Source organism: Hordeum vulgare, chromosome 5H, assembly GCF_904849725.1.
Source record: "Hordeum vulgare subsp. vulgare chromosome 5H, MorexV3_pseudomolecules_assembly, whole genome shotgun sequence".
NCBI classification, from domain to species: Eukaryota; Viridiplantae; Streptophyta; class Magnoliopsida; order Poales; family Poaceae; genus Hordeum; species Hordeum vulgare.
In genome coordinates this window covers 583,337,279-583,409,367 of record NC_058522.1, presented here as the reverse complement: position 1 = coordinate 583,409,367, position 72,089 = coordinate 583,337,279, and the positions used below count along the sequence as shown (strand labels likewise).

Here is a 72,089-nt window from a genome sequence, read left to right as displayed (position 1 = left end):
ATTGCCCCAAGTATCTGGCACATAAGAAGGCGGGCAAAGAAAAATCAGGTATATTTGATATACATGTTATTGATGTGTACTTAACCGGCTCTCGTAGTAGTGCCTGGGTATTTGATACCGGTTCTGTTGCTCATATTTGCAACTTGAAACAGGAACTGCGGAATAGGCGAAGGCTGGCAAAAAGATGAAGTGACGATGCGCGTAGGAAATGGTTCCAAGGTTGATGCAATCGCCGTCGGCACAGTGTCACTTCAGTTACCGTCAGGATTAGTGATGAACTTAAATCATTGTTATGTAGTGCCTGCGTTGAGCATGAACATTATATCTGGATCTTGTTTATTGCGAGACGGTTACTCTTTTAAGTCAGAGAATAATGGTTGTTCTATTTCTATGAGTAACATCTTTTATGGTCATGCACCGAATGTGAGAGGATTGTTCATATTGAATCTTGATAGCGATACACATATACATAACATTGAGACCAAAAGAGTTAGAGTAAACAATGATAGCGCCATATTTTTGTGGCACTCCCGCTTGGGTCATATTGGTGTAAAGCGCATGAAGAAACTCCATGCTGATGGACTTTTGGAGTCACTTGACTTTGATTCACTTGACACGTGCGAACCATGCCTCATGGGCAAGATGACTAAGACTCCGTTCTCCGGAACAATGGAGCGTGCAAGTGACTTGTTGGAAATCATACATACCGATGTGTGTGGTCCAATGGGCGTAGAGGCACGCGGCGGATATCGTTATTTTCTCACCTTCACTGACGATTTAAGTAGATATGGTTATGTCTACTTGATGAAGCACAAGTCTGAAACATTTGAAAAGTTCAAGCAATTTCAGAGTGAAGTGGAAAATCATCGTAACAAGAAGATCAAGTTCCTACGGTCTGATCGTGGGGGTGAATATCTGAGTATCGAGTTTGGTGCTCACTTAAGACAATGTGGAATTGTTTCACAGTTAACACCGCCTGGAACACCACAGCGTAATGGTGTGTCCCAACGTCGTAATCGTACTTTGTTAGAGATGGTGCGATCTATGATGTCTCTTACTGATTTGTCATTATCATTTTGGGGTTATGCATTAGAAACAGCTGCATTCACTTTAAATAGGGCACCATCAAAATCCGTCGAGACGACACCATACGAACTGTGGTATGGCAAAAGGCCAAAGTTGTCGTTTCTTAAAGTTTGGGGATGTGATGCTTATGTTAAAAAGCTTCAGCCTGAAAAGCTGGAACCCAAAGCGGAAAAGTGTGTCTTCATAGGTTACCCAAAAGAGACAGTTGGGTACACCTTCTATCTCAAATCCGAGGGCAAAGTGTTTGTTGCTAAAAACGGAGCTTTTCTCGAGAAGGAGTTTCTCTCGAGAGAATTGAGTGGGAGGAAGATAGAACTTGACGAGGTTGTCGAACCTCTCATCCCTCTGGATGGTGGCGCAGGGCAAAGGGAAACCTCTGTCATTGCGACGCCGGTTGAGGAGGGAGTTAATGATGATGATCATGAAACTCCAGTTCAAGTTTCTGTCGAACCACGCAGGTCGACGAGACCACGTGCTGCTCCAGAGTGGTACGGGAATCCCGTCTTGTCAATCATGTTGTTAGACAACAATGACCCGGCAAATTATGAAGAAGCAATGGTGGGCCCAGATTCCAACAAATGGCTAGAAGCCATGAAGTCCGAGATAGGATCCATGTATGAGAACAAAGTGTGGACTTTGGAGGTACTACCTGAGGGCCGCAAGGCTATTCAGAACAAATGGATCTTTAAGAGGAAGACGAACGCTGACGGTAATGTGACCGTTTATATAGCTCGACTTGTGGCAAAGGGTTTTTCACAAGTTCAAGGAATTGACTACGATGAGACATTCTCACCCGTAGCGATGCTTAAGTCCGTCAGAATCATGTTAGCAATAGCTGCATTTTTCGATTATGAAATCTGGCAGATGGATGTCAAAACGGCGTTTCTTAACGGTTTCCTTAAGGAAGAGTTGTATATGATACAACCCGAAGGTTTTGTCGATCCTAAGAATGCTAACAAGGTGTGCAAGCTCCAGCGATCCATTTATGGACTCGTCCAAGCATCTCGGAGTTGGAACAAGCGCTTTGATGAGGTGATCAAAGCATTTGGGTTTATACAAGTGGTTGGAGAATCTTGTATTTACAAGAAAGTGAGTGGGAGCTCTGTGGCGTTTCTAATATTATATGTGGATGACATATTGCTGATTGGAAACAACGTGGAGTTTTTGGAGAGCGTAAAAGATTACTTGAATAAAAGTTTCTCTATGAAGGACCTAGGAGAAGCTGCTTACATTCTAGGCATTAAGATCTAAAGGGATAGATCAAAACGCCTGATAGGACTTTCACAAAGCACATACCTTGATAAAGTTTTGAAGAGGTTCAAAATGGAACAGTCCAAGAAAGGGTTCTTGCCAGTTTTACAAGGTACGAGATTGAGTAAGACTCAGTGCCCAGCAACTGGTGAAGATAGAGAGCATATGCGCTCCATCCCCTATGCTTCAGCCATAGGTTCTATCATGTATGCGATGCTGTGCACTAGACCGGATGTTAGCCTGGCCATAAGTATGGCAGGTAGGTTCCAGAGTAATCCAGGAGTGGATCACTGGACAGCGGTCAAGAATATCCTGAAGTACCTGAAAAGGACTAAGGAGATGTTTCTCGTGTATGGAGGTGACGAAGAGCTCGCCGTAAAAGGTTACGTCGATGCAAGCTTTGACACAGATCCGGACGACTCTAAGTCGCAAACCGGATACGTATTTATTCTTAATGGGGGTGCAGTAAGCTGGTGCAGTTCCAAGCAAAGCGTCGTAGCAGATTCTACATGTGAAGCAGAGTACATGGCTGCCTCGGAGGCAGCTAAGGAGGGTGTCTGGATGAAGCAGTTCATGACGGATCTTGGAGTGGTGCCAAGCGCACTGAATCCAATAACCTTGTTCTGTGATAACACTGGTGCCATTGCCTTAACAAAGGAACCACGGTTTCATAAGAAGACCAGACACATCAAACGACGCTTCAACCTCATCCGCGACTACGTCGAGGGAGAGGACGTGAATATATGCAAAGTGCACACGGATCTGAATGTATCAGACCCGCTGACTAAACCTCTTCCACGGCCAAAGCATGATCAACACCAGAACTGTATGGGTGTTAGATTTATTACAATGTAATTCACATGGTGATGTGAGGGCTAGATTATTGACTCTAGTGCAAGTGGGAGACTGTTTTATGCCCTAGAGGCAATAATAAATATAGTTGTTATTATAATTCCTGTATCAAGATAATCGTTTATTATCCATGCTATAATTGTATTGTATGAAGACTCATTTACATGTGTGGATACATAGACAAAACACCATCCCTAGCAAGCCTCTAGTTGGCTAGCCAGTTGATCAAAGATAGTCAGTGTCTTCTGATTACGAACAAGGTGTTGTTGCTTGATAACTGGATCACGTCATTGGGAGAATCACGTGATGGACTAGACCCAAACTAATAGACGTAGCATGTTGATCGTGTCATTTTGTTGCTACTGTTTTCTGCGTGTCTAGTATTTATTCCTATGACTACGAGATCATATAACTCACTGACACCGGAGGAATACTTTGTGTGTATCAAACATCGCAACGTAACTAGGTGACTATAAAGATGCTCTACAGGTATCTCCGAAGGTGTTAGTTGAGTTAGTATGGATCAAGACTGGGATTTGTCACTCCGTGTGACGGAGAGGTATCTCGGGGCCCACTCGGTAATACAACTTCACACACAAGCCTTGCAAGCAATGTAACTTAATGTAAGTTGAGGGATCTTGTATTACGGAACGAGTAAAGAGACTTGCCGGTAAACGAGATTGAAATAGGTATGCGGATACTGACGATCGAATCTCGGGCAAGTAACATACCGAAGGACAAAGGGAATGACATACGGGATTATACGAATCCTTGGCACTGAGGTTCAAACGATAAGATCTTCGTAGAATATGTAGGATCCAATATGGGCATCCAGGTCCCGCTATTGGATATTGACCGAGGAGTCTCTCGGGTCATGTCTACATAGTTCTCGAACCCGCAGGGTCTGCACACTTAAGGTTCGACGTTGTTTTATGCGTATTTGAGTTATATGGTTGGTTACCGAATGTTGTTCGGAGTCCCGGATGAGATCACGGACGTCACGAGGGTTTCCGGAATGGTCCGGAAACGAAGATTGATATATAGGATGACCTCATTTGATTACCGGAAGGTTTTCGGAGTTACCGGGAATGTACCGGGAATGACGAATGGGTTCCGGGAGTTCACCGGGGGGGCCACCCACCCCGGGGAAGCCCATAGGCCTTGGGGGAGCCACACCAGCCCTTAGTGGGCTGGTGGGACAGCCCACAAGTGCCCTATGCGCCAAGGAAAAGAAAATGAAGAGAGAAAGAAAAAAAAAGGGAGGAGGTGGGAAGGAAGGGGGACTCCCTCCCACCAAACCTAGTCCAACTCGGTTTGGGGGGGGAGAGTCCTCCCCCTTGGCTCGGCTGACCCCCTTGAGGGTCCTTGGACCCCAAGGCAAGGCCCCCCTCCCTCCCACCTATATATACGGAGGTTTTAGGGCTGATTTGAGACAACTTTTGCCACGGCAGCCCGACCACATACCTCCACGGTTTTTCCTCTAGATCGCGTTTCTGCGGAGCTCGGGCGGAGCCCTGCTGAGACAAGGTCATCACCAACCTTCGGAGCACCGTCACGCTGCCGGAGAACTCTTCTACCTCTCCGTCTCTCTTGCTGGATCAAGAAGGCCGAGATCATCGTCGAGCTGTACGTGTGCTGAACGCGGAGGTGCCGTCCGTTCGGTACTAGATCGTGGGACTGATCGCGGGATTGTTCGCGGGGCGGATCGAGGGACGTGAGGACGTTCCACTACATCAACCGCGTTCTCTAAACGCTTCTGCTGTACGGTCTACAAGGGTACGTAGATCACTCATCCCCTCTCGTAGATGGACATCACCATGATAGGTCTTCGTGCGCGTAGGAAAATTTTTGTTTCCCATGCGACGTTCCCCAACAGGTAGATCATCTCGGGGACGGTGGGCGGCACACCGTAGGTCATCCCGGTGTAGTTCATCTTTCGGCGTGAGAGGTGGAGAAGATGGACTAGGAGATGAAGAAGAAGGCCGGGTGGGAGAAGATGAGAAGATAGGGTAGGAGAAGAGTGGGAGGGAGATGATGGGGGTACCCGAGATGATGTTAGGGGGTTCTTAAATAGCTAGCCATGGTGCACCATTTCCTCTCCATCCACCCGGTATAGTAATGGCATCGAGTGTGAAACGGCTACCGCATGGCATCGAGGGGGCATCGAGTGTGTACACACCCCATGTAGCACAGGGTCAATTAAAACAGGGTACACGTCGCACAAGATCAATTAAATCGCGTCGCACATGAGCAATTAAAACGCGCCGAAAGATGATTGTTGCATCGGTCGGGTTCGGCGACGAGCTTCTGCATGGCTGAGCCGCTGCGTGCCTCTGCTGCGTCGGTCGGGTTGCTGTTCTCTATGGCGTCTGGCGTGCTCCCGCTCGATCGATGCGCATGCATGCAGTGTCGGCAGGGAGAGCGAGGGAAGGCAGGGCTACGGGCGAGTGAGCGGAGGCAGGGCTACGCGCATGCATGCAAGGCTGGTACGATGTGAGGTCCAACGGATAAAAGGGTGGGCCGCCTTTAATTAAGCCCAACAACGCATGCACGCGTCTTCTCGTCCAGCAATAAAAAAGAGGGCTAAAAAGGCCAGCCAATCAGAGTGAAGGCCACGGATCGCTGATGACCTAGCCCTAATGCGCGATCTAGACCGTTCATTCACGGCGATCCAATGGTCCGATGGGGTGCTGGGTTTTGAGAGGTTTGGACGGGGTTTTGAGGGGTTTTGATGGGGTTTTGAGAGGTTTTCAAGGGTTAGGGTAGAGCATAACTAATTCAAAAAAAAATCAAAAAAATATAAAACTTGTGCCAATCATCATTATATGTGACTAGGTTGCTAGGAAAAATAATAAACTTGGACTATGAAGTTTTTCATGAAAAAACCTTCACAAAAGTGGCTATCACGTACGAGGTTGTACGATTTTCAAAAGTTAGGGTTGACTATAACTAATTCAAAAAAATCAAAAAAATATAAAACTTGTGCCAATCATCATTATATGTGACTAGGTTGGTAGGAAAAATAATAAACTTGGACTATGAAGTTTTTCATGAAAAACCCTTCACAAAAGTAGCTATCACGTACGAGGTTGCAGTTTTCAAAAGTTAGGGTTGACTATAACTAATTCAAAAAAATCAAAAAAATATAAAACTTGTGCCAATCATCTTTCTATATGACTAAGATGTCAAGTTTCATTTTTTGGCTCATTTGGAGAAGGTCGAAAAAAAACTCGCTTACAAATGGGGCTTTGGAGGGGGGCTTGGAGGGGGTTTTGGAGCTCATTTGGAGCACATTTTTCATGTCCAAAGTTTCACATAATAAAAGTTCTCTCATTAATCACCTAACATGTGTAATAGTACATAAATCATTGTAACACCATACCACATACCAAATAACTTCAAATTTGAATTTTGGTTCAAATTTGAATTTTGGCTCAAATTTGAATTTTGTCTCAAACTTGAAATTTGTCTCAAACTTGAATAGTATTACACAAATACATATCATATGAAAAATACAACACCATACCACATACCAAATAACTTCAAATTTGAATTTGGTCTCAAACTTGAAATTTGTCTCAAACTTGAATAGTATTACACAAATACATTTCATATGGAAAATACAATTTCACGTAAAGTTTTATTCTATAGCATAGTACAACACCTAGTTCACTTCACTTCAGCTTCTTCTTCTTCTTCTTATCAGTGGTTCTCTTTACCACTATACCCAGTTCACTCAAGCTCTTGGTTTTCATCACTACATCAGCTGGAATATCATCAAGCTCAGTTGGCAACAGAACTTCCAATATATGCTTAGTTGGCACCACATCTTCTGGAAAACAGGGTTAGGCAACACAACTTCTAATATAGGCTCAGCTTGCACAACATCAGCTGGAAGATAATCATTTGGCACCAGATCCATATCTTGCTCATTTTGCACCACATCTTGATTTTGCAGCACATTCAAGTCTTGCTCATTTTGGAGCACATCTTCATTTTGGAACACATTCAAGTCTTGTTGCTCATTTTGCAACACATCCAAGTCTTGCTCATTTTGCTCAGTTTGCATTGTTTCACCAAAACTTCTCTTTTTTCTACAACCATTGCCTCTTGTCTTTTTCTTTGGCCAGCAATCTTCAACAACAAGGGGCTGAGCTGCACACTTCCTCCTAAAAAATTTAAGCATCAATTGGTTTGTAATTGAAAAATGCAGCCAAATAGTAAACATAAAAAAACATTAGAACACATACTTTGGCCTTTCAGGAGTGTAACAACACTTGGAAGATCCATCTCGGTGCCCAAGTTCCTGGCACAACTTGCATCTATTTTTGTTACCTTTTTGGGACCTTTTTGGTTTTCCATCCTTCTTTCCCTTCCCTTTTTTACTACTCCCACCTCTCTCAAACCATGCCTTGAATCTGCTCTCTTTAGGCATGTCAGCCTTTCTTTTCGTTAGGGGAGGACACACTGATCTGTAAGTGCTGGAATTGGAGTTGCATATGCAGCCTTGAATTTTTCTACTGAGTAATATTCGTGCAAATAAGGGTGCATGTTTATCTTTGATCGGGAGGCCAAGAAAAGTATGGCATGATCACATGGTTTCCCAGTGTGTTGCCACTCCAAACAAGTGCACTCATGCATTTCGGTGTTAACAACATTCCTTCTACCAGTTTTGGTATCTCTAACTTCAGCACCCCACAAAGAAGATTTTTCAACAGATAAATGTGTAAGATTTCTGCTCCTGTTGACCACGTGTTGTACCACTGCAGGAAGCTTGTCCCCTTGCAGACAATCACCAATCCTTCTTCTCAATTCCCACAAGCGCATGATCATGATCCTGATTTGGTCAACCATGTCATGCACAGGCCGGTTTTTCAACTGCTTCACCTTGTTGTTAAAACTTTCTACCAAGTTGTTGTTGATATGATCACACTTGATGCCAGTGTTAAATCCTGACCTATACCATAATAGAGAATGGTAGGTGTTCACCCATGGACCAAATTCAGGGCATGATGTCATTATCTTACCAAGATGATAAGAATATGTCTGTTTAGTGTAAGATCTTGCTGCTGGCCACATGCGACCAAATTCTTCTCCTCTGAACTTTTTGATCAAATTCATCCACATATGGCCGAAGCACTCTTTCTGCTCACAATGGGGGAACACATTCTTGACTGCATTTTCTAGCCCTTTGCATGCATCTGTGTGGACTGCCAAAGGTGACACTGGACCTATGCATCTCTTCAACTGCATCATGAACCATGTCCATGAGACCTCTGTTTCTGACTGAAACAAGCCAATAGCAACAGGGAACATCCAGTTGTGTCCATCTAAAGCATTGCAAGCTGCCAATTGACCATTCCATTTGCCGGTCAAAAACGATGAGTCTATGCTCAAATATGGACGACAACCTACCTTGAAGCCATCGATGCAAGGCTTTAAAGCCATAAAAAACTTTGAGAAAAGGACTCTTCCTTCCTCTGTTACCTCAGTATCTATCCCCACAACACTGCCAGGCGACCTCTTCTCCACCTCTGCTTTGAAATTATAAAGCATCCTAAATGTATTTGCCCAGTCACCATATAATTCTTTCATTGCCCTTTGTTTTGACTTCCACACTGTGTTATACTTCACCTTAATTGGGTACTGATTTTCCAAGTCTACTTTAAGTTTCTTTGCAGTAGTATTTGGTTTCTTGGCTAAAATCGGAGTGATCTTTTCTGCAATCCAAAGCTGTGATGTCATGGTTGATACTCTCTGTGAACTTGTAATACAAGTATGTTGGTGTGGGATTTGATTGACCCTAATGGTACTTCCATCAGGTTGGCGTCTAGCAGATATGTACCACTTGCAAGGCTTGACACTTCCATCAAAACCTCTGCATCTTGCATAAAACTTTTTTCTATCAGTCCACTTTGTCTTGGCGTCAAACTCATGTTTGATGGCACAAGTCTTGAAACACATTCTAAATTCATCCATGTTTGGGAACAACTTCCCTACTGCAATAACAGGGTTTTCCTTGTCATAGACATTTACCAACTCATCATCATGTGCATCATCAACAACATCTACAGCATCTTCCATCAGTTGTCCATCCACATCTTCACATATATCTCTGTTAGCATCAGTAAGCATACTAGTTTCATCATTCTCTTCCTTATCTTCATCAGGTACTGGAATGCCAAAAAAATTGGCCATCTCAGTGTCATCCATTGGTGCAATGACTAAATCGGTTGGTTCATTTAATTCAACCGAATTCCAATCAATAGAAAGAACCCTTGCAACACCATCAGAGCCCTCTTGTGCATCTGCATCAGCCCCCTCATGTAATAGTGTCACCTCACTCGTACACATGGGCATTATCTGCCTCTCTGAAGCCCAATCATCATCTACCATTTGTGCAGCCAATTTTGAGGGAACATATCCAACCTTAGAATCTGATTTCAGATCAACCAGCTCTGCATGAAACGTAGTTTGTTTGGTTGTCCATCCATTTTGTCGATCGATTTCATCAACCATCTCTTCGCCATCCTCAATTCTCACATACTCTCCTTTCCAATTATTAAACCATAACAATGCTACCTCTTGCTCTGGACCCCAAAAAATGCTCTCCCCAATTTTTGCCACCACATTCCTCACGGCCTTCTCTTCCATGCTTTGTAGTTCTTGTGGATCAATCTCTGATAATTCAACCTCCCATTTCACAATAGTATCTCTCTCTATGTCCCGCACCCTACCATCACCTAGCTTTGCCTTAGAAGGAAAGAATTCGATAGTGATTTCAAATGTCCGAGCATCATCACCCCTGTTTTTTAATGGCGCGCACTGTGAGCTAGCGAAAGCAGACGTGGCACAAATCACATAGGATGGAAAGGATGCACAGATTACCTAGTCAACGTTGTTGTTGTCTCTGGTGGCTCCATCACCTTTAGCCCCCCTCCGCCCCACCCAAATCTGGATCAAATCGACCAAAAAAACAGAGGAGGGAAACAGGAAATGCAGTGGGATCTAACTCGACACAGAAGGGAACGGGCTGGACAAGGGTTCCGTATTCACTCACCACAGCCGCCGCCGTCGCCGAGATCGAAAGCTCCGCCGCTGCAACAAAAGCGCCGCCGCCGTCTTCGGCTCACCGTCGGGAACGGAAAGGAGGGAGCAACAGAGCTTAAGACAGGCAGTTCAGACAGACAGGCCAGGCACGGGGACACATCTCACCCGATGCACTGCCAAGTGGGGCCCGTAAGTAGATGCACTGTCAAGTGGGGCCGTAAGTAGATGCACTGCCAAGTAGGACCCACATGTCTTAAACATAACCTCACTCCCGTTGACGACCATTTTAATCGCCCGAGTGGGCCTTTGGCTATTTGGGCCAGTGAAACATCGCAGAGGATACAATTCGCATCAAATGTGTCGCACAGAATTCAATTCGCATCAAATGTGTCGCACAGGAGCTATTGACCCCATGCAAATTGGCCGGTCAGGGGAGAAGGAAAACCTCATGCACGTACACATCCAAAAGGCCACAGGTAAACGGCGTAGACCTCTATCAGCAGGCTAAGGCGATGGACGATTGGATCTAGTCCCGCGTGAGTAAACAGAAAACTTCTGGTACGTGCACATCCGAGAGGCTAGACATTGTTATGTACGTATATTTTTTACTGGTCCATTGATTCTGCTGATAGGGTTAGAGCACATCATCTAATATCTAGATAATTATACAAACCAACCTATGGTTAGATGGTTAGAGAGACAGTGGTATCCGTAGCCCATCAGGGTTCAAATTGTAATGCTTGCATTATTCCTGAATTTATTTATTTCAGAATTTTCGACGATATGCTTTCAGTGGGAGGAGAGGTGTGCATTCATAGGGGTGAGTGTACGGGGTCCCAGGCTGCCTTGACTTTGCACGGGGAGCTCTGGGTCTGGAACAACGGCTCCTCTGCGAGGCACCGCCGGCTCTGCGGCAGTGCGAATGGTGGATCCGGCGTCCTAGCCACGCGGCCGGTGGTGGCTTCTGCGGCGGCCGATGCGCAAGATCTGGTGTCTTCCTTCCTTCATGTTTGGCGTGTCGGGCCGTGCTTCCTTGGACCGCCGGCTCTCGAGAAGAAGTGTTGCTGGTGACGGGACCAAGTCCAGGCAAAATCCCTGGTCGACCGCGCGATGGTGACGCCCGAGGGCGTTGTTCCCTTCCTTGGAGGCATCGGTATGGACTGATCCCCTCACTTTCCCTCCCCCTAGGTCTCCTGGGCGAAAGGTCAAATTTTGTTGGGCGGCAACGACGCTTTCAGCGGCATTCCCTTCTTGAAGGCACCACTTTGGGAGCTTGTGGTGGGTGGCAACGGCGGTGGTGCGGCCCTCTTGTCCTAGCTTGGAACTTTCGTCCTCCGATGTTGGATGTGTTGGGGAACGTCGCATGGGAAACAAAAACTTTCCTACGCGCACGAAGAACTATCATGGTGATGTCCATCTACGAGAGGGGATTTCCGATCTACGTACCCTTGTAGATCGCACAGCAGAAGCGTTAGTGAACGCGGCTGATGTAGTGGAACGTCCTCACGTCCCTCGATCCGCCCCGCGAACCGTCCCACGATCTAGTGCCGAACGGACGGCACCTCCGCGTTCAGCACACGTACAGCTCGACGATGATCTCGGCCTTCTTGATCCAGCAAGAGAGACGGAGAGGTAGATGAGTTCTCCAGCAGCGTGACGGCGCTCCGGAGGTTGGTGGTGATCTAATCTCAGCAGGGCTCCACCCGAGCTCCGCAAAAACGCGATCTAGAGGTAAAACCGTGGAGGTATGTGGTCGGGCTGCCGTGGCAAAAGTTGTCTCAAATCAGCCCTAATAGCTCCATATATATAGGAGGAGGGGAGGGGAGTCTTGTCTTGAGGCTCAAGGAGCCCCAAGGGCTGCGCCACCAAGGGAGGAGGAGTCCTCCTCCAATCCTAGTCCAACTAGGATTGGAAGATGGAGTCCTTCTCTCCTTTCCCACCTCCTTTTTTTTCTTTTCTCTTTGATTTTCTATCTATGGCGCATAGGGCCTTCTTGGGCTGTCCCACCAGCCCACCAAGGGCTAGTGCGCCACCCCAAGGCCTATGGGCTTTCCCGGGGTGGGCTGCCCCCCCCCCCCCCCGGTGAACACCTGGAACCCATTCGTCATTCCCGGTACATTCCCGGTAACTCCGAAAACCTTCCGGTAATCAAATGAGGTCATCCTATATATCAATCTTCATTTCCGGACCATTCCGGAAACCCTCGTGACGTCCGTGATCTCATCCGGGACTCTGAACAACATTCGGTAACCAACCATATAACTCAAATACGCATAAAACAACGTCGAACCTTAAGTGTGCAGACCCCGCAGGTTCGAGAACTATGTAGACATGACCCGAGTGACTCCTCGGTCAATATCCAATAGCGGGACCTGGATGCCCATATTGGATCCCACATATTCTACGAAGATCTTATTGTTTGAACCTCAGTGCCAGGGATTCATATAATCCCGTATGTCATTCCCTTCGTCCTTCGGTATGTTACTTGCCCGAGATTCGATCATCAGTATCCGCATACCTATTTCAATCTCGTTTACCGGCAAGTCTCTTTACTCGTTCCGTAATACAAGATCCCGCAACTTACACTAAGTTACATTTCTTGCAAGGCTTGTGTGTGATGTTGTATTACCGAGTGGGCCCCAAGATACCTCTCCGTCACACGGAGTGACAAATCCCAGTCTCGATCCATACTAACTTAACGAACACGTTCGGAGATACCTGTAGAGCTTCTTTATAGTCACCCAGTTACGTTGCGACGTTTGATACACACAAAGCATTCCTCCGGTGTCAGTGAGTTATATGATCTCATGGTCATAGGAACAAATACTTGACACGCAGAAAACAGTAGCAACAAAATGACACGATCAACATGCTACGTCTATTAGTTTGGGTCTAGTCCATCACGTGATTCTCCTAATGACGTGATCTAGTTATCAAGCAACAACACCTTGTACATAGTCAGAAGACCCTGACTATCTTTCATCAACTGGCTAGCCAACTAGAGGCTTGCTAGGGACAGTGTTTTGTCTATGTATCCACACATGTATATAAGTCTTCATTCAATACAATTATAGCATGGATAATAAATGATTATCTTGATACAGGAATTATAATAATAACTATATTTGTTATTGCCTCTAGGGCATAATTCCAACAGTCTCCCACTTGCACTAGAGTCAATAATCTAGCCCTCACATCACCATGCGAATTACATTGTAATAAATCTAACACCCATACAGTTCTGGTGTTGATCATGCTTTGCCCGTGGAAGAGGTTTAGTCAGCGGGTCTGCTACATTCAGATCCGTGTGCACTTTGCATATATTTACGTCCTCCCCTTCGACGTAGTCGCGGATGAGGTTGAAGCGTCGTTTGATGTGTCTGGTCTTCTTGTGAAACCGTGGTTCCTTTGCTAAGGCAATGGCACCCGTGTTGTCACAGAACAAGGTTATTGGATTCAGTGCGCTTGGCACCACTCCAAGATCCGTCATGAACTGCTTCATCCAGACACACTCCTTAGCCGCCTCCGAGGCAGCCATGTACTCCGCTTCACATGTAGAATCAGCTACGACGCCTTGCTTGGAACTGCACCAGCTTACCGCACCCCCATTAAGAATAAATACGTATCCGGTCTGCGACTTAGAGTCGTCCGGATCTGTGTCAAAGCTTGCATCGACGTAACCCTTTACGGCGAGCTCTTCGTCATCTCCATACACGAGAAACATCTCCTTAGTCCATTTCAGGTACTTCAGGATATTCTTGACCGCCGTCTAGTGATCCACTCCTGGATTACTATGGAACCTGCCTGCCATACTTATGGCCAGGCTAACGTCCGGTCTAGTGCACAGCATTGCATACATGATAGATCCTATGGCTGAAGCATAGGGGACGGTGCTCATATGCTCTCTATCTTTATTAGTTGCTGGGCACTGAGTCTTACTGAATCTCGTACCTTGTAAAACTGGCAAGAACCCTTTCTTGGACTGTTCCATTTTGAACCTCTTCAAAACTTTATCAAGGTATGTGTTTTGTGAAAGTCCTATCAAGCGTTTCGATCTATCCCTGTAGATCTTAATACCTAGAATGTAAGCAGCTTCTCATAGGTCCTTCATAGAGAAACTTTTATTCAAGTAATCCTTTATGCTCTCCAAAAACTTTACGTTGTTTCCAATCAGTAATATGTCATCCACATATAATATTAGAAACGCCACAGAGCTCCCACTCACTTTCTTGTAAACACAAGATTCTCCAACCACTTGTATAAACCCAAATGCTTTGATCACCTCATCAAAGCGTTTATTCCAACTCCGAGATGCTTGCACCAGTCCATAAATGGATCGCTGGAGCTTGCATACCTTGTTAGAATTTTTAGGATCGACAAAACCTTCGGGTTGCATCATATACAACTCTTCCTTAAGAAAACCGTTAAGGAACGCCGTTTTGACATCCATCTGCCAGATTTCATAATCAAAAAATGCAGCTATTGCTAACATGATTCTGACGGACTTAAGCATTGCTACGGGTGAGAATGTCTCATCGTAGTCAACTCCTTGAACTTGTAAAAAACCCTTTGCCACAAGTCGAGCTTTATAAACGGCCACATTGCCGTCAGCGTCCGTCTTCTTCTTAAAGATCCATTTGTTCTGAATAGCCTTGCGGCCCTCAGGTAGTACTTCCAAAGTCCACACTTTGTTTGCATACATGGATCCTATCTGGGACTTCATGGCCTCCAACCATTTGTTGGAATCTGGGCCCACAATTGCTTCTTCATAATTTGCAGGTTCATTGTTGTCTAACAACATGATTGACAAAACGGGATTACCGTACCACTCTGGAGCAGCACGTGGTCTCGTCGACCTGCGTGGTTCGATAGGAACTTGAACCGGAGTTTCATGATCATCATCATTAACTTCCTCCTCAACCGGCGTCGCAACGACAGGGGTTTCCCCTTGCCCTGCGCCACCATCCAGAGGGATGAGAGGTTCGACAACCTCATCAAGTTCTATCTTCCTCCCACTCAATTCTCTCGAGAGAAACTCCTTCTCGAGAAAAGCTCCGTTTTTAGCAACAAACACTTTGCCCTCGGATTTGAGATAGAAGGTGTACCCAACTGTCTCTTTTGGGTAACCTATGAAGATGCACTTTTCCGCTTTGGGTTCCAGCTTTGCAGGTTGAAGCTTTTTGACATAAGCATCACATCCCCAAACTTTAAGAAACGACAACTTTGGCCTTTTGCCATACCACAGTTCGTATGGTGTCGTCTCAACGGATTTTGATGGTGCCCTATTTAAAGTGAATGTAGCTGTGTCTAATGCATAACCCCAAAACGATAACGGCAAATCGGTAAGAGACATCATAGATCGCACCATCTCGAATAAAGTACGATTACGACGTTCGGACACACCATTACGCTGTGGTGTTCCAGGCGGTGTCAACTGTGAAACAATTCCACATTGTCTTAAGTGAGCACCAAACTCGAAACTCAGATATTCACCCCCACGATCAGACCGTAGGAACTTGATCTTCTTGTTACGATGATTTTCAACTTCACTCTGAAATTGCTTGAACTTTTCAAATGTTTCAATCTTGTGCTTCATTAAGTAGACATAACCATATCTACTCAAATCGTCAGTGAAGGTGAGAAAATAACGATATCCGCCGCGTGCCTCCACGCTCATCGGACCGCACACATCGGTATGTATGATTTCCAACAAGTCACTGGCACGCTCCATTGTTCCGGAGAACGGAGTTTTAGTCATCTTGCCCATGAGGCATGGTTCGCACGTGTCAAGTGAATCAAAGTCAAGTGACTCCAAAAGTCCATCGGTATGGAGTTTCTTCATGCGCTTTACACCAATATGACCCAAGCGGCAGTGCCACAAAAACATGGCGCTATCATTGTTTACTCTAACTCTTTTGGTCTCAATGTTATGTATATGTGTATTATCACTATCAAGATTCAATATGAACAATCCTCTCACATTGGGTGCATGACCATAAAAGATGTTACTCATAGAAATAGAGCAACCATTATTCTCCGACTTAAAAGAGTAACCGTCTCGCAATAAACAAGATCCAGATATAATGTTCATCCTCAACGCAGGCACTAAATAACAATTATTCAAGTTCATAACTAATCCTGATGGTAACTGAAGTGAAACTGTGCCGACGGCGATTGCATCAACCTTGGAACCATTTCCTACGCGCATCGTCACTTCATCTTTCGCCAGCCTTCGCCTATTCCGCAGTTCCTGTTTCGAGTTGCAAATATGAGCAACAGAACCGGTATCGAATACCCAGGCACTACTACGAGAGCCGGTTAAGTACACATCAATAACATGTATATCAAATATACCTGATTTTTCTTTGGCCGCCTTCTTATCAGCCAGATACTCGGGGCAGTTGCGCTTCCAGTGACCCATACCCTTGCAATAGTAGCACTCTGTTTCAGGCTTAGGTCCAGCTTTGGGTTTCTTCATCGGATTGGCAACAGGCTTGCCGCTCTTCTTTGAATTACCCTTCTTCCCTTTGCCGTTTCTCTTGAAACTAGTGGTCTTATTCACCATCAACACTTGATGCTCTTTACGGAGTTCAGACTCTGCGACTTTCAGCATCGCAAACAACTCGTCGGGTGACTTGTTCATCCCTTGCATGTTGTAGTTCAACACAAAGCCCTTATAGCTTGGCGGCAGTGATTGAAGAATTCTGTCAGTGATAGCCTCTTGCGGGAGTTCAATCCCCAGCTCAGCTAGACGGTTTGAGTACCCAGACATTTTGAGCACATGTTCACTGACAGACGAATTCTCCTCCATCTTGCAAGCATAGAATTTATCGGAGGTCTCATAACTCTCGATCCGGGCGTTCTTCTGAAAGATAAACTTCAACTCCTGGAACGTCTCATATGCTCCATGACGCTCAAAGCGACGTTGAAGTCCTGGCTCTAAGCCATACAAGACTGCACATTGAACTACTGAGTAGTCCTCCTTACGTGTTAACCAAGCGTTTTTAACATCTTGGTCAGCCGTAGCGGGTGGTTCATCTCCTAGCGCAGCATTAAGGACATAATCCTTCTCCCAGCTTGTAGGATCAACTTAAGATTATGAGCCCAGTCTACAAAGTTGCTTCCATCATCTTTCAACTTAGCTTTCTCTAGGAACGTATTAAAATTCAGGGTGACTGACGCGTGAGCCATGATCTACAACACAAATATATTCAAACTGGACTTAGACTATGTTCAAGATAATTAGAGTTTAACTTAATCAAATTACTTGCTAAACTCCCACTCAAAAAATACATCTCTCTAGTCATTTGAGTGGTTCATGACCCACTTACACTAGCTCAAGTCCGATCATCGCGTGAGTTGAGTATACTTTCAGTGGTAAGCATCCCTATGCTAATCATATCAACTATATGATTCATGATCGACCTTTCGGTCTCATGTGTTCCGAGGCCATGTCTACACATGCTAGGCTCGTCAAGCTTAACCCGAGTGTTCTGCGTGTGCAACTGTTTTGCACCCGTTGTATTTGAACGTTGAGTCTATCACACCCGATCCAGTTATCAAGCAACAACACCTTGTACATAGTCAGAAGACCCTGACTATCTTTGATCAACTGGCTAGCCAACTAGAGGCTTGCTAGGGGCAGTGTTTTGTCTATGTATCCACACATGTATATAAGTCTTCATTCAATACAATTATAGCATGGATAATAAACGATTATCTAGATACAGGAATTATAATAATAACTATATTTATTATTGCCTCTAGGGCATAATTCCAACAGGATGCGCGCAACGGTGATGTTCTGCTCAAGGAGAGCATCCGGTGTCTCAATGGGGATGCGCTGACCCTATCTATAAGGTCATCTTCCGATGTCGTTCACTTCATCTTGCAACAGTGTGGAGCCTTCGATCCAGACAAGGAGGTAGTGGCCTTCTTCGAAGATGGTGCTCTGGATGTGCCGTGCTAGAGCCCGTAGGTGCATGACTAATGCATGCCCTGCCGGTGTCAGTGTTGGAAATATGAACGATTTACAATGTGATTTTTCTAGCAAAAATAGTAGATAAATCATGACTATCATATCAATTATAAGACAAGTCATGTGATCATACAGAGAATATGCAAGTAGCATCTGAAGTGGTGAGTAGGAATGAACTATATCTAGACCAGAAACTAGAACTAGAATTTGCGGCAGTAAGTCACACAAGAAAAATACGAACACGTACTGAGTTGCAGCAGCAGAAGTAGTGGGATTGGCGTTGACGTCGTCACCGGCCATGTTCCCAAAGAGGTTGTTGACGTCGGGGAAAAAGTCGTCGTCCGTGGTGTCCGTGATTAAAAAGCCAGTAGTCGCGCATGGCGCTTCCCAAAAACCTTATCACCCTTTTCCTATACACGACTCAAAGAAGCGGGGTTTCAAAGGCCTACTGTCCCGATCTGTGGTGCATGCCGCAAACCAGGATGGGAAAGAACCTAGCAGCAACTCTGAGATTGGAACTTGATGGCATGACAAAGACGATGTTCTCATGTGTTTCTCTGGAGAGGAGCTACCTCTCTTTTATAGGCACACGAAAGGGAGGCACGCGAACACGTAGTGACGGGAGGCAAAGAAAAAGAGGGAGATGAAACAAACAGGCAGCAGCCGAAGGGTGCAGTGTTCGTATTTAATCTCCACTATCGCAAAACTTTTTAGCTCTAGAGCGACCTTTCGTATACAAGTCATGCGTGGCAAAAAAAATAGTCATCGGCGTGGCAAAAATTTAGTCATCGGCCCGGCTCATTCACGCGGCGCGGCATGGCGCGTCGTGACGAGGGATGGCATGGCATGACATGGCGAGGCGGGTGACAAAGGAGGAGGAGCTCGCGTGTATGTCTCTTTTGTTCTCATGCTCATACATGTGGAGAAGCATCCTCCATTATAAGGAGGTCCAACTCCTACTAAACTATCAATGTGGGACTAAACGTTAGTTCCGCCTCTTGGCTTGCACGAATGGGCTAAGTGGGTGTAACGTTCAAGATGCGGCACTTTCCATATGTGGGGACGAGACCTTAATATGGAAAGAGGTGCATCTTAGCGTTTCGCGAGTACAAAAATCATTGCATTACATACAAGAGGGGATAAGTATATGGAATTGCTTACACTCGCCACAAGTTAAGTTACAATTCACTCAACAAATTTATTTCAAATGATCCATAAGACAAGGTCCGACTACTGACAAGATAAACGACAAAATAGCTATGATCTGTCTCGCTAGGTCCGACTTCTCAAATACTAATATTAATGATTTTATTAGTATTCCTATACCACCCTCCACTAGTGCGGAGGCTTTTGATATTAATGCTGCATTGCTGAATCTTGTGATGAAAGATCAATTTTCGGGGAAGTCCTAATGAGGACCCCGCTGCTCATCTTAATACCTTTGTTGAATTATGTGATATGCAAAAGAAAAAGGATATGGATAATGATATTGTGAAATTAAAATTATTTCCTTTTTCGCTAAGAGATAAAGCTAAAGTTTTGGTTTTCATCTTTACCTTGTAATAGTATTGGAACGTGGGGTAAGTGTAAGGATGCTTTCATTGCCAAGTATTTTTCTTCTGCTAAGATCATCTCCCTTAGAAATCAAATAATGAATTTTAAACAACAAGATCATGAGCATGTTGCACAAGCTTGGGAGAGATTGAAATTAATGATAAGAAATTGCCCAACTCATGGTTTAAATGTGTGGATGATTATACAAAATTTCTATGTTGGATTAAACTTTGTGTCTAGAAATCTTTTAGATTCTGCTGGAGGTGGTACCTTCATGGATATGACCTTAGGAGAGGCCATCAAACTTCTGGACAATATTATAACAAATTATTTTTAATGGCATACCGAAAGAGCCCCAACTGGTAAGAAGGTAAATTATGTTGGATTTCACTGAGAATTGCATTTTCATCGCGAGCTTCGAGTGAATAGAGTCCGGCTCATCATATAAATGGGTGTCCATCAACCGCCTGACAAGATGGAGCCAATCATTCCATCGGTCTCCTACTAGTGACCCATGGAACTGATATTTAGAGGTGTCGACTCTATTACTGTGGCAATATGTGTCGCTATTGTATAGACAATTGTGTCTCTCCCAGCCACGTATCCTCCTAAAATCTAGTAGACTGATCGTCCGCAATGATGATTTTTTTTCTATGGAAGAAAGTTGTTTTCACTTCCATCAGCCTTTTCTAGAAAGGTGAATCATTTGGTCTAACGGTAAATTGGGACAACGTTTTAGAATGTAGGTATTTGTTCCTTATTAGTTGCACCCACATACACCGGTAGAAAAAGGGTCTTTCGGCCGAGGACCGAAAGACCATTAGTTTTATGTGGATACTATGTTTGCGAGTTCATTCGCCAGACGATCCATGAGAAGGGAAAAACCCGGGACATCAAAAAAATCAAAGTACGATAAACAATACTCACAGCTTTATTTTATTACCGTGAATTGTGTTTGGTTTCATTGATATATATATTGACCCATTCTTTAAATTAGACCGAACGATTGCGGGACGGTCTTCTACCACAGGAACGTGTACGAGCAATTCAAGAGGAAATTACCGGATTCTTTGATGCAGAGGTCCTAGATCCCAAGGGAGAATACTATTGCCCTTCGATTAGAATGGTATGAAATGTTATAGTGTAAAAAAGATGCATATATGCGCATGTAACTCGTGTCTACATTTTGCAATTAAGTACGTTCGACAAAGCACGACGGATGAGATGGTGTAATATATTCGTGACAATGTGCAGTATAGTTGTTCCTTTATTGTTGTGTATGTGCAATCCAATTTAGTGCAAAACAAAAATAAAAAAATGCCCAAAAAAATAAATGAGAAAATAGGGGGCAGCAAAATAGCCCCATCCAATTTAGTGCAAAACCCTAAACCCAAAAATTGCTCAGAAAGAAACAGCGAAGAAATAGCCCCGGTTCGTAATACGAACCGGGACTAATACCCCTCCCCCCCTCGCTCCCATCCCCGCCCCGTGGAAGGCCATTAGCCCCGGTTCGGGGCCGAACCGGGACTAATGGCCCAACCGAACCGAGGTTAAAGGCCATTTTTCTACTAGTGATACCTTCAGTCTCAACAAAAAGCGTAAATAACCACTTGCTCAATAGGCATTTGTTTTTTACCTCTAAATTCTCAATACCTAGCCCCCTTGATCCCTAGGACGACAAATTATATCCCACTCGTAGCCAATGTCAATTGATCTTTCTTCTCCTCCATGGGCACCTTAGGATCTTTTAGCTCAACAACATCTCAAACCCCTTGGGCACGGTTTGACACTTTCATCTTGATAGACCATGCCAAGTAGTTGCTCTTTGTGAGCATATCATATCTAAGAGAAATAGTTACTCTTTTTCCATATCTGATCCATGCTAATAGCCTAATACACATGTATCCGATGCGAATCGTTAGAACCACTAGGTTCTCAACCCAGGGCTCTCGATGTTTTCTCACACACACATGCACACAAGGAAATGTTGTGAAGCTCTTTAGGTTTATTTCAATAGCACAAGCTTACATGTTACATATGAGGTGCATCTCCTTATATGGAGCCTATAGGGCTGGTGCAATGACCCACCTGAGACAATACCGACATTGCGACAATAGCGGAACTCAGAGCTAGCTCATCTAATGCACAACTCATACCCAAGTAGAGACACATCATATATAGCTAGGGATAACTACTGAGTGATGAAATATTCCATGACATCATATTATTCTTGGCTAAGGTTTCATGACGTCCCTCATCATCCAACTCACTATGACTTATTCTTTCTCATGCATGCATATTTTATTATATGGCAAGATTAGTTCTAACATATATTATTAGACCAAACTTTTGGCCTGGAAGAAAGCATGAGATTCACCATTGTCAAATGTGATGTACCTTTAAGTACATGATAATCAAGCCTTTGCAAGGGATACAACCAACATAACATAAGGGCATCTGGCAAGCTCGTCTTGGAAGCTTCCCTCATGGATATACCGCCGCTCCGCGGTCCTCACGAATTCATCCATAACATATCCAAAATGTTGGACTAATACTGGCTCAAACAAAGATCTCAAAAACATTGCGAACTTGTGTGGTGTGTTGAGTGTAGCTTTCATATTGGTTCTAGGATCATTTTCCCGCATCTCTCTGATTGAAAAGGAGCCCTCTTCTTGGATGATCTCTCTTAGTTCTTCGTCGGAAGGTTCATACATTAGCCCATAGAAAGAATCAAACTTCTCTTTATCAATCACACCCTGTTAATATTACCATAAGATCATGAGGTCAAATGCAATACTAGCACCGTCGATTGCAAAAGATAAATGTTAGAAAAGAAAATAAAGAAATGTACCTCCGAGACCATGACACATAGAATCTGGGAAACAATTTCTAAAAGGTAAGGGAATTTTTTGTCGAGTACATTAGAACACCTCCCTAGTAGTGAAATAATAATACGACCTCCTGAGACCAACTCTTTGGCTCTCAGCTCCAGAAAAAGTGTGAAATCCTTCCTGAACTGTTCTGTATAGGCCCCGAGCACTATAGGAAGCCTTTCATGCCTGGAATGCTCATCAATGTCATATGCTGGGATGAGATTCCTTGTTAGTTCTTCTGGAGCCTGTAAAGATAATGTTGTGCTTAAAGAGTTGACGAGTAATGCAATAGGAACGATCCATCAAAGTAGAATCAGACTCACACCTTCGAGAGCCAATGCAAGCTATTGGACGAGCAAACAAGATGCACAGATTCACTAGTGAAGAGCCGCTCATAAAACGATCCTGGTGTGATACCGGTCACGACAACAGGATCGTTGCTTTGACGGAGAGTGACGAGGCTCTTCACCACCGTGTTGAAGTCATTCTCAGGAAGATCGTTAAGGAACACAGAGACTTCTGGTGGTGGTTGCTGGAACTGAAGACAGTGAGAGTGGATTGCCTCAATAGCAACCGACACCAGTGCAAGCGCGTTTGGACCAGTGGAGCAGCCCAAGTCCGCGATCACCATCTTTCCGGACAGCAAGGTGCCGGTGTTGCTGCATAGTTCTACGATGACCGCTTCAATCAGGGCTTTCATCTTCTTCTGCTCAGCGTTCTGCAGTTGACATGTACTTAATCAGAAAAACGAAATCTATCTCTATTCTGCTCAGTTTAAATGTCCGTAATCACTACAAACACGGATGTTGAAAGAAGGCATGCATTTTGACCGGGGCGTTTTTCCAAATGCCTCAAAATGGTGTTTAAGGTGGAGTTTTCTTCTTCTACCTCACAATCTCTTCTTCTACCTCACAATCTCTCGAACCAGTATCTCTCACAGCTCACTCTTCTCTGAATCTCTATCTTCGCTCTCCACTCCTCGTGAAGAACACACACATGCACCAGGGAGAAAGAAACATGACTTTGTCATGAAGCATTTTCTCCATGGTGCATCAGAGTGGCTACATTGTTTCTGTGCCCAACCGGCTGCTTTTTCTCATTAAATTACAAGACTTTAAATAGCGGCACACACGTACTACTACTACTGATCTCCACTCCACTAGCCGGCAGCTTAGGCCACGAGTAACAACCCATTGGCAACGCCCCACGATTCGACCGTCACCCTCCTTCTGAGCTGAATACTCGGTCCACATCTGAGCCTATCTAACAGCTATGGAGCTTGGTCAAGCAACTATGCATGCAACATCTGATAGATGCCCGCACATGCACCCTCTCTATCTTAACCAGGAATATCTCAACTAACTAAACACACTTAGCTTGCATATGCACACGTGATCACAACTCCACGTGCTCACATTGCCGCAGCCTCACGTCTCAAACTCGACTACATGTATGACTCACAAATTCTAATAATCAAAACTTAGCACTAATAACAAGATTAGTTTCGACATTCACCTCCCTAATCTTGTTAATTTATTTCTCTCTTGAAGCCCATGATCGTCAATGTTGTCGGTGTAACACAGAGACGGTCGCCAATGCCATCTTGTCACGCCGATTGTCGTCATTGCCGCTTGCTTCAATGAGAGCCACACCTCCTACACCTTCACCGCGAGCGTGCCACCGCGATACACTCGTTGTCTCATATTCGCCATCGATGCCGCAATTCGCCGATGACTCACCTCCATTTTCGTCACCGGTGCCGCAACTCGCCGATGACTCGCCTCCATGGTCGCCACCGGTGCCACAACTCGCCGGTGACTAAGCTCCATGTTCGCCACCGGTGCCACAACTCGCCAGTGACTCACCTTCATGTTGCCGACGATGACGCACCTTGTCGACGACTCGCACATGAAACTCCTTATGGCAATGTCCTCCGCTCCATGGCCATCACCTCCTTGCCGCCAGTGACACAACTTACGGGGCAACATACCTTTCTCCATCACCATGACGCAGCTCGACGAAGATGGATACACGCATCGGCCGCTAGCAGCATCACGCCGCCAACGGCGTCCACCTTGCGCCGACGACCTCCACCTCACATGGAGTCCGCCGCGCCGCCACCACCGCGTCCGCCAGAACAGCCACACCACCGCGCACCTCAATAGGCCGACACAAGGTCCGGAGCTTTGTTCGGCCGCCGACGAACGCTGCCCTCGCCGGCACGCCTCCGGCATGGCAAAACCACGTCCAAGATAACCATACTCTGATACCAAATGTTGGCGTCGCTTCCTCTTGCAACGCCGCTTTTCTTCTTCTACCTCACAATCTCTCGAACCAGTATCTCTCACAGCTCACTCTTCTCTGAATCTCTATCTTCGCTCTCCACTCCTCATGAAGAACACACACACACATGCACCAGGGAGAAAGAAACATGACTTTGTCATGAAGCATTTTCTCCATGGTGCATCAGAGTGGCTACATTGTTTCTGTGCCCAACCGGCTGCTTTTTCTCATTAACTTACAAGACTTTAAATAGAGGCACACACGTACTACTACTGTTGATCTCCTCTCCACTAGCCGGCAACTTAGGCCACGAGTAACAACCCATTGGCAACGCCCCACGATTCGGCCGTCACCCTCCTTCTGAGCTGAATACTCGGTCCACATCTGAGCCTATCTAACAGCTATGAAGCTTGGTCAAGCAACGATGCATGCAACATCTGATAGATGCCCGCACATGCACCCTCTCTATCTTAACCAGGAATATCTCAACTAACTAAACACACTTAGCTTGCATGTGCACACGTGATCACAACTCCACGTGCTCACATTGCCGCAGTCTCACGTCTCAAACTCGACTACATGTATGACTCACAAATTCTAATAATCAAAACTTAGCACTAATAACAAGATTAGTTCCAACACATGGAGGCCAGCCTATGACGCAACTTTCAGTCAGCCTGAGCCTCTTTCTTCCGTTCTCTAGTTCTTCTTAGCTACAAGTATTTAAGTAGATAGAGAGTACATTAAAGGGCCGAAGCCCACCGTGCCGACCAGGTTATTCTTGCCTTCGTGTTGTGCGGATAGGCTGGAACACAAATAATGGTACTTTCCCATGTATATCTCTATAGCTACTAACATACTCATGCTTTGTTAAGGCCCTGTTTGGAACCATCCAGATTATATAATCCAGTTTTTATAATCTATTATGTCTTCAAACAGGACAGCTTATGATGTAGATTATAAAAACTAGATGGATAGATTATTAAAAACTCACAATCTACTCTATACCAGCTAAAATCAGATTATGGATTGCTAATGACTCATTACCCTTGTAAAGTTGGAGATAATTACATTCCTACCACCACGGCCCTCCTTTTTTTTTAATAAAACAGAGGGCAAACAGATCATTATGCAATGTAAACCTGAATTACAGTTTATATAATCTGACCTCCAAACATGTCCACCTGGATTATTTTTATAAACCAGATTATATAGTCTATCTTCATAATCCAGATTATCATAATCTATTATGGTTCCAAACAGGGCCTTAGTAGCATCAATTTAATTATTGGTCTAGGGCATTTCTGCTCTCGGGTGCATCTGCTCCTGGAGGTAAACAGTAAATTCAGAAAGAATTATTTTTTATGTATAAATGCTTTTGCATGAAAGATGTTTCAATGCATGATGTTGGTGCCGAATTTCATCGTGGTTGGACATCTAAGTATCACTCAGCGAACAAGACAAATTCTGGGTATGTGAGAAAGTTTATTACCGGCACCATTTGGACCGATTTTGTCTTGGATGCCACTAGCTCCTTAGATAACCGGATACGGTCAAATACACTCGAACATCTTTGTAGTATTGGATTTTGAATTTATCACTGGGAGCAGATGATCCTCGGCTCAAAAATTAATACTCGTTGGCCTAGTGGCAATACACTACCATGGTTATTCACAACCGTTCTTGTATTCGATGTTAGGATTCGTCCATGGATCGATCATATGAAACTAGATCAATATATGTACACACAAAGAAACTTTTGACAAGTCCCTGTGTCACACCCCTTCTTTTACTTATTATCTTTTTTCTCGAGTTACAGTCTTATGCAGCCTTACTCTCTATATAAACTAGATGGTTCCCTCCACATTGTTGCGGGAATATTTTGCAACATATTTTGATGTGATTCGTGATACAAAACATGAATATTTGAAGTAATAATATAAAAGGTTGAAACTAAAAATACATAATATTATGTTTGATTACTATACAGTTATGAAAATTCTCATCTATGTTTGCATGTTAAACTGGTTCAGTTTTTCATGCATGCCGTGATGAAGTGAGATGCTTGCATGTTGAAAGACATACGATAGTGATGATGGACATTTTCTCATGCATATCTTATGATCATATGTGGATATGAGAAAACGCTTCATTTTTTCAAAAAGCCCCTACATTTGTAAGAATTTCAATCGCTCCATCTTATCCAGATGCTCAGACGCTCCCTCTCCAACTGTGGCGAGGTGAGGGGCGATGCAGGAGGGAGCGCCGGCGAGCGATCTCAACTGTGCCCGTCGATGTCGATGGCCGGTGGTCGCCTGCCCGCCGTCTTCAAGCGCCTCCTCCAGTTCACTAGCATCTCTGTTGCCATAGCTGTTGCCGTGAAGCCCCTGACGTCTTCGCTGCCGCCTCCGGTCGGCCCGCACGCTAAGGCTAAGCTCGCCCGTGGCGGCGGGTGGGATGCGGCACTCCTCGAGCCGCTCAACGCCGGCCTCCGCGGGGAGATACTCAGGTACGGTGACCTCGCGCAGGCCACCTACGACGCCTTCGACAATCGTTATTGGTCCCGGAACTACGGCACCTGCCTCCACGGCCTTCGTCGCATGCTCCCGGCGCTCGGGCTCGCCGGCCACGGGTACGTCGCCACTCGCCGTGCTCGTGCGAGGGGAGGGAGGTTGCCTACATCTCCATCTGGCCGCCACCGGCCATGCTCGCGCGAGAGGAGCGAGGCCACCTCCATCTGGCTGTCGCCGACCATGCTCGCACGGGAGGAAGGTGGCCGTCTCCATCTGGCCGCCGTCGGATGCATCCACACGGAGGAGTTGTTGCCATCATTATCGTTTCGCCGCGCCGCACAACATCGGCGCCCCGACAAAATGGCTCGCCTTCCCACCGTCGCTTGGGATCCACAGGCCACCCATGGTGAGTCTTCTCCCCCTGAAACCTAACCGTGGATGCCCACCTAAGTAATAGTGAGGGTCATATAATCTGCCATCGATTTGGATAATATAAGAAATCACAAGTCAATTTTTTTTTAAATTGAATTTCATCTTGTGGCCTGAGTGGATGGGGAAACCAATAAGCAACAGCCTCTGAGTGCAGGTGAACCGTGCAACTATCGCTGGGAAGGCCTCAAGGGTGCCGTTGCCAGCTAACACACGTACTGTGATAAACCGGATTAACACATGGAGTTTTGGATTGAGAAGGACCCTATGTAGAAGGAGGTGATGAACCAGTCTACTGGTTGCAGTGAGATGATATCTTCCATGTTAGATCTTTCTTCTCAGTTGTTGTTTCGAGTAAAACTACTTTGTGATCTACTGGTTGCAGTGAGATGATATCTTCCATGTTAGATCTTTCTTCTCAGTTGTTGTTTCGAGTAAAACTACTTTGTGAGCAGTGGCTATCCCTACATGACTTGAAGCTGATGGATTTGTTCCTTTGTGCGAAACTGTTTGGTGATGCTCTATAATTCCTCATATGAGAAGGAAAATGATGATGCTGATTACACTAGATTTATCCTTGATTTGCTCTAACAATTAGGAATTATTAAAAAGGCACTGGTGCAGCCTTTGACTACCAAAATTAACCTTTTCCCCTGTTCAAATTGTCAGATGATGGCCACACATATGGAAACCCGCATACATATGGGATGTTTCCTCAGTTGATGTCATCCTTTAATCAAGTAAATCATGCTGAAGTTTCCAATGGCTTTGGCATGCAAAGCCATCCAAACGTGGAAAATAGATCTCTTGGTTGTGATGAGAGAGTTGTATATGAAGAAGTTCTACAGGTATATAATGTTACAAGTCATTGTAGAGATCGTATATGCTTAATTGCATGGTGACTTTGACCGAAATCTAATTACTATGGATGGTAAACAACACTTTTATGCAGCATATCAGTCAAGATACAAAGGAAAATCTGCCTCAAGGTGCATCGGGTCGGCGATGGGTCTCTGTTAAGCATGAACTGGGCTATCTATCAGTGATAGAAAATGCATGGTTGCTTGTGCTCTCTCTTTACACTAAGCAATGGACAAATATGCCTGCTTACTTTTCCATTTGTAATTGCCTTTTTTCCTAGTGGCTAATCTATAACTGCCCTGTAGTAATCACTTTCTCTTTTTACACCAGCATGATTTAATCAATGGAGTCCCGCTGCTAAAGGATGTGAGAGGTAGTGCTGTCATTGGAAGTTTACTCTTTGAATCACAAGGAGTACATGAGTACATACTTCACTGAATTCTATAGCTCCATTTGTTGACACGCCGGTTGATCAATTTTGAGTTAAATCAAAGTTGTTACTTTTGTATCAGTGTTGAACTATCTTTCTGATGTCCTCTTAGTGTGCATATGAATTCTTGCTAACTATGGGTGCAAACATCGCTTTTGTATTACCAATTCTCACTTTTGTAGCCTGATAAATATTTAGAACAAATCTGAATTCTCGTGGTTTTAGGCTGAACTTCAATACTTGCATCCCCATCTTGGCATCAACGGCAGTGTTGGCCTAAATCCAAACCCTCTTGTTAACATTTCTGGTGTAATTGGGACTAAGGCTCTTGCTTTTGGTCTTGATGTTGCATTTGATACTGCCTCTGGGGACTTCACCAAGTACAATGCTAGAGTGAGCCACACTAACCAAGATCTTACTGCTTCGTTGATGTTGTAAGTTGTTTCTTCCAGTGTTTTGGTGTACTGTTAGCTTTGGTAGATCTGTAGTTGTTTGATTTCTGATCTTAACATGTCGTTTACATTCTACAATTCCCAATTGCCCTTACCAGTCTTTATTGTTAGCTTCTGAATCCGATTATTTTATTGCCGAAGGAGGGTCAAAGAGCACCTGTTTCTGTCTTTGCATGATCTTCTGCATGACGCAGACCTAATTTGGCCTATATAGTATTCATAAATGTAGTACTTATGGTGTTCAATCATCAAATCCAGGAACAAGAAGGGAAACACCCTGGCTGCTTCCCACTACCACCATGTGCAGCTCACCACTGCTGTGGGAGCAGAGATTGCTCACAGCTTCTCGAGCAACGAGAACACCATCACTGTCGGGACGCAGCACGAGCTGGACCCCCTGACCACCCTGAAGGGGCGCTACAACAACTTTGGCATCGTAAGTGCTCTCATCCAACACGCGTGGAGGCCCATGTCTCTCATCACCTTCTCCACCGAGGTTGACACCAAGGCCATTGAGAAGAGCCCCAAGTTCGAGCTGGCCCTGTCACCCAAGCCCTAATGTGGGATTTGCGAGTGCATTAGGATGCTAGCATTTTGGTACCATCGGCTCTTGGTCCAGTGAACAAAGCTTGGACAGACTGAACTTGTAATGCCCAACTTCAGTGATGCGACAAACTTATCTGTCGTTCTTTAGCCTGCTACATGAGGGGTTTCTACCCAGTTGATATGTGCTACTGGTTGTTATGCACGAGCGTATGTGTTTGCTTTGGTATTTATTGCGATGTCGTGAAATCTGAATGCCACTTGGATGTAATATGTGTTTGTGTTTGCTTTTGGTCTTTTAATCTGCAAAATGCTTCTCAGAGAAATCACAAGACAAACCACTTTTGCCTATGGTTGATTTGATCTAGCCATTTGCTTTCACCCATATATTTGCTAGATGCAACCAACCATCTTGTTCTGGTGCCCTTTGAATTTAGTGCTAATTAGATACTCCTGGTCCATATTAATTGGATTACTAATTTAATTGTAATAGGACTCCTAGCTGACTTTTGCCCTGTAGCCATAAACTGAGATTAGTTGCATGTGTTGTCGGATATGCACGTAAAGATCGTTTAGACATCAGATTGGAAAGTTAGTGTAGACAGTTAGTCATGTTGGGGATTGTTCTCCGACGTTAGAATTTTCTGTTAGGACTTTTGCAGCAATGACGTTTGCTGTACAGCACACTGCTCTTGAGGACCCGTCAACCAAAAAATGTACTTCCTTCGTTTCTAAATACTCCATCTGTCCCAAAATTCTTGACTTAAATTTGTTTAAGGAGGTGAGGCGGCGAAGGAGGAAGGGGCAAGTAGCAGCGGCGTTGCAGGTGGGCAGGGAAGATCTCTGGGAGGGAAGGAGGCGACGGTGTGCGAGCTAGAGGTTTACGGCGGGGGCGTGCGATAGGGAGGGAGAAGCCTCGCCCCTCGACCTGGAGTAAAGGGGAAGAAGAAGGACCCAGATTCTTCTTGGATGGCTCGGCCATCTGATCCTGGATGAAGGGCCCAGATTCTTCATGTCAAGACGGCCTGTCTTTTACATTTTGTTTTTTATTTTTTTACTTTTTGTTTTCCTTTTTTGTTTTTTTTCTACTTTAAATAATTTGAGGCTTCACAAAAATTTCAAATTTTTTAAAAAGTGGGAATTTTGAAATAAAATATTTAATAAATTATAAAATGTTTGTGGATTCAAAAATACTCGCGATTTTACAGAGAATGTTTGAAATTTTGAAAACAAATATTCGAGAAATCAAACAATGTTCATGATTTTTTTAAGTTCATGAAGTACTTTTTATAATGAAATTGTGTAAATTTTTGTCAATTCTAAAAATGATCATGAATGGAAAAATATTCTAAAAGTTCAAAAAAACAATGGTTTGTGATTTATAAAATAGTTTTTCATTCATAAATATTTATTGATTTAAAAAATTATCACGTATTTTTTTGTCCCATTGCAACGCACGGGTCCTTTTGCTAATAATTATTTAAGTACAGAGGAAGCGAGCAAGTATATACCTAGTTAGTGGCCGACCTGGGAATACGGCAAGCCCCAGGCCGTCCCAAGCCATCTTCGAGCACTATAGCTACAGTACATCACTATAGCTACAATACATCACTGTAGCAACGACCAATGAAGAAAACTGCATCCACACACCACACACCAGGCAGCTGCCCGGGCTGCCTGGGCCTGAATCCGCATCTGTACGTAGTAATATGACTAGCAAAAAAACTCGTGCGTTCCAACGGAAGAAAAAATAACACACGTTTTGAACACAATATATTTTCACATGTCATCACATTTGTGTTGTCGACGATGGCCTCAGTGCTCACACAACGAAAACGTGTTTAAATGTACAATCACTCGGAATAAGATGAGAAATATGTTGTTTCTTCCCACGAGATTTTCCAAAGGTGTGCATGTGTGGTTAACGATGTTTTCTTTCCTGTCAATTTGGTTTTAATTTAATGGATATTTATTGCAATTCGTATGGTCGCCGGAAAGAGAGGAAAAAAAAGGACCGTGCACTACAAATTAAGTTTGCACCAAAAATAATATTTAAGAATTATTCAACAGCTAAAAATAACATCCTATTTAGATTTTACACATTTTTTCAATCAAATTTCATATATAACATGTTAAAATCGGAGTTACGGTTTAAAAGATATGGATAATTTTGTTTTACATAAAATATGGATTGATTAACTAAAAAGTCAGGGTTTTTTTTGTTAAAATAAAAAAACGTTTTGGCTGACTTAAATAGGGACGGCGGGTTGATTACCTGAAACATCAGGGATTTTTCTGAAAAATGCAAAAAAAAAAAGCTTCGGCTGTGACTAAAAGATGGACCGCGGGTTGATTATCTAAAATTGTGAGGACTTTTCTGCAAAATGATAGAAAACGGTTCGTTTTGATTTAAAATTGGACTGCGGGTTAATTACCTGAAACTGCGAGGGCTTTTCTGCAAAATGACCGACGACGGACGCCAGAAGCGCTGCGCGCTTTATTATTAGGGGAGAATAAGTATTTTTGGCACGTCATGATATTATGCAAAAACCTCTATGATTTTTTAAGTCAACCCGCAATCGATTTTTAAGTTAGACTTTCGTTGTTTAGGAAACCTCTGATATTTCTGGTAATCAACCGGCATAGCAGTTTTGAGGTTGCATTTCGCTTTTGCAGTAAAGCCCCAGATAATTGGGTTAATAAAATTGGAGTGCACATCAAGTGCCTTTTGAAATATCCATATCTTAACAATCCGAAGTCCAAATTTACCATGTTACTAGTATAGTGACCGTGCTTTGCTACGGAGCCATAAAGCACACAGATCTTAGTTGTAAGAGCAATATAACTACAAGTTTGCGAGTGCAATATGTAACACTAAATAATTGTTCAAATTATGATTACATTATCAATCGTCGTTGATTTTATTTATATAACACAAATATAGATAAAATATGTCTAATCGTCAAACGATATTATACTTCACACAATAGTTGGGCTCTAGCTGTTGCATTAGAACATCTACAGCCGGACCCATCAAATGACCCCTCATACGTTCGCGGACGCGCCCGGTAAATGACCGGACAGGAGAGAGAAGAAAAAAAAAATGACCTAACTGGATCCCTCATATTATCCCTATACGTCCAGGACTGTCCGCAAGCCCTCATATTCATCTTAAATATGAGGGGATATTTACAATGTCCAGTCATAGATGCTCTTAGAGCTGACGTTATCACCAGAATGGGCAGGTGCAAAGGAGCTAGGACCGTTGGTTCTCGTCACACATACACGACAGATTAATTAACAGAAGCAACCCTTGAGACTTGGGAGACGACGAGGTTTTGGTCGGGTGGGTGCATAGAGAGCTCGTTTTGGTGCACCGCTACAGGAGGTAGCCATGTCAAAAACAATATAGAAGGTGGCGGTGGGATTAGTAGGCATATCCTTAAGCCAATGGGAGAAGCATACAGCTCAGTACAGTGTCTCGTAATTTAATAGACCTACAGTGACATGCATATAGGTTGTGGTGGTGCGATGGTTCCGAGTTCCAACGTTGTTCTGGGTGAACTCACCACAACTGGGAACTTTATAATAGTAGAGATATATGGAATATTATTAGAAAAACGTGTAGAATATAAATATCATGTTATTTTATCGGTCAACCGTTTTAAAAATGCTATGTGGAGTGCAACCTTAATCAATAGTGCATGGTTTGTCTTTCTTTCATACCGGTGCCGTTTTGGATTGGAAATGAACACCCCAGCAAAACTAGGATTAAACACGGAAAAATAATCTATAACCATGCATGCACACCTTGCCGAAGCTCACGGAAAAAACATATTTATCATTTTATGCCGAGATATACGCCTTAGGATTGACAACATTGAAATAAGTTGTGATTGTGTTAGCACTGAGGCCACCGTAATCGAGGGTGGTAAGAAGGATAAGTGCAACACTAATGGGATGTTATGTATTGAAAGAATCAATGTGGACCTATTTGGGTCTTGACTGATGGTTATTGGGCTAGCATAGCATTGTATTTTTGATAGACTATTTTGCTAGTCAAACTTAGAGCATGGTTAATAGTATAGCCAACTGCTGGCTATAATCATTCTTATAACTCACCTTATAGCTAGTTTGTACAATAGTTAGCTGTAAAAGAGTACTACTTTTATCGTATATGGCCCACCTTTCATTCTCACAAAGCACTTAGGAGCACGTGCTAGAGCTGGCTCTTCACGAAGAGCCCGCTTCCCTTCTTTCTCCTCTTCTCTCTCATCTAACTCAGCAAAAATATAGTATTTTAATCCTTACAGCCTGCTGACTGTACCTTATTGTACTTGCTCTTACATGCCTATTAGCAACATGGCACGCAAGTCAACTCCAATATGACTACTACACCACGTAGAAACCAAGTTTGGTACACATGGAAACTAAGTAATTTAGTAGACAAGATTATCTATAACCATTGTTTAAGAATTTGTATAGTTAATTGGTTAACTTAGTGACTAATACCTATTTGTAGGGTCACCGAGTAGCCGATAAACTAACAAATTATTCGATTAATTAGTTAACTTGGATATTATCCTATTATTCCCCTATTCGCCACACAACCAAGTAGCTACCAGTTAACAATTTTCTTAACAATGTCTATAACAACCTCTTTCTATTTTTGACTTATCATTTACTTGTGCGCTTTCTCAATGTAGATTAATATCTTGTCAACTCATCTATCTTGCACTGCAAGTTGTCAAATTATTGACTAGCTTTTTTGCAACTAATTTAAATATACCTCGGACAACCCAACCATGGTTTCAACTTTGTGGAATACACGACCCTGTGGACGTCACCATCCAATCTAGCGAGATACATGTTGGTTACCTTCTAGATCACACCACCCTATGGACTACACCACCCACTCTAGTCTCATGTAGAGACATGGACTCACTGAAAAGACTCACCTTCACTCGTTTACCACATCCACATCCTTGAACTTGTCCCTATGCTCGAGACAATTAGATGACTTGGACGTGCGTGATTGTATTTGTCCAAAGTGTAGAAAATGGACGATGCTTTTTAAGAAAACACTTCAAAAATGATTAGAAGGTGTTTTTTCTCCTTTGTAGGCACTTTAGATTGCCTTGTAATATCAACCACGTTGTGTTGAATATAACATATATTATGAACAATTCTAGGTGAGAAAGTATTCGAAAGCGATGTTTCAGGAGACCGTAGTAACAACACTACCACATTAATCAATAAAGGAGAAAATACCTGAATACTAGAGTTGTGGGCATAACTAGTTTCCCCATGTCCTTGATTCATAATCGGCCCCGTTTGATTGCAGGCCATTGATTTGCATGTAGCAGGCCCAACCTCCGAAGACCTTGAACCGAAGAGAACAAGATTAGAAATGAGATGCTGATGATGCCCTTTAGTTCGACCTTTTATAAGTTGTTGCGGCTGCTTTCTTGGTGGACCCATAGGCGCTGCTAGGAGGAACATTGAATGAAAGATTTGGTCAAATTAACATCAAAAAGTAAATGAGGAAGTTAAATTGCTAATAACCTGATTTTAGGGACGGTACCAAACGACGTCATAGCCATCCGATCCTAATCTTGTGGCTGATTTCAATTGCCTTTAATCCCATGATGATTTCGATCCGTTTATTGCTTATAATCCCTCACTGATTTGGCTCCTTTTATTGCTATTAATCCCATCACTTTGCTCACTTTATTGTGGTTAATCCCAAAATCAACTCCGCATGGATTTCACTCTCTTTATTGTGGTCAACCCCATGATTAATTCCACGGTGATTCTGTTCTCATTGTAAAGTTTAGTCCTCGACGAAGAGCATCAATATACATGGGGTACCTCATTTTACCTAGGCATCAATAGGGCTGGGAATTCGGTTTATATGTTTATACGATTCAGTTTTATATAATTTCGGTTTTAGAGAAATAGAAACCGAAATAGATATAGATAGATATACATATATATAGATATAGATATAGATATAAATATAAATATAGATATAGATATAGATATAGATATAGATATAGATATAGATATAGATATGGATGTGGATATATATAGATATAGATATGGATATGGACTATAGTTAAAATACAACCTTTTACTTATATATAACCATTTTTTAAAATTCCTAGAAACATATGAATATATATATATATATATAAAAGAAGGTGTGTTTCTCTGTTTTTTGGTCCATTCACCGGTGAACAAAAATCTATCCGGGGTGGTACTAAATTTTTAAGTGTCCATCTCCTAGAAAACAAAAAACGATTTCTGTAGAATTTGGAACGTGGGTCGCTTACGCCAAACCCCGCCCACTGATTTTTCTGCCCACGCAGCTAGGAAAACACTATTTCCCGCACAACGTGGTAAATAGTTAGTACTTATCATGGGCAGCCACAACTGGGCCTGCCTATTTCAGCTTCTTATTTTGTTTTTATTTTTATTTTTCTGTTGTTTTTCCTTTCCTTTTATGTTTCTTTTTTCCATAAAATTATATATATACTTTTAAATTTTATGTAAATTTAAATTTTAAAAATGATTCAAAATTTAAGAATAAAAACACTAAAATTTTGAAAATGTTACCATTTTTCGAAAAACAATTATTTTAAAAATGCAGGAGTTACTAAATCATTTTTTTATTTTACTGAATATTAAAAAATTCAAAATATTTTTCGCACTTAATGTTTTCTTTTTTTTTAATGTTCAAAACCCATTCGCGATTTTGAGAATTGTTCACATACGAAAAAATGTTCATATTTTTAATGTTTTCATAAAATGATTTTTAATTACGATAATTTTTATTATTTCGAATTGTGTTCGTGTTTCTCCAAAAATGTACGGAGTTTTCAAAAAATATTTGCATTTTCTAGAAATGGTCAAGATTTGAAAAAATCATGCTTCCAGAAATATTGGCAGGTCTTAGTAATAATTATTATTTTGAAAAGTTCAAAAGAATTATTAAACAAGAAAAAATGTTTCAAATCTCACACTACAATATGTACTTAAATATTTGTGTTGTCCATGAATTAGCAGGACGCGTTTGTTCGACTGGTTAGCAACACGTGGTCGGATCTTTGAAGTCATGAGTTCGATTGTTCAAGGCCTTTAAAAGAATTACTTGTGCCTTACAAACAGAGGTTGTTTTGGTGCCCGTAGTGGGCTGGCCATGATAAACTCTGATAAAGTAGAGACATTCATGCCTAATTATAAGCTGATTAAGCTAATGAAACGAGATTTATGCATAGAGTTAGCAATCCATCCGATTACACTGTCGTATGAGAAAGTGGTCGAAACAACCATGCCCGAAGGTCACCAGGCAACCACCAAGCAACTACAACACCGATATGGAGGTGGATCTAGCCTAGAAGCAAAAAAGGCACGAGTTGGGTGTCGCTGTCACACCGACCAACCCCATCATTATCAAGATCTCAAAGGACAAACATGACCCGGGATAAGAGTGCAGGTCCTCGTCGTGGAGACTGTTTGTGGTGTAAACCTTAATTATTTCTCATGTTTCTTCTCATCGAAACAATTCTCTTCCATTGCAACGCACGAGCGTATTTGTTAGTCCAATATTAAGTAGACAAAATGTGTTTTTTTGTTTTGCAAAAAAAAACAATTTGCTTGAATCAAGATTTGAACACAAGACTTAACAAAACAATACTACAAACATTAACCAAATGACGTATATAACACTTATGTACTGCATCATCGCACGACGCAATTAATTTATATCTCATTTATATCTTAGATTCCCTACCGTCAAAAGCTGTGGCGGTAGGCGTTGCTATGTCATTTCGGCCACGCAACAGTGGACAAGAGCCTACCGCCATTGAGAATGGCAATAGCCCAATCTACTGCCTTCGTTCATGAAAAAAGTTAGATGTGAGCATATTTTCAAACATGAATCCAATCATGCTAATCTTTTATAATAAAGTCAAATATATTTTCAAACATGGGTCAAATCGTGCTAAATTTTCATAAAAGGGTGGAATTTTTAGCCAACGTGCACCCGCAGGAGTCTGCATGGGTGCAGAAGCAGCATGCCACCCGGTAGAATGAGCTAGAATGCATGTGGCGCACATCAGCCACATCATGCAAAGGGACCGAGTCAGATATTGCTGGTTGGATGTGTTTGAAGTAAAAAGTAAAGAACGGGAGAGATGAATGAAAGATGAATCATTAGTCTTTATTGATGATACTAATGGGGTATTTATACCCGGGTAAAAGTACATATGTTGCTTGGGAGTCAAGTAAACTTAAAGTTACTTAAGAGCCAAGTTATTACATAGTTGCCTTGAGAGTCAAGGAAGTGCATGATTGCTTGAGGACTAAGTAACCTATCTAAGAATTAACTTAATCCTAATTATCTTAATTAATAAGCCACTAATCTATTCTCTTGTACAACGCCTTTTCTTGGGTATATGCATCATCTTGACAAATTCTTTGAATAATCTTGAAAGTCTCCTCCAAAAATCTGTGGGAAAAATATGAGGAGAATTGTGCAGATATGTTGCTAAAACTCCTTTAAACCCAGTGAAAAAAATAATAAGGAGAAAATGATGCAACATATAATGATTATTGTCTCTTGATAACTCATAGGAGAAAAACCTTTGAAGAAGGAGAAAACTCATTGGTGAGTTTAGAGAACAATTAATATGTCTTGGGTACTTTCTTTAAAACCATGACTAGGGAAAATAGAAAGTATGACAGATGATCTTTGATAAGATATTGCCTCATTAAAAACCATTATGAGAAACTACGGGAGAAAACTCATAAGGGAAAAGAGTGCATCTGACATGCCATTGAAAACTCCTTTAAAACCGAGTGGGAAAAATATAAGGAGAAAATGATATGGCATATACAAACACGTATGTTTATATTGTCTTGTTAAAAACCTTTTATGAGAAACCATTAGGGAAAACTCATCAAGGAAAAAAGAGTACAGTATATGCAATCTGATGATTGTTAATAGGTTATAGTTTGGGAGATTACTCCCCCTAAACTTTGCAAATATGGAGGATGTCTCATACCAGTTTCATTGACATGAACATAAGATTGTGTATAATCTGTTGGATTTTCACATGATTTTGGTTGCAAATTATTTCCTCACTTTTCTATAATCCGTGAGGATAAGTAGTTTCCGAGAAATGTGATTTATGATATTGCTCTTCATATAACCTGTAGGTATTGAGTAACACAAGTGGAAGTAGCTTTATAAATCAAGTTATGTGATTCTGATAAATCTCAACCACGTGATTTTGAGTGTGGTTAATCATTCTACCAAGCCATGCATATTTTGTAACGCTTTTAGATAAAAAGTTTTATGTCAGAATGATAAGTTGGAATAACCATTAAAGTCCATTTAGATGACTTCCATATGAAGGCTATTCCAGCAAATTCAATCATTGATATGGCGTCATTGGGATCAAATAAAGAGCCAATATCATTATATCATATCATGGTCATATCTTGTATTTCCTAATGGAATTGTCCAATATTTATTGTGAGCTTAAGATATAAGATAATATTCCATATATCAAGCATGTACCTTTTATTGGGGGTTGCACTCTAAACAAACATAGCAAATATGGTGTCAGGCCTTCCATAGTTTGCAATCATATGAGTACTTTGACATTAGTGAGATACAGAACTTCAGGTCTTTATGTCACTTCATTATCAGCCCTAGGTAACAATATATTTGTACCCGGTCAGGGCAGTCTGACCATACATGTCATTTATTGATATGATATATCCAAATTGCGCTTCTCGTATATGTTTTGGATATATGTAGACTGATATGTATTCTTGAGAGAATGCTCAAGTTGTAAACTTAAGCTAAATTTGGTTGAATCCAAATTTTCCGCCTTGAGATGATTTTGTGTATGTTTATGTCTTATAGAGACATTGATGATGAAATCATCGATATACACTGAGGTGATGTAAGGAAATCAAATTTTCGGATTCCTTTATTAACACATAAAAAATGATCATCCTTTGAGTAATCCTTTGAAGAAGGAACTCATTTAGTCGGTAGTACCATATGATTTCCGACTATTTCAAGCCATAGAGTGACTTCTGAAATTTTACACAAATATGTTGTGATTTATTTTGGATTCGGAATTGTAAGCCCTTCAGGGACTTCGTTATAAATTTCTGAAATGAGTGACCCATATGAGTATGTAGTGACTGCATCCATTAACTGCATGAATAATATTATTTGTACTGCCAATGATATTTATTATCGAAACTTAATTCCATTCATACCAAGAGGGCATGTTACATCATAATTTGATGTCGGGTCTCTCCGTGAACCCTTTTTCTACAAGCCTTGCTTTCTCATCACCTCATTGACTTTGTTTAAATGAGAAGCTTTTAGTATTCCTTATGGGAGATACTTATGAGTAGTAGGTATTACTGTGATAAATACCACTCTTTGTTGAGCGGGTGCTATTCATCATTACTTGCTTCCTTTCATGTGAACCAACATGAGTGCAAGAGGCACTCTACCATGGATTTTGGTTTAGGGCCCAAAAGGTTTTAGCAATTTTTAGAAGAAATGTATGTCGACAAATATAGTATTTATTTTATATGATTCAAGTGGAATCGATGAAATTTGTGGAAATATATTTATTCCTTTTAACTCCTTGTGATTTCCTACAACAATGGAGTCAAGGTGTTTCGATGTCCCGACACCAAAACATTTGTGCACATTTATGTAGGCCTTTGGATGATGAGAATCCAGCGAAGTGTCTTTCAACTTGATGTTGAATTACATTTACTGGTTGAGGATTTGATTTCCTCTATTTCCGTGGAAGCATATGCGAGATTATATCTCGTGTAGTCAGATTTCTCCCCCTATTGCTCTCGTTTGGGGATAGGAGTGGTTTATTAGGTACCTCCACTCTTTCTGACACTTTACTACAGGAATATAAAACTGAGTGACCACTACTAGAAAAAAGGCTATTAGTGGCGCACCTATTTTGTCTATTAATGACGCACTATAGACGCGCCACTATTATCACGTCACTACTAATAAATATTAATGGCGCACGCCTGGTGCGCCACTGTTAATCTACATAATAGTGGCGCACCACCTGGTGCGCCATTACTAGGCCCAGAAGTGCGCCACTGCTGTGGGTTACTAATGGCGCACTTTTAGATGGTGCGCCACTACTATGAATATTAGGGAAAAAATTGCTTTTCTGATATTTGCACAGGTTACAAAATACATTACAACACAAAATATAAGTGATATAGAAGTAAGTGATACATATTCTATACAATAGTTTCATAAAATATCATCACATCATCTCGAAAATAGCGATACATAGTGATGTAGAAGTAATCATGATAGTCAATGAGACATTATATAACAAAAGTTGGTCACTAGTCATAATCACAACTCCTCCTCCTCATCATCGTCAATTCTTACACATTGTAGCACATCATCACATCATCTCGGAAATAGCTAATAATCATCATAGTCATTACCACCAATACTATTTAATACATTGTAGCACATCATCACATTAACACATTGTAGCACATCATCACATTGTAGCACATAATAACACATTGTACCTAGGACCTACTCCGCTGCTTAGGTAGAATATCATAAAACTAGATAGGCCCTGACTCTTCATTATGGAGAATGGAGATCATCTTGTCTCCAATTCTTGGCCTACGCACAATGTTGCTTCCAAGTAGCTCTCTAGGATAGACCATACATTTTTCCAATCTTTGATTGTCATGACTTCATCGGTTTTAGAAATCCGGTATGGACAGGGGTAAATCAGATACCTAGGCTGACCTGGCCGTGCTGGTCGTATCATCATAACATCAACGCGACCTCTTGGGAACATCAGATGAGGCACACAATCTTCCTGGATTTTCTGTTGAAAAACATAGTATTAGCTTTGTAGCTACCATGTAGTTTAGTTTTACAAGAATTTATGCAAAAGATGCATGGATGTCATAATAGTAGAAAATCTTACCATGCAATCTCCATGCATATTACTGTAGTTCACCACGTGCACTAGTGGCACATATTGACCATAATGTTGGGGAGTTTGCTGATAGGTATTGTAATTCTCAAGATCATTGATAAATTGGACAAGATGATGTTTCTTCTTACAAGTTAATTCCGCTTCATCATTGTAGTAATAGGTTCTGTCTACCATTTTCCGTACATTTTTCGAAGAATGAAAATAAGTTGTCAATGGAAATAAGTTGTCAACTATTTTTAAATAAACAATATAAATTACTTAATAAATGTGGTTGAGAAACTCACATAATGGTAGAACTGGAGGCGTCTGCACATCGACCCAGATGTCGATATTACCTTCAATTTCATCTTCCGGACGAATATCAAAGGTGATAAGCATATTAGGCTCAAATGCATAAGCCTTGCATAGTGCTACCCAAGTTTTGCATTCAAAAAAGAAGTAGGTGTCTGCATTGTACAATTTTAGGCAAAAGTGTAACCATGCTCGGTCCTCAAGTGAACTATCTTTACCTCCATATTTATTTCAGTACTGAAACCAATCTTATCCAACACATAATGTCTTGCATGGCAGGGGATACGCTAGTAGAATAGTAAAAATTAAAAATTATAAGTTAAAACAAAAGAAGTCATGCTTAATTATGAAAAAAGACTTGTCGTTGTGACTTACTGCATCCACTTCGAAGTCCTCATCCAGCATGATGCTGAAGCGCCTATCATCAACTAGGAAAGGTGTGTCGCAAAGGCCGCGCTTGTCTTGGCAGTATTCACACATAACGAATTCGTTGTCAGACAACATTTCCTAAAACAGAGAAAATTTGGGCATGACATTTACTAAAAAGTGGACATATGGAGCGCCTGAAATTTGCCGGAACGGAAATGAACCAACATTCCGGCAAAACAAGCAAAGCTACCAAACATGAAGAGCACTCTTTCGGTGCAAGGGAAGTATCAAAAAGGAAAAGCATGAATGAACAAGAATAAAGAACATTAGCATTCTACTTTCATCTTTGTATAATAATTGGTTTGGATTTTCTTTCATCTTTGTTAGATAACTATTGCGCAACTATTCTCTCGCTCACTACAAAGATACAAGCATACATAATGTACAACGAATCTCAAAAGCTCAATAAAAAAAAATTACAAGTGAATCAATAAGGCGTGAATTGCTGTGTATCTTGACAACCATGTGTTTGAGTTTATGCCAACAATAACTTTTTGGCTTCCATTTTAATGCAGTTTTGTAAGTGCTACACTGATTTAAAAATATCTGCATTGCTTTTAACATTTCAAATCATATACAGGTAACAGTGTGCTATGTTCCACTGTAACATGACCAAATTAGTACTGGTGGGAGCATCAACATTTTTATAGCCCAAACTATGTCGAATTGGCACAGAAGGAAGTTAATTTTGGACTATTCTTTTGGCAGGAATGAAGGTGTGCCATATTTGCACTATTATGTCTTAGGCTTTGTTAGCAGACTAATGCATGTGTTTAGAATGCATCTATTTCCTGGATTAAATAATATATCCATGGGCATATTCAGTTAATTAGCATGAGCATATCCATCTTCTAAGGTATACATCGGAGAGGGAGGATTCTTACTATAGCGTTGCCACCTATTTACATGTATCTTGCCTTGCTACCCTGTTTTTTACCCTTTGTTAGAAGGACTGGCTTTGAAAGACTTCACACTAGAGGAAAATACCTTCTAATTAGCAGCAGAAATATAACAAGTTGATTTTTTACATAGAAAAGTTATTTGGAGCTAAGTTGTTTCTCTGCTAACCACTGCATTTCGGAACATAACAAGTTGAGTTTGAACAGGCTAGTTATGGCCATCCATCGATTCGCTCCTACCGGGAAGCTCCACCACCGCCTGCACCTCTCGATGTTATTTCTGAGCTTCTCTTTTCAGAAAACAACTCAATGCCCGAGGTACTACAAATTAATATGTCCGATGTTATTTGTTTTCTCTGTCAATGACCTAGACTAAGTGGACCGATTCAAGTATACAGTCTCAGTTTTGCAGTCGTCTCTTATCTTCATAGTGCTACTATCTTAACAAAATAAGATCAGAAATTTATAGCATCATTGCCATAATTGAACAATGATTACGTGTTCAGTTGGCACATGTATTGAAATCAAACTGGCCTTACATTTCCTTTTGTTTTGCAGTCTGGTGGACAATATTCTCATGCTGATTATATGTCAATCCTCAATGACTTGCACAATTTACTTTGATTGGGAATAGTAACATGTAGGCCATATACTCACTGTTAGATTTTTTTTCTTCCGAAGGGAAGTATTTTTAATTGTATTTTGAATTTATGATATTGAGAATAATCCTGTCATGTTCCTAAGACGATGCCATATATACACATGACAATTTTGGTACACAAGTATATGTCCATGTCTATGATTTGTAGCTGTAATAAGATCATAAGTTTATAGGACCATGGGCAATGTAGTTTACGGCCAAACACTATCTAGAGTAACACCAAATAACAACTTTAATAATTATGGAAGCTAAATGATGTGCTGAAGTAGGCATAGAAAATCTGCTACAAAAATGACGTGATTGAAACTTGTGCGAGCTGCTTATAAATACTAATTTGGTTCAATGCTTAGCCGATGACATCCACCAATCCTAAATCTCCGGAGAGAAGTAAAATAAATCAAAAGAGAAGAAGAAGAAGAGAGAGATGAAGAAGGGAGGGGGGGGGGGCGAGAGGAGCGAACCTCGCGGCCGGAGGAGGAGAGCGCGGCGGAGGCGGCGGCCTTGTCGTCGCCCATTATCGGGTGTCGGTCCGCGCGCGGTGGCCGGCGCGGGTCGGAGGGAGGAGGAGCCCCTCGCTCGTCGGAGGGAGGAGGCGGGGACCGAGCGGCGGGGGAGGAACCCTAGCGGCGGCGGCGGGGGGGGGGGGGGGAGGAAGGGTTTAGGGTTTAGGGTAATATAGTTGTATCTATGCTTGTTTTTCATCTTAACATTTTTAGACAATTTCAGATAATAAAGCTAATGATAACACAACAAAATATGCATGCTGAAGTAAATATTTTGAAACATAAGTTTTTCTTAATTTTTCAAATAAATAGGGTTACAGTTCATACCCTATGTGCTTGCTCAAACCTAAACTTACTAATAAATACGAATATTTTCAAAGCCCTCATTGTTTTAAATGGGGCTTTGCGCCACTTGGTGCAACATGCAGTCTACTTCTACTAAAGAAATTGAATAGTTACAAAACTCCAAACATAAAGTTACTAAAAAATGCAAATACTTTCAACGCGCACATTGTTTTAAATGAGACTTTAAATATGTTGTTATATGTGCTTGCCCGCAACTAAACTAACTAAACCATGGATTTTTTTCAATGTGTATATGAATTCAGCAGGTCCCATGCATCAAACTCAGATTTCTCAGCATAACAAACATATTTTCAATACAACACGATTTAACACATGGTTTCTACTACCACCATCGAACATGGCTCTTGCTAAAGGAAATTATTTTCATCACGTACATGCCTTTAACGGGTCTCTGCGCCATTTGGCGCAACGGGTCAACTAGTAAACTAGAAACAACAATGGTTTTCCGCCCTTGAGGAAATTGAGAAAATAATAACATTATTTTTTGTTTTTTGAGAAAATTGAGGAAATAATAACATCGAGTCTTCACAAAAGTTGAGGTTATGGGCTAAAGGCAGGGTGGAAGAGCCCAAAAGTTGGTGGGCGACGGAGTCCACGAGAGAAAGCCTTTCTTTCTTGTTCGTTGAAAAGAAAAAATGGGAGAGGAGGCCGGCCGGTGATAAGGGACGGGGTTGTTGGGTCCAAGCACTAGCAGTCTACTACTCCACCACCAGCTGCGGCGGCGGACACTCCGAGGTAGGAAGGAAGGAAGGAACCGGAGAAGCCAAGGCAGGATGAAGGCGACGGTGAAGGGCCGGTACGAGGGCGACAAGGCCACCGCGGCCGCCACGGTGGCGCTCGCCCCCGCCGGCGACCTCCGCCTCCGCGCCTCCGCCACCGACGCCGCCTTCGCCGCCGGCCCCTCCCTCGACGGCCTCACCCTCACCCTCGAGAAGCCCGGCGCCTTCCTCCTCGACCTCAAGCCCCACAACCAGGTACGTACAACGCAATCCCCTCCCCTCCCCCAAAGTCCATCCCTTTCCCCTCCCACATCCCCATCTAACCCTTCTTGCTCCGGCGATTGCGGCGGCCGCAGGATGTGCGCTTCCAGTTCATGAACTCGGCGACGGTGCTCGACAAGCGGGTCAGCCTCACCTACACGCACTCCACCTCGCTCGCGCCCGCCGCGCCCAAGCCCGCCATCCCGGCCCCGGCCTCCGGCGCCGCGCCCGCGCCGGCCCCCGCGCCCAGGGGCCCGCCTCCCGGCCGCACGGCGCTCGACCTCTCCGTCGCCTTCGACCCCGCCAACAAGGTCAGCGTCTCCCACGCGCTCGGCGGGGGCGGCTGCCGGGTCAAGTACACCTACGCGCATGGCGCCGGCCGCCTCACCACCATCGAGCCTGTTTACGACACCGCCAAGAACGCATGGGAGTTCGCCGTTGCCAGGAAGTTCGAAGGCGGGGACTCCGTCAGGGGCACCTACCAGGCCAACACCAAGCAGCTCGGGCTCGAGTGGACCAGGAGCTCCTGCATCGGCGGCTCCTTCAAGGTACCACCATCTTGGTCATGCGATCCATCATTTTTTGCTTGCCTGTGGTAATGCCAGAACGAAACCAATCCACCATTCTTTGCATCAGAGTACTACAGAATGCCATAATCTTTTGTATAGATCACATATGATTCTATGGATTGGTAGTGTTGATATGGGCAGCTAGAGTAGTGAGGGAAGGTGAGTGGAGTTAAAAAATTGTGTATGGATCACCAATCCACACCATGCCACCATTTTTCACCGGCACCCTTGTATCATTAAATAGTGCAGAATGCCATAATCTTGTGTATGGATCATATGATTCTGTGGATTGGGGAGCTAGAGTAGTGAGGGAAGGTTTGTTAATCCTTAAGGCCGCGTTTGGAACGTTGTTTTTCTGCCACCCTTGTAACATTTTACACTTGTATTATACCAGCCTACAACCAAGTACATGCGCAGGATTGTATTTCCATTCCGCTTCCTAGCCTCCGTTTGGAATGTTGTTTTTCAACCACCCCTGTAACCTGGCTGCCATAGCCCAGACTTTCAAAAACACAAACTTTCAACAACAACAGACTTTCAGCAACACAGAGTGCACTTTTAACAACATAAATTTTCAAATACACACATACAGACTTGAAAACAGCACAAACTGCACTTCCATACATATCGCACAGGTATAAAATGAGCTAATTATTTTATTTATATAACAGTACCACAACATAAACAAAAGATAATATTTTTCCATTCATCCATTTGAACATAATTCCGATAACTCATAGTGCTCAAAATTAACAGTTTAAATTACAAATTTATTGAGGCATACTTGTCTCGTCTCGTCCGCTGCTACATAACCAAAGTTAGGACTCGCAATTGTTCAATCATTGTGCATTTAGACAAAGTATTTCAGGAAGATTAATCCTCGGCAATAGTTCAAGCAGTGGAGCAGCTTCAGAGCAGAAGAGTAATCCTTGGAAACAAGACATATCTGACTAGGCTAGCAAAGAGCATCTGGATAAGTAACAGCAACAACATCTGCATAAGTAACAAGAGCTTATCATGATTCAAGAAACTGCTATGAAATAATCATATCTTCCTGTTCGAAGGACACTGTAACCCCAGCCTCGGTCTCGCCTGAATCGCCTGTGGTCCGCCTTCGCCATCCTCACCAGACTGTCCACTCTGTCTCTAACCTGTGTCTGGATCAACAAACAAACAAACAAGAGAAAAGATGCTTGACCCGTCAACACACAGTATGAGTTACTACGTACTGTACAAGCTAACCAAGTGTAATTGGCACATATGAGTTGTTGTCTTCACTTACACTGGGAATGCAAAGGACCGAGTACTCGTCGTGCTGCTATCCGAACGAAGAGAAATGTTGCTGATGTGAGCAGAGGGCGCTACCGCGTCCAGCGTGATGTTAGCTCCAGAGAAGCTCGACTCAAAGGGGTTGCGAATGCCACCCCGAGTCATCAACTTTGCACCATCAGGTCCCTTCTGCTGAACCGCCGGCTCCGTTTGCGACACAACCGTAGAGCTCTGGTCGCCAGCGTTGTTTTCCTTCCTTGTCTTTGTGCCATCCTCCATGTCTCTTGGGTTGAAGTCATGTTCATCTTGGACAGCATCAGTCTCGCATTTTGGATGGCCCTCACTTTTGACATCACTGGGCTCTGCACCGACAGTACCTCTCTGGTCATTGCTCTCTTCAGATGCTTGGGCATCCAACCTCGGGGCTCCTGAATCTAAACAACATATTTCTGGTTCACTGAACTCGAGCGTTTCCTGAATCTAAACAACATATTTCTGGTTCTTCAACTAGCATATACGTCGCATAAAATTCGCACAGACCAACACATGCCAAGGATATATTTTCTATTTATTGTTATTATCTCATCCATTCATCAATTCATGGATTTGTAACTATCCTAGACAAATGAGCTTTTACTACTACAAGGAGGAGCACCCCGTCGCTGGCTTTTACTACTGCAACTGCAAGGAGGAGCAGAGGAGGAGGACAGAAGAGGAAGGAACATACCTTCGATGGAGCAGAGGAGGCCGTGGAGGAGGAGGAGGGAGTCGCCATCGCGGTTGGAGGAGGGAGTGTCCGTCGAGGTCAGGAGAGAGCCTTCGTCGAGATCAGGAGCGAGCCTCCGTCGAGGTCAGGAGCCTCCGTCGTTGCTTCGTCCGCCTCGATCCGATCCGGTGGAGCCCCCCGGTAGCGCAGCCCTCGATCCGGTGGCGCCCTCGATCCGATCTGGTTTCCAGCGAGAGGAGAGGTGGGGAGAAACGACGGGCTGCGGGGGAAAAACGACGGGATGTGGTGTGTATCAGATACGGGCCTATTACAGATGTAAACTAGAAAACCAGTGTAAATTTTACGGCCCAAAAACGACCAACCAAGCAGCTATGAAAGGCCCATTCGTATTTTTCTTACAGAGGTATATTTTACAACTGTATTGAGGCCCAAAACGACCAACCAAGCAGGCCCTAAATAATTTCATGTCTAGCCCACACATATGGTTCTACAATACACTGTAATTTAATTTCACAGAGAAATTTGGGAAGAATCTCGTGTATGTAGTTTATCCTTTTTTAGTAGCTTATCTTTGTTTACCTGTGAAACCGTAAGGGAAATCCATATGGTATTTTTCTTATTATAAAATCAGGAGTTAAAAGAGTACAAGGGTTGTTAGTGTGTTAGGAGACCCAGATATTTACGTGGAGAGAAACCATAAGGGAGAAGGATCAAAACAATCTTAAAAATACAGAACCGCTTCACACAACCAAGCTTGTCTTTCACCCTGAAGGAAATGAGATGTAGGTTCTTCTTGAAAAGAGCTTTCCACTGAGCTAAAGAAGACTTAACTCTATCATTTCCACGCAATATTAGAGTGTTTCTCTGTCTCAAAATATTCCAGAGAGCGGACCCGTTAATCTCAGCAAACCGGGGCTTTTGAAACTGAGACATAGCAAGTTTGATCATTTCTGAAAACTCCCAAGTGGCAGCCCAAGAGATACTGAGAAATCTCCAACAAGCCCTGGGAAAAGCACGATTGAAAAACAAATCAGCCGTAGTTGCCGAAGAGCACAAAACACAGTTAACCCCAGTCTCCATGTGCCAGTAGCTCCTTTCCATCATGTCTCTGGTGTTTAACCGATCGACAAGTATCGGCCATAAAAACCTTTTTGCTGCGGTGGACATTTACTTTTCCAAACCAGAGAAAAGGCCTTGGGCACCTGAAGCCCATGGAACATAAAACTGTAGTAACTGACAGAAGAATATCTCCCAGAGTTACGCAAAGAAGTCCAAACATCTGTCATCGGACGGACCTCATTAAGGACTTGTTCCTTGAGCAAATAGGCTAGCTGCTGAAGCTCAAGAAACACAGTTTCAGAGAGCGGGAGGGCAAAATGAGTGGATAGGTGTTCAACCCCGGTGTCCACGTGCCAGTGCCTCCTTTCCATCATGTCTCTGGTGTTTAACCAGTCAACAAGTATCAGACATAGAAAAACTTTTTGCTCCGGTACACATTTGCTTTTCCGAACGAGAGGAAAGGGCTTGGGTACCTGAAGCCTGTTGAACATAAAACTGTAATAACAGACGAATAATATCTCCCAGAGTCATCAGTCATAAGACGATCCTCATTAAGAACTTGCTCGTTGAGCAAATAGGCTAGCTGCTGAAACTCAAGAAACGCAGTTTTAGAGAGGGGCAAAATGAGTGGATAGGTGTTCAATCAATGGATGCTGCATGAGCACATTCAATCCAGCATCTTCATCCAGAGCAAAGGTAAATAGGCAAGGAAATCTCATAGCCATGGGCTCCTCAAGCCAATTGTCTTTCCAAAGCAGAGTAGAAACACCATTGCCAGGCGCACACGAGGGTTTACATTATACAGGGTTTGGTATCAGTTAATATTTCCTATGCTAGTTTGTGGATATGGCAAAACAAAAACTGTAGGATATGGATGTATCATGGGGGACAATGGTTTCCTTTAGTACCAATTGAGATATATGTAGATTTGTAGCAGCACCACTCTCTTATGACCCACTAGCAAGTCAACATTCAAAACAAAGCCTTTTATAGTGAATTCCCGTGTTTCTATATTTTGCATCACTGTATGTATATAACTGGGGATACTTCCTAGTATTTTATAGTGTCTGCAAATGACTGGTTCAGAGGCTGTCTGGAGATCATCATCTAAATATTGTGTTTCTCCTTTGTTTTTGTTTACCTAAACTCAGGACTGAAGGTGTAACCCTTCCTTTCTCTAAAACTAAGCAGACAATAGAATGAAGGAATTGGGTTTGTTTAGCAAACAAACACTAGGTTGTCTAGTTAAGCAACCATTGACTCTTCTTTATGAGTTTCCTGGCAACAATATTTATCAAATTTTGTGCCGTTGGCTTAAGCACTGGTAAATCTAACTACGATCTAGACTTGAGAAGAGAGAGGGACACTATGTACTCCCTCTGTTCCATAATTCTTGTCGTTGTTTTAGTTCAGTTTGCACATCACAAATATGGGTATAGAGAGCTGATGCTTCCCAAACATCGCCTACAATTATACTTATCAATTGGCAAAGAAACTTTATGCATAATGATAACTGAAAAGTTATTTAGTAATGGTGGTTATCTGGACCATTTGTGCGACTATTTGCCTATATGTTATGGTAACACAACTCGTATTTCCGATGATAGATGAGATAGCCAGAAGATCATGTCTTAAAAGGAATCAAAAAAATTCTCATAACAAATCCACTAAAAAAGGTGTTTTCTTTCTAATATTGGATGAGATGCATGATACATATAGTAAATTGCATGGGACGTTATCTAGGCTTATAGCAGAAGCAGCAGCAGTAGCAGCATATTGTCGTCTAATCCACTAGCAAGCAAACACAAAGGCCTGGTTAATGGTTTCCTGTCTCTTAGTTTTCTACATCGTCTTGTGTTGGAGATAATTGTTGTTGTGTTCTGTAATATATGTGTGACAAAAGTGCTACTGCCTGGGTGGTTCTCATGGTGCGTCTCACGGACATACCTTAAAGATTTTGTTTTTTCCTGTCTGGAGCTGCCCTAGGGGTAGTCCAACTGATAGTGCCCATGTTAGATGATATAGTAGCAATGAATTATATACTGTCGAACAGGCAAAGGAAAAAAAAATCTCTTAATGAATGCTTCGAAATGTCCAAGTTCGTATCTCTTACAGAACATATAGAGTATGTACTGTGGCAAGAGAATGGTAAGCTTGGTGTATGAGGTTTAGCTTTGTGAAGTTCAATTGCTAATGCTATCAAAAGTTTGTTGGTCTTCCCTGAATAAATAAGAAAAGTATGTAAGGTCTGAAATACGGTGAAATAGGAGGGATGCAGAGCACTGTCTTCCTGTGGTGTTTTTGCCAGATTTATCTAGCAGGTCCGCAAATAGTAATTCTCCCAGGAGGGTGTCCATTGTCCCTTGTAGACATGTTCTTGTCATTACAACGATTTTTGTAAAAACTAGTCTTCAGAACATCATTATCCAACCCGATTCAGTTCCAAGATCCAAAGCTTGAACACAGGAAATACTGAAGCGGCTGACTGTTGAACAGAGTGCTGATTTGTGCAGTGTACCCTAAATCAGAGTATCCCTCTCGATCACAACACATGATTGATCATTTGGCTGGACCATGTCTGTTTTGTCGTTTCATGTTTTAGATCATCTGATGTAACAAGTACTGCCTTGTAACCCTGATTCTGTCGTGCTTTGTCTGTGCAGGTTGCGACAACGTTTGATCTGTCCGATCAAAGCAAAGCACCGAAGCTCGTAGCGGAGAGCACGTGGAACTACGAGATCTGATCGCCTCCGCCTGCCATCAGGCAAAGCAGGCAGCTCCTGCTCATAGAGCAGCACCCTGTGCCATCATACTGTCTACTAGTACATCTCAACAACCAGACTGCCCCTTTCTGGGTGCACCATTGTTTGGATTTCTGCTACCATTATCCATTTTTTGCTTGTCGTGTGACCGAGTCGTCGCTGGCGATGCTATGACATGAAATGAGGTTTCAGTAACTGTCTTGTGACGAGAATTCCTCGACTGGCTCTTGTTGTTTGTTTGGTGTGATGTTTTTGCTTTTCTTTTGGACACCTATTTACCCTGTTTTCACAGAGTTCCTGTGGACATGAAGAAGGATGCCTAGCTAATCGATCTCATCAGTACTAACATGTAGGCAGATTATAAAGACTGATTCTACAACATAGCTGAAATCTCAGGGGTTATCTTTCTTTTTTTTGCCAGCGAGGTGGGAATTATCTTCCTTCTCTGGAGCAATGCTAGTACGATGCATCATACATACTCCCTCTATATTTAAAATAAGACGTTTTTGGACAATTTTAATTACTCTAAAAACGTCTTATAAAAAGCTAGAGGGAGTATTTATTTAGCAAGCATCAGGTTCGCTGGATTGTGCATTCGTCACCCTGCATTAATAAACTATATATGTAACCATGTTCATGGATGCGCTTAGGTAGGACATGAATATATGGTCGACAAGATTCTCAAGCCTGTTAATGTCGACATAATATTTCGTTTAAAGATAACTAGGAATAAGATAAACCAGCTATCTCTATCATGGTTTTGAATTTCAGAAATATTTCAGCCATTGTCGGTGATTTCTGTTTTCATTTCGGCCGAAGGGTTGCAATTTGCACTTGAATTTGATTGAAATACAATCAAATATTTATTTTTAAAATTCAAAACTTAATTTGTAAGTTTATCACCAAAAATGCTGAAATATTTTGAACGAAAGAGAATTATTTCAGTAGGTACCAAAGTTAATGAAATACCAACCATTCATATAAATTTAATAAGTTAAGAAACAACTTTTGTAGTTAAGGAAAACTAGATTAGTTTTTCCAAATTATAATTATTTAATTACAGAGGAAGTATGTTCTCTACAAGGTGCAGGTTGCATGCGTGAGCGCATTCACTTGATATAATCGCCTTGTTTAGCTGATGCATATTTGGAGGAATCTATGTGCACATACATGGTCCTCGTACGCACATTCTTCCTTACAAAAAAGTTATTATGATGCTTGTAGGGCAAAGTAAGTCGTCGTTTCACGTCTATTTGCCCCCTGTCCTTTAGATGCATTTTGGGCACAAAGGCAGATTTGACAATGCACCTACTTATATAATATCGTGGGTATTATTATATTATTGCCCCTGATTGATGGATGGATGAGAATGGGAATTGAACCTATATATATGGAGTATCCTCATCTATGTATTACTAGCAATGGGCCATGCATGGCACCAAATTTGGACATGGTTGGCTAAGCTTATCTTAATAATTTCCATAAAGACAGAGGATCTAGATTCTTATTTATTAGATCCCCTATTAATTATTGGCAAAACTATTGGTTCTCTCAGAATTTACTGTGCCTTCAACTTTTGTTGGTCAATTGTAGCCTTTTGATTTTGTGTGATAAACATATATATATATATATATATATATACTACATGGGATGGGAATATAACGCCGTCCAATAGTTTTGCTCAACAATAATTTTGTATTATTAATAATATGTCACTGTATGCATCGTTCTGGTGTAGAGACAGTGGGTCATCTCCTTTTAAAAAAAGAAATTAAAATGGCTTTCTTAGAAATTATTGTGCCTTTAACCTTTGTTAGTCAACTGAAGCCTTTTGGTTTTGTGTAAAGATAGATATATACTACTCCTACATGGGACGGGAATAAAACGCCGTCCAGTAGTTTTGCTCCATAATGCTAATCTAGGTAGGTAGCTTAGGCACCTCCCGATTCAATTCCTGCAATTTGCAACTAGATTAACACACCGTGACATCCATCATAGAGCATTTGCATTTTGTTTAGTTATTAACTGGTTTCCTACGGGTGAGCTAGTATAAATATGGAGCACTTGTTTGCAGTGACACACACGTACGCAGGGACAGACAAATTAAGAACACCCATCCATCTGGTACGTAGCTCAGCTTAATCTGATCGGTCATGGCGGCGCCGTGGAGCGAGAGCGAGAACGAGAGGTTCGAGCGCGCGCTGGACACGCACGACCGCGACACGCCCGGCCGCTGGGACCGCGTCGCCGCCGCCGTGGGCGGCGGCAGGACGGCCGACGACGTCAGGCGCCACTACGACCGCCTCGTCGACGACCTCCGCCGCATCGAGGCCTCCGGCGCCAACTCCAACGGCGGAACTCATGCCGCCGGCGGCGGCGGCAGCAGCAGCAACGGCCGCAGAGGAGGGTCCGGGGACAATCGGCGGCCCCAGGCATAAATGATGGATTGGATCGGATCATGCTAAGGTGGTGGCCTGGTCGGCACAGACGATACTCACATGAGCCCTATCCTAATCTATACGTACATCTGCATTACATAATACATGTAGCGTACGTGTGTATGTACACGTATGCACGTCATGCACATTGCTAGCGGGTACGTGCATGTACAGTATGTGTCACGTGTACGTACGTACCCGTATGCATGCATGTGTACGTGCAGCGGTGCAAGAGTGCAACACAGTGTGCTGGCCTTTTTTATTTATTTGCGATTTGACAGTTAGCTATTGTGCACTGCCATGTACTCGTACGCCTACGTCTTGTACGTGTGCTACTAGACTGTAAATTAATCCATGGATGAATTCCAACGCGCCGACTCAAACGAAAGGTGTTTTTGTCTGTTTTTTGTTTGTTTGAATTGACCGATCATTTGACATCTGTCCTATTTAACATTTGAATCGGCGGTACGTTGGTCCCAACGTCCGCTACTTATTTCATGCCTGCGTACAAATTTGAAAAGGCCATCGGCCGTAGATCAAGACAACGACTATGTCTTCGTCCAAAGTTCATGCCAGCACCATGTCAGCGGTCGACATACAATACCGACACCATGTCAGTATCACATAGTTCATGCTGGCGCACTTGCCAGCGGCCGACACACATGTCCACACACAAAAAGGAACGGGAGTTCGACCCAAAGCCATTGCGGCTATGGTCATGCCAGCACACAGCGTGAACGTCAGATCTCGACCGTCCTGGCTTTGGGTCTCTTCGGGATCGTAGCTAGCCGCAGCCGCGATGACACCACCAGCGGCTGCCACATCACCCTCGAAGAAGATGCTCTGCATGAAGCGGTTGGCCCTCTCGTCGCCGACGACCGTTAGCATTCCGTCGAACACGTTGCGGGCGTCGGAGAGCATCTCGGCTCACATCTCCCGCGCGTATTTCCTCGGCCCACCAGATGTCGAGTCACCGGATACCAATGTGGCGTTGAGGTCGATGGGCGCGGGCTCGGGCGTGGAAGGCGCCACCACGCTCTCACCTCCGGCGAGCATTCCCCGGAGAGGTGGGATGCTTGCAGGTAGACGTGGAAGCAGGGAATCGGGTGAGTCGTCGACACGCGGTGCGACTTTGGCAGCACCGTCCGAGGAAACGCAGACGAGCCTGTGTTGGCCGCGGCCATAGTGGCGTTGACGAGCCTGTGCTTGTCAGGGTTTAACCCTAGTTACAATAGTGTCTCCCTCGTTGCCGACGTGACAGGGGTATTTGTATCCCCTCGCTGTGCGACGGCAGCTATGGCCGCAGCTATTGCTGCTTCGTCCCTTGCGTCCACCGCGTGACTTTGGCCCTTTCTCTTTGCCGACTCCCTGGCCCGCTCCTCGGGAGTTAGCTCCTTCTTCTTCTTGGGCACGGTGGTGGTCTTGCGGGGGGGGGGGGGGGGGGGGAGGCTTGCCTTTGCGAGATGGGGAGGTCGTGATGCCGGACAAGGCGAAGGAGGCGAGGCCGACGGCGACATCGAGGTTGTCATCGATGGGAGCGACTGGGAGCGCGCATGAGCGGGAGGGTTTTGGGAAACTTGAGGAAAACTGCACTGGTGGCTTTGCCATCGGCTGGCGGCGAGGGGAAGTAGTTGGCATGCGGCGCACACGTCCGTCTCTTGTCCGGGCCAACGCAAATCGGGCTCAAAAATGGGCCGGAAATGGGTCGGCACACGGATGAAAAGCGGAGCATCTATTTGGGTCGGCGTGTTGGACGAATTTTTTGTCCGTCGAGACCCAAATGGATGCACGCGAATGAAATGGGTCGACGCGTTGGAGTTGCTCTAAGACATGTGCAAGTCATCCGTACGTGTTAATTAATTAAGTACACACCCTCTAAACTACGCTAAACTAGTACCTCTGTGAAGTAATATAAGATGTTTTAGAGAGCGAGTACCATGTGAAAGCACAATTGCTTTCTAAGGTGGTTTTAGTAATTAATCACAGCATATGCATCATTGGACTAATGAGTTTATTCAAGTACATTTCAAAAAAGTTCAAATATGCTTTGGCTATAGGATTGTGTGGAGATGCCCCTTTGATGCAAGGAAGGAATAGGATTGGCTAAAGCTTCAAGCAAGAAGACTTTCATTTTATATTTTGTGAGAAATCATTTTGAGTCCATAGGAAAGCTAATATTATTAAAAGGGGATGATGTATTATGATGAATTGGTTGTTCAAGTTCTTAGAGATAGCCACCAAAAATACTGATCCATTCTCCCACAAAATATACATAGGCTGACCTGGCCGTGCTGGCCGTATGCTCATAACATCAATGCGACCTCTTGGAAACATCAAACGATGAACACAATCCTGCGGGATCTTCTGTTGAGAAACATAGTAATAACTTTGTAGTTAGCAATGTAGTTTAGTTTTACAAGAATTTATGCAAAAGATGCGCGGATGTCGTAATAGTAGAAAATCTTACCATGCAATCTCCATGCATGTTACCGTAGTTCACCACGTGCACTAATGACACGTATTGACCATAATGTGGAGGAGTTTGCTGATAGCTATTGTAATTCTCAAGATCATTAATAAATGCGACAAGAAGATTTTTCGTCTTATAAGTTAATTCTGCTTCATCATTGTAGTAGTAGGTTTTGTCTACCATCTTCCATACATTTTTTGAGGAATGAAAATAAGCTGTCAATGGAAATAAGTTGTCAACTATTTTTAAATACACAATATAAATTACTTAATAAATATAGTTGAGAAACTCACATGATGGTAGAACTGGAGGCGTGTGCACATCGATCCAGATGTCGATATTACCTTCAATTTCATCTTCAGGACGAATATCAAAGGTGATAAGCATATTAGGCTCAAATGCATAAGCCTTGCATAGTGCTACCCAATTTTTGTATTCAAAAAAGAAGTAGGTGTCTGCATTCTACAACTTTACGGCAAAAGTATAACCATGCTCGGTCCTCAAGTGAACTATCTTTACCTCCATAATTTTTTCAGTACCGAAACCAATCTTATCCAAGACATAAATTCTTGCATGGAAGGGGATACGCTAGTAGAATAGTAAAAAATAAAAATTATAAGTTGAAGCAAAAGAAGTCATGCTTAATTACGAAAAAAGATTTGTCGTTGTGACTTACTGTATCAACTTCGAAGTCCTCATCCAGCATGATGCTGAAGCGCCTATCATCAACTAGGTGAGGCGTGTCACACAGGCCGCACTCGTCTTGGTAGTATTCGCACATAACGAATTTCCTTTCGTCGTTAGACATTTCCTATGTTCATAGTTGAAACATTTAAAATCGATCGAAGACAACTACCAGGAAACTTATATGACAGATCACTATTAATAAATGACATATAACTCATCATCATCTTACTCATTTAACAACTCATGAAAGTTATACAAGGAGCAACAACAAACCGAAAGATAACCGATATTATCAGTGATACATCTCGAATATTATCATACAATATCACTAATAAAAATCCAGTTGACGTCTCATGGCATGTAGTGGCAACCCAAAGATAAGGAACCATCACCGGATCATAGCTCGGGTGATGTCCTTGTAGAACCTGCCAGGTATTGGAGAACCCGGCATCCAACGCAACCATGTAGCGACAAATGTGCTCGTCCTCCTCCCTGACACGGCGACGTACCACCTCCGTGGGGGTCGGCTCCCTCGGCACCGATAATGGCCCACGCGACCGCCACCAATGAAGCTCTGGGTCAACGATGACACCCGAATTTCTCACCAAGGTGCGCCCCCGGAAGGTAGCACCTCCCAGTGCTAGCCCGGCGGAGCCCAGTCCCACACATCCTGGCACCTATCAAGCAGGTGGTCTCCACCGAGTCGACGACGAGGATGTGGGATGGGCATCGTCGACATCGAGACAAATTGCTTTGAGAAAATTTTCTTATTGTTTAATGTTTTACTTTCTAATTATCATTTATACAATAATCATCTCATTCAAATTTAGCTAGCGCCCACTACCTATTTTTCTCAACATGCAAGTATGACACCAAATATACAATAATAAAACACAATATATATATTTTGTAAATATTTCCGCAACAACATTCAGGGCTTGAGCAAATAAAATGAATAATGACATAAAAAGGCCTATGTTTTGCAGGAACATTGATTCATTCCCGGTGCGGAAAATCCCGGGCACTCAACATGTCCTAGTTTGTAGCACAAGTCATGTCGGAATTCACGAAAAAATTCGACATGACCTTTGTTAAAAGTGGACAAATCGAGCACCTGAAATTTGCCGAAACGGAAATGAATCAACATTTCCGGCAAAACATAGGCCACTCGGCTTCATTCCCTGTAAACAACAAAAGGCTGCCTCTCTCACTAAGTATACACCTAAGTAAATTCTATGTTAACCTACTGCCCTAACTAACAACATGACCTTATGCCCTAACTAACAACATGACCTTATGCCCTAACTAACAACATAACCTAATTAACCTATTTAACCTAGAACCCTAGAACCCTAGAACATAATCGAACTAACATTTGCTAATTTGTTAATTGTACTAACCTATTTAACCTAGAACCCTAGAACATAACCTACCTAAAATTTGCTAATTTGTTAATTGTACTAACCTGTCTATAGAGAAGAGGGGAGGGAAGAGGGACTTACGGTGGTGAGCTCGACGACGGCGGGTGGAGGAGGTGGCGTCGACGGTGTAGGAAGAAGGGTGTCGGCGAGGTAGGGGCGGGCGACGATGCAAAGTGGGGAGAGATGGAGTTCGGGGCGGCGGCGGCGGAAGCGGAGTGTGGAGAGGGAGGGAGTGCGGGGTGGCGGCAACGGCGGAGTGTGGAGAGGGAGAGAGTGAGAGAGAGAGGGGCCTGCGGGGGCGACGAAATGATAAGTGCCCCACTTAGTAATAGCACGGTTGTAAAAACGCGCTGCTACTATGCTTTTAGTAGTAGCGCCGGTATTCGGGGCGTGCTACTACTAAATCTAGCCCCGTCAGCAACGGTGGGGCAATATTAGTAGTAGCGTGTTTTCTAAAGTCGCGCTACTGATAATTAGTTAGCAGTAGCGCCTGTACTCGAAGCGCGCTACTGATATGTAGCAGTAGCGCCGACTTTTATCCAACACTACTGCTATTGTTCTGTGTATAAGGTTTTCCCTAGTAGTGAGAGGCTATTCCATCAATATGTTGCATCATCTAGACACCCACACTCGCTTCAAGGTGATGGATTTGTTTGTTGATACTATCAGGAGAACTGTTGTAGACCAGAAGATATCATGCACATATGCACCATACATTCAGATGTTCATCAATGCCAAGATTGGCAAGCATGCATATGAGCTTGATCGTCCTCATTTGCCACTTCAGCCTGAATATGAGGATAATATAGTTGTGATGGACGACACATATCCCAGCTCAGCTACTGCTAGAGAGGTAGCAGAGGCAACAACTGTAGAAATTGCTAGGAATGCTTCACCTCAACCCCCACCGCTCAAAACCAGAGATGAACATATGTCTTTCTTGGTCAGCACCATCCAAGGGATGGAGAAGAATATTTCAGAGATTTTGTGAACTAGAAGAGTTTAGAGAGAATCTGGAGACAAAATTCCATGACTTGGATGTGAAGGTAACAGAGTTGACCACTACTGTTGAGCAGTTTCAGCGTGAAGTTGACTCAGTGAAGATTCCATGCTCAGATGATGACGATGATGATGATTCACCTCTTCGTACTACCACTAAGTTCATGACAGAGACTAGGTCAACAGCTGTAACAGTACTAGAAGAAAGACCGTCTTCATCAACTCAAGCTTCAGCTCCTCCTCCAGCACCTTCAGTGTCCACACCACCAGCTCCGGCGACATCTGCATAAGCCTTCGTCGATGCTCTCTTGTCTACTCCAACTTTTGCTACCACAGGAGATCGTGCCGAGAGAGATGCTTAGGCTAGACATTTGAACTTTTGGTACTTGTTGCCAAAGGGGGGAGAAGTGTATAGATCAATAGGGCTTCGAGAGAGAGAGAGAGAGAGAGAGAGAGAGAGCTTTTGACTTTATTTGCTCTCATTTGTTTTTTCAAAACTTTTGGTCTTTTGGATGACTTTATCTATTTAGATGTGTGTTTGATCATACGCTTTGATTTTTTGATGCTACCACATTATTACTTTTGAGCTATCTTCATGATGATCATCCATTTGCTTGTTGGTGTTATGTGCATTACCATTCATTCATATCATTTATGCGCAAGAGCAAGTTGTACGTGACATGAAAGAGTAACCCATGATCCTAATCGATTGTACATTTGCATTTAAACACAAATTTAATATAATGCACAAATTTAGGGGGAGCTCTTGCTTTTCACATACTTCTCAAAGCATCGATGCTAATCATTGATTATATATTTTGTCGAAACTTTGATCTATATGTTGTCATCAATTACCAAAAAGGGGGAGATTGAAAGCATAATTGCTCCCTAAGGTGGTTTTGGTAATTAATCACAACATATGCATCATTGGACTAATGAGTTTATTCAAGTACATTTCAGAAAATTTCAAAGATGCTTTGGCTATAGGATTGTGTGGAGATGCCCCTTTGATGCAAGGAAGGAATAGTGTCATGGTTTTGTCACGGCAGATGTCCTAGTGAAAGGACTTAATGATGGAGCCATCACACCTTGGTGGCGACTCAAAGGGGTTGAACGGGAGCGGGACTCAGATTTACCCAGGTTCGGCCCCTTGTGAGGAGGTAAAAGCCTACGTCCTGCTTTGTGTTGTATTGATGATGTTTCGATCACAAGGAGGGCGTAACTCGCCTGACCTAGCTCTCGATGATTTCTAACCTCTCCTCTCCTTCCCAGGGACTCGCCTTTATATACAGGTCGAGCCCTTAGGGTTTACAAGAGTCCTTGCCATAACACAAGTCATGATTCTTTTTATCTCTAAATCGCCGTGCTTTCCAAGACTGGAGAACTCCCCGATAATTGGTTCTCCACGTGGATCTTGAACCGCCATCCAGCTCCTGGGCCTACCGGGCCAAAGCTTGAATCGCCAAAGGATGAGTCGCCCACTTGGTGACCCAGCCCAACTAGGGCGGGTCACACCGCAGATAATATCCCCAACATTAGGCTCCAGATTGACTTGAACCTGTTCACGCCAATACTCTCACCTAGTTTAGGGGCGACTCACTCCACTCCTTTCATGCATCATACGCTTAAGCCACCATCTTCCATGGAAATATCCAAGTCGCCGAACCGTTTCTTGAAGACATCACCTTATCCCTTTATCCTCGGAAAATGATGACGCAATCTCTAGCGGATCTCGTGGCGCAAATATCCCGAAAATCTTGGCGCCATAAGTACGAATCTTTATTCTGCCCTTTTGGTTCCCGCACGATGCGCCTCGATCCCCGCACCCGACCTATTAGATAGGCTCGGGAACAGGAGCGGAGGGAATCTTCACCTACTCATCCCATCGGCTTCTTCTTACTTGCGACCACACAAAGACATCCAACACCTCCTCGAAGAGCTCCGTCACTGCCCGAAGAACTCCTCACCGCCCGAAGGATTCCGTCGCCGCCCAAGGGACTCCGCAGCCGCCTGCGGAGCTCTGTTGCCGTTCGAGGGTCTCCATCGCCGCCCGAGGGACTCCGCCGCCGCCTGTGAAGTTCGGTCGCCGCTCGAGGGATTCCATCGCCGCCCACAGCGTCCGACGTATCCTCAAACTAGCGAGAACGCCGTCCTCGCCGTGGGCCCGCACAACCGCTTCGGGACGCCATTAGCAGGTCAGTTCTTCATCAGTTGCAATCAGATCCAGATCTTTCGATATCCGTCACCTGCCATGTTCTTAGAACACTTCGAGCTTTCCTTTGCATGTTGATAGGTCAATGGTAATAGCTGATGTAATAGCGTTAGCCGCATCCTTGATTAAATAGTTTCCTATTTGAAAACCGACAAAAACTTCGGCCAAATCATCTTTGCCATATCCATTTCCAGTCACAACCCGTTTTGTTTCGTCCAAGCCTTTTTCTGTTATTTTACCTTGCTCGTAGATCCGCATTGTACTGCTTACCATGTAGAAAACTGTTTGTAGATTTAGACTTCATCATTTTATCACACGTCTTTGATGCCCTGGTATGCCTTCTCTGAGTAATAAGAAATTCCTAAATCGCCCTTGTGCCCAAATCTGGTCCCCTATTGGCGAGTTAATAGATTCTCTTAGCCACTCGACAAGTGTTCGGCGAGTTCAGAGATTCTCTTAGACACTCAACAACTGTTTGGCGAGTTGAAGGATTTTCTTAGCCACTCAACAGGTATTAGGCGGGTTAACTTACCCATGACCTTTTCCTCTCTAGCTATGGGTGCCATTTTCAAGGCCGACTGGCTCCCGACCAAAGTTGATGACGCCTTCCTCGAGAATTGCGTAAAAACTAGGAACCTTGATTCGAAGGAAGTCATCGGATGGCGATCTCGGCTAGGCGACGAAATTCCCAACCCGGCCGAAGGGGAGATAGTTGTTTTCGCTGAACACCTCGAACGAGGGTTTAAGCCACCAGGATCAAAGTTCCTCAGAGATGCTATGGCCTTCATGAACGTCCGCCTCCAAGACCTGGGCCCCAACTCGATCAGCAACATGTGCCAGTTCCAAGTATTCTGTGAAGCTTACCTGCGAATGGAACCATCGGTCCCTTTGTTTTGGTACTTCTTCCATCTGAATCGCTAGACCGAGTTCTCCAATGGCCCTAGCTTAGAACTTGGAGGTGTTAACGTTCAACGACGCAGAGACAGCTCATTCCCATCACTCGCCATGCCTAGCCACCCCAAAGGCTGGGGCAAGTCTTGGTTTTATTGCCGGGACACTTCCCCTCCGGGTGAAAACAAACTCCTCGGCTACAGGAAGGAGCGTCTGCCCACAAACTTCAAACTTCCAGACAAGCTCACCTAAGAGGAGGAGTCGGATTTCATTCCAGTGCTATCCGAGTTACGATCTTTCACAAACAACGGTCTTACTGGAGTTGATCTGATCCGCTGCTGGGTGGAATGGCGCATCCTTCCCTTGAGTCGCCGAGACGGCTTGATGTGTGAGTTTGATGGTACTTTGGACCATCCCCAATGCTACTTCCACACAACACTCACAGAGGAAGACATTGTGAGCATCATCAAGAAGCTAACCGGCGAGCCCTTGGCCAAGTGCAGCCAGATAGGGCTTAAGCCATTCTGCAAGATTAACCCGACTCCTAAGGTAAATAATTTAACCCGCCCTTGGTTCACTCTTTCCGACTTACTCGGATTCTGACTTGCATAATGATAATTCCACCTCAGAAAGGCGACCGATTCTGGTCAAGAAGGCCAAAAAAGATTGCCCTGAAGCAAGCCAAACCGCCTCCAAAGAAGAAAACCAAGGGTAAAAACAAAACCGCCATCGCCGAATCGTATGATGTGGACGAATCCCAAGTCGGCGAAGCGTCTTCAGAGGTAAAATTTTATCTTATTTGTCTTGACGCCCTTTGCTCTAATTTGTGCTTATATCTCTGCATCTCTATGTATAGAATGATGATAACGAAAGCCAGGATGACGTCATAGAGGTAATTTCTATTTCTTCCGACTCATCTTCTCCTTCGCCTAAGACAGCTAGGCGGGTTTGTGGGAAAGTTCCCATGTCTCACCTGAATGCTTGTCTGTGTTGGAAATATGCCCTAGAGGAAATAATAAATTAGTTATTATTATATTTCTTAGTTCATGATAATCGTTTATTATCCATGCTATAATTGTATTGATTGGAAACACAATACTTGTGTGGATACATAGACAAAACACTCTCCCTAGTAAGCCTCTAGTTGACTAGCTCGTTGATCAAAGATGGTCAAGGTTTCCTGGCCATAGGCAAGTGTTGTCACTTGATAACGGGATCACATCATTAGGAGAATCATGTGATGGACTAGACCCAAACTAATAGACGTAGCATGTTGATCGTGTCATTTTGTTGCTACTGTTTTCTGCGTGTCAAGTATTTATTCCTATGACCATGAGATCATATAACTCACTGACACCGGAGGAATGCTTTGTGTGTATCAAACGTCGCAACGTAACTGGGTGACTATAAAGATGCTCTACAGGTATCTCCGAAGGTGTTAGTTGAGTTAGTATGGATCAAGACTGGGATTTGTCACTCCGTGTGACGGAGAGGTATCTCGGGGCCCACTCGGTAATACAACATCACACACAAGCCTTGCAAGCAAAGTGACTTAGTGTAAGTTGCGGGATCTTGTATTACGGAACGAGTAAAGAGACTTGCCGGTAAACGAGATTGAAATAGGTATGCGGATACTGACGATCGAATCTCGGGCAAGTAACATACCGAAGGACAAAGGGAATGACATACGGGATTATATGAATCCTTGGCACTGAGGTTCAAACGATAAGATCTTCATAGAATATGTAGGATCCAATATGGGCATCCAGGTCCCGCTGTTGGATATTGACCGAGGAGTCTCTCGGGTCATGTCTACATAGTTCTCGAACCCGCAGGGTCTGCACACTTAAGGTTCAACGTTGTTTTATGCGTATTTGAGTTATATGGTTGGTTGCCGAATGTTGTTCGGAGTCCCGGATGAGATCACGGACGTCACGAGGGTTTCCGGAATGGTCCGGAAATGAAGATTGATATATAGGATGACCTCATTTGATTACCGGAAGGTTTTCGAAGTTACCGGGAATGTACCGGGAATGACGAATGGGTTCCGGGAGTTCACCGGGGGGGGGGGGGGGGGCAACCCACCCCGGGGAAGCCCATAGGCCTTGGGGGTGACACACCAGCCCTTAGTGGGCTGGTGGGACAGCCCAAAAGGCTCTATGCGCCAAGAAAAAGAAAATCAAGAGAGGAAGAAAAAAAAAGGGAGGAGGTGGGAAGGAAGGGGGACTCCCTCCCACCAAACCAAGTCCAACTCGGTTTGGGGGGGGGGGGGAGAGTCCTCCCCCTTGGACTCGGCCGACCCCCTTGGGGCTCCTTGAGCCCCAAGGCAAGGTCCCCTCCCTCCCACCTATATATACGGAGGTTTTAGGGCTGATTTGAGACGACTTTTCCACGGCAGCCCGACCACATACCTCCACGGTTTTTCCTCTAGATCGCGTTTCTGCGGAGCTCGGGCGGAGCCCTGCTGAGACAAGGTCATCACCAACCTCCGGAGCGCCGTCACGCTGCCGGAGAACTCTTCTACCTCTCCGTCTCTCTTGCTGGATCAAGAAGGCCGAGATCATCGTCGAGCTGTACGTGTGCTGAACGCGGAGGTGCCGTCCGTTCGGTACTAGATCGTGGGACTGATCGCGGGATTGTTCGCGGGGCGGATCGAGGGACGTGAGGACGTTCCACTACATCAACCGCGTTCTCTAACGCTTCTGCTGTACGGTCTACGAGGGTATGTAGATCACTCATCCCCTCTCGTAGATGGACATCACCATGATAGGTCTTCGTGCGCGTAGGAAAATTTTTGTTTCCCGTGCGACGTTCCCCAACAGTGGCATCATGAGCTAGGTTCATGCGTAGAAGTCTTCTCGAGTAGAACACAAAAGTTTTTGTGGGCGGTGATGTGCGTTTTGCTGCCCTCCTTAGTGTTTTCTTGATTCCGCGGTATTGTTGGATTGAAGCGGCTTGGACCGACATTACTCGTACGCTTACGAGAGACTGGTTTCATCGTTACGAGTAACCCCCTTTGCTCAAAGATGACTGGCAAGTGTCGGTTTCTCCAACTTTAGTTGAATCGGATTTGACCGAGGAGGTCCTTGGATGAGGTTAAATAGCAACTCATATATCTCCGTTGTGGTATTTGCGTAAGTAAGATGCGATCCTACTAGATACCCATGGTCACCACGTAAAACATGCAACAACAAAATTAGAGGACGTCTAAATTGTTTTTGCAGGGTATGATTGTGATGTGATATGGCCAACGATGTGATGTGATATATTGGATGTATGAGATGATCATGTTGTAATAGAAATATCGACTTGCACGTCGATGGTACGGCAACCGGCAGGAGCCATAGGGTTGTCTTTATACTAACGTTTGTGCTTGCAGATGCGTTTACTATTTTGCTAGGATGTAGCTTTAATAGTAATAGCATGAGTAGCACGACAACCCCGATGGCAACACGTTGATGGATGATCATGGTGTGGCGCCGGTGACAAGAAGATCGTGTCGGTGCTTTGGTGATGGAGATCAAGAAGCACGTGATGATGGCCATATCATGTCACTTATGAATTGCATGTGATGTTAATCCTTTTATGCACCTTATTTTGCTTAGAACGACGGTAGCATTATGAGGTGATCTCTCACTAAAATTTCAAGACGAAATTGTGTTCTCCCCGACTATGCACCGTTGCTACAGTTCGTCGTTTCGAGACACCACGTGATGATCGGGTGTGATAGACTCAACGTTCACATAGAACGGGTGCAAAACAGTTGTGCACGCGGAACACTCGGGTTAAGCTTGACGAGCCTAGCATGTGCAGACATGGCCTCGGAACACATGAGACCGAAAGGTCGAGCATGAATCGTATAGTTGATATGATTAGCATAGAGATGCTTACCACTGAAACTATTCTCGACTCACGTGATGATCGGACTTGAGATATTGGATTTGGATCATGTACCACTCAAATGACTAGAGAGATGTACTTTTTGAGTGGGAGTTCTTAAGTAATATGATTAATTGAACTAATTGTCATGAACATAGTCTAATGGTCTTTGCGAATTACGATGTAGCTTGCGCTATAGCTCTACTGTTTTTATATGATCCGAGAGAATATTTAGTTGAAAATTGATAGTAGCAAAACTTTGCAGACTGAGTCTGTAAAACCGAGGATTGTCCTCGTTGCTGCGCAGAAGGATTATGTCCTTAATGCACCACTCGGTGTGCTGCACCTCGAGCGTCGTCTGTGGATGCTATGAACATCCGACATACACGTTTCTGATGACTACACGATAGTTCAGTGCAAAATACTTAATGGCTTAGAAGCAAGGCGCCGAAAACGTTGTAAAACGTCACGGAACATAAGTGATGTTCTAAAGAGATGAAATTGTGATTTCAGGCTTGTGCCCTTGTTAAGAGGTACAAGACCTCCGACGAGATTCTTTGTCCACAAAGTAAAGGAGAAAGGCTCAATCGTTGAGCGTGTGCTCAGATTGTCTGAGTACGACAATCGCTTGAATCAAGTGGGAGTTAATCTTCCGGATGAGATAGTGATAGTTCTCCAAAGTCACTGCCACCAAGCTGTGAGAGCTTCGTGATGAACTATAACATATCAAGGATACATACAATGATCCTTGAGCGATTCGCGATGTTTGACACTACGAAAGTAGAAATCAAGAAGGAGCATCAATAGTTGATGGTTTGTAAAACCACTAAGTTTCAAGAAAGGCAAGGGCTAGAAGGGATACTTCGTGAAACGGCAAAACAGTTGCTGCACTAATGAAGAGACCCAAGATTAAACCCAAACCCGAGACTAAGTGCTTCTGTAACGAGGGGAACAGTCACTGAGGCGGAGCAACTCTAGATACTTGGTAGATAAGAGGGCTGGCAAAAGTCAAGAGAAGTATATTAGATATACATGATGTTGATGTGTACTTTACTAGTACTCCTAGTAGCATGAGGGTATTGGATACCGGTTCGGTTGCTAAGTGATTAGTAACACGAAATGAAAGCTACAGCATAAACGGAGACTAGCTAAAGGCGAGGTGACAATACGTGTTGGAAGTGTTTCCAAGGTTGATATGACCAAACGTCGCACGCTCCCTCTACCATCGGGATTGGTGTTAAACCTAAATAATTGTTATTTGGTGCTTGCGTTAAGCATGAACATGATTGGATCGTGTTTATTGCAATACGATTATTCATTTAAAGAGAATAATGGTTACTCTATTTTCTTGAATAATCACCTTCAGTGGTTTATTGAATCTCGATCGTAGTGTTACACATGTTCATAATATTGGTGCCAAAAGATACGAGTTAATGATGATAGTACCACTTACTTGTGGCACTGCCGCTTGAGTCATGTTAGTATAAATTGCATGAAGAGGCTCCATGCTGATGGATCTTTGTACTCACCTGATTTCGAATCACTAGTGACATGCAAATCATACCACATGAGCAAGGCCTTGTTTTCATTGAGATGAAATAAGATAGTAACTTGTTGGAAGTGATACATTTTGATGTATGCAGTCCAATGGTTGCTGAGGCACGCAGTGGATATCATTATGTTCTTACTTCACTGACGATTTGAGTAGATACTAGAGTATTTACTTAATGAATCACAAGTCTGAAATATTGAAAAGTTCAATTCTGTTTCGGAGTGAAGTTCGTCGTAACAAGAGGATAAACTGTCTACGATATGATCATAGAAATGAATATCTGAGTTACGAGTTTTGGTACACAGTTAAGACAATGTGGAAATTGTTTTGCAGTTCATGCCACCTGGAACATCATAGTGTGATGATGTGTCTGAACGTCATAGCCACGCACTATTTGGTATGGTGCATACTATGATGTCTCTTATCGAATTACCACTATCGTTTATGGGTTATGCATTAGAGACAACCGCACTCACTTTAAATAGGGCACCGCGTATTTCCGTTGAGATGACACAGTATAGACTGAGGTTTAGAGAAATCTAAACTGTCGTTTCTTAAAAGTTTGGGGTTTCGACACTTATGTGAAAAAGTTTCAGTCTGATAAGCTCGAACCCAAAGCGGATAAATGCATCTTCATAGGATATCCAAAACAGCTGGGTACATCTCCTATCTCAGATCCGAAAGCAAAGTGTTTGTTTCTAGAAACGGATCCTTTCTCGAGGAAAAGTTTCTCTCGAAAGAATTGAGTGGGAGGGTGGTAAAACTTGATGAGGTTATTGAACCATCACTTCGACCAGTGTGTAGCAGGACGCAAGAAGTTGTTCCTGTGGCGCCTACACCAATTGAAGTGGAAGCTGATGATGGTGATCATCAAGCTTCGAATCAAGTTACTACAAACCTCGTAGGTTGACAAGGTCGCGTACTGCTGCAGAGTAGTACGGTAACCCTGTCTTGGAGGTCATGTTGTTTGAGCAACAGTGAACCTACGAGTTATGGAGAAAGCGATGGTGGGCCCAGATTCCGACAGATGGCTGGAAGCCATGAAATCCAAGAGAGGATCCATGTACGAAAACAAAGTGTAGACTTTGAAAGAACTACTTGATGGTCATAAGACTATTGAGTAAAGATGGATCTTTAAAAGAAGACAGACGATGATGGTGATAAGTCACTATTAAGAAAGCTCGACTTGTCGCAAAGATGTTTTCGACAAGATCAAACAGTTGACTATGATGAGACTTTCTCACTCGTAGCGATGCTAAAGGTATGTTAGAATTATGTTAGTTGTTGATGCATTATTTATGAAATATTGCACGTAGGATGTCAAAACATTGTTTTCTCGATGGTTTCCTTGAGAAAACATTGTATGTGATACAACCAGAAGGTTTTGTCGATCCTAAAGATACTAGCAAGTATGCAAGCTCCAGTGATCCTTCAATGGACTGGTGCAAGCATCTCGGAGTTGGAATATACACTTTGATGAGATGATCAAAGATTTTTGGTTTGTACAAGGTTTATGAGAAACTTGTATTTCCAAAGAAGTGAGTGGGAGCACTATAGAATTTCTGATAAGTATATGTGGTTGACATATTGTGGATCAGAAGTAATGTAGAATTTCTGTGAAACATACAAGGTTGTTTGAAAGGAGTTTTCAAAGGAATACCTGGATTGAGCTACTTGAACGTTGAGCATCAAAGATCTATGGAGATAGATCGAAAAGCGCTTAATGGAAGTTTCAACAAGATGCATGCCTTGACAAGTTTTTTGAAGGAGTTCAAAATAGATCAGCAAAGAAGGAGTTCTTGGTTGCGTTGTGAGGTGTGAATTTGAGTAAGACCCAAAACTCGACCCCGGCAGAATAAAGAGAATAGACGAAGGTCGTCTTCTATGCCTTAGCCGTAGAAACTAAAGTATGCCATGCTGTGTACCGCACCTGATGTGTGCCTTGACTCAAAGTATGTTGAGAGGTACAGAGAGTGATCCATGATTGAATCACTAGCAGCGGTCAAAATTTATCCTTAGTAACTAATGGACTAAGGAATTTTTCTCGATTATGGAGGTGGTTAAAGAGTTCGTCGTAAAGGGTTACGTCGATGCAAGCTTTGACACTAATCCGAATAACTATGAGTAGTGAAACGGATTCGTATAGTAGAGTAGATATTCTGAGTATTTCCGAATAGCACATAGTAGCAGCATCTATAAGATGACATAAAGATTTGTAAAGAACACACGGATCTGAAAGTTTCAGAACCGTTGACTAAAACCTCTCTCACGAGCAAGACGTGATCAGACCCCAGAACTATATGGGTGTTGGATTCGTTGAAATCACATGGTGATGTGAACTAGATTATTGACTCTAGTGCAAGTGGGATACTGTTGGAAATATGCCCTAGAGGCAATAATAAATTAGTTATTATTATATTTCTTAGTTCATGATAATCGTTTATTATCCATGCTATAATTGTATTGATTGGAAACACAATACTTGTGTGGATACATAGACAAAACACTGTCCCTAGTAAGCCTCTAGTTGACTAGCTCGTTGATCAAAGATGGTCAAGGTTTCCTGGCCATAGGCAAGTGTTGTCACTTGATAACGGGATCACATCATTAGGAGAATCATGTGATGGACTAGACCCAAACTAATAGACGTAGCATGTTGATCGTGTCATTTTGTTGCTACTGTTTTCTGCGTGTCAAGTATTTATTCCTATGACCATGAGATCATATAACTCACTGACACCGGAGGAATGCTTTGTGTGTATCAAACGTCGCAACGTAACTGGGTGACTATAAAGATGCTCTACAGGTATCTCCGAAGGTGTTAGT

At 43.2% G+C, this 72,089-nt stretch overlaps 3 protein-coding genes across 3 annotated transcripts; 2 read left to right on the top strand and 1 right to left on the bottom strand.

Moving 5' to 3' along the window:
• Positions 1-21,817: 21,817 nt before the first annotated feature.
• LOC123395208 (probable methyltransferase TCM_000336) lies at positions 21,818-36,039 on the bottom strand. The gene is made up of 5 exons (XM_045090153.1): positions 35,721-36,039; positions 35,427-35,641; positions 22,970-23,362; positions 22,623-22,889; positions 21,818-22,527 (listed from the first exon to the last, which is right to left on the bottom strand). Exons 2-5 carry the CDS (start codon positions 35,634-35,636, stop codon positions 22,186-22,188), a joined length of 1,212 nt encoding a protein of 403 aa, XP_044946088.1. The 5' UTR covers positions 35,637-35,641; positions 35,721-36,039; the 3' UTR covers positions 21,818-22,185.
• Positions 36,040-45,991: 9,952 nt separating this feature from the next.
• LOC123395206 (outer envelope pore protein 24, chloroplastic-like) lies at positions 45,992-52,926 on the top strand. The gene is made up of 3 exons (XM_045090152.1): positions 45,992-46,322; positions 46,424-46,876; positions 52,616-52,926. The coding sequence occupies exons 1-3, from the start codon at positions 46,122-46,124 to the stop codon at positions 52,694-52,696; spliced, it is 735 nt and encodes a 244-aa protein (XP_044946087.1). The 5' UTR covers positions 45,992-46,121; the 3' UTR covers positions 52,697-52,926.
• A 1,927-nt stretch (positions 52,927-54,853) lies between these two features.
• LOC123399633 (protein RADIALIS-like 3) lies at positions 54,854-55,487 on the top strand. Its single transcript, XM_045094025.1, has one exon. The coding sequence runs from the start codon at positions 54,868-54,870 to the stop codon at positions 55,150-55,152; it is 285 nt and encodes a 94-aa protein (XP_044949960.1). The 5' UTR covers positions 54,854-54,867; the 3' UTR covers positions 55,153-55,487.
• Positions 55,488-72,089: the final 16,602 nt, after the last annotated feature.

Bases quoted from the DNA above. Each gene is read 5' to 3' on its own strand.
- LOC123395208 (XM_045090153.1), bottom strand. From the start codon at position 35,636: ATGGGTCCACCAAGAAAGCAGCCGCAACAACTTATAAAAGGTCGAACT. The intron at 22,890-22,969 runs GTGTGAGTCTGA...TTATCTTTACAG, and splicing joins GCTTGCATTGGCTCTCGAAG to GCTCCAGAAGAACTAACAAG. The intron at 22,528-22,622 runs GTACATTTCTTT...TAATATTAACAG, and splicing joins TATGTGTCATGGTCTCGGAG to GGTGTGATTGATAAAGAGAA.
- LOC123399633 (XM_045094025.1), top strand. From the start codon at position 54,868: ATGGCGGCGCCGTGGAGCGAGAGCGAGAACGAGAGGTTCGAGCGCGCG.
- LOC123395206 (XM_045090152.1), top strand. From the start codon at position 46,122: ATGAAGGCGACGGTGAAGGGCCGGTACGAGGGCGACAAGGCCACCGCG. The intron at 46,323-46,423 runs GTACGTACAACG...CGGCGGCCGCAG, and splicing joins ACCTCAAGCCCCACAACCAG to GATGTGCGCTTCCAGTTCAT. The intron at 46,877-52,615 runs GTACCACCATCT...TTGTCTGTGCAG, and splicing joins GCATCGGCGGCTCCTTCAAG to GTTGCGACAACGTTTGATCT.